This window comes from Oncorhynchus tshawytscha, linkage group LG31, assembly GCF_018296145.1.
Source record: "Oncorhynchus tshawytscha isolate Ot180627B linkage group LG31, Otsh_v2.0, whole genome shotgun sequence".
Classification (NCBI taxonomy): Eukaryota; Metazoa; Chordata; class Actinopteri; order Salmoniformes; family Salmonidae; genus Oncorhynchus; species Oncorhynchus tshawytscha.
In genome coordinates this window covers 14300963-14373051 of record NC_056459.1, presented here as the reverse complement: position 1 = coordinate 14373051, position 72089 = coordinate 14300963, and the positions used below count along the sequence as shown (strand labels likewise).

The window sequence follows — 72089 nt, the reverse complement described above, 5'->3', positions numbered from 1 at the left end:
ACTACATCGTCTAAATGTAAGACCCCACTACATCGTCTAAATGTAAGACCCCACTACATCGTCTGAATGTAAGACCCCACTACATCGTCTGAATGTAAGACCCCACTACATCGTCTAAACGTAAGACCCCACTACATCGTCTGAACGTAAGACCCCACTACATCGTCTGAATGTAAGACCCCACTACATCGTCTGAATGTAAGACCCCACTACATCGTCTGAAAGTAAGACCCCACTACATCATCTGAATTTAAGACCCCACTACATCGTCTGAATGTAAGACCCCACTACATCGTCTAAATGTAAGACCCCACTACATCGTCTGAATGTAAGACCCCACTACATCGTCTGAATGTAAGACCCCACTACATCGTCTAAATGTAAGACCCCACTACATCGTCTAAACGTAAGACCCCACTACATCGTCTGAACATAAGAACATTTGCATAAACTATACTGTAGAGAAGCACCTGAGAATCAGATAGGGATCATGCTGTCAAGTGCCTTGAAGACTGAAACACTCGCTCTTTCCTAGAGAGGCTGATTATATCTACCATCTCATGTAAACATCCAGAAGGCTGCAGTAGTAGAAAGACAATTGTATGCAAAATGTACATTTTAATCCCTATACTTACTAGAACACACATGAAGGCCTGTTTCTTTTAGCATCCAAAGCTTTGAAATCCTCGAAGGAACAGTTATTTTTTAAGTGCACAATAAACGTCTCCACAATAGCTGTGATAACCTCTGTTGGAAGTTGAACTGAATAATGCTTGCTGACCTACATCATGTAACTGAGCATGTTTCTGAGTAAACAAATGAAAGCAATGACTTCTCCATCTCTGTATCTCTTTTTTTGTTGTTGATTATTATTCCCGATAAAGAAGATGTCTTGCAGGTGCTAATGTTATGGGATGGTGAGGTAGATGGAATTAAATTAGGTCTGGGACTTGCATTAGTAAAGAGAAAACAACAAACAAATAATTATAGGTAACTGTCTCTGTCTCTATTCTCTCTCTCTCTTTCTCTCCAATTCTCCCTCTCTCTCATATAAAAGTTACATAGAGAGAAATAGACATGAGCAGTAAATGTGAGATATCTTTCCTCTAAAGAGGTTTGATTATGACCGTGGACTCCATCCCTGCCATTTTATTGACTGGGAACAGAACAAGGACTGGATGCTTCGTCCATCTGCCTGTCTGCACTCTGCAGCCAATGATAAGCTCCACACACTTCCACTTTATGTGTCTGCTTCAACAGAACTGGAACGTCCTCTCACTCCTTCACCATGTGTTTGTTGTTCAGAACTATTATCAATCACCACCCTTTACTGAATAGAAGTCTGTCTCCCCCATTTTAAATCTGCACAGTAAAGGAGGAACAGTACTTAAGGATGTTGAGTCGTAGTCTACACTGTCATGTCTTCAGTCTGAACTTTCTTTGTCAATTAGCTAGCTATTTACTTGACATTAGCCATTACCATTCCAACAGCAATGGGGGAGCTCAGCCCATAAAGTGCTCAAAAACAACCATGAGAACAGATACTGTAGAGCCAGGCTCAGTCAAGTGTTAAAACCAAATCAAAAACCTATCAGCAGGACATTATCGCCGGAATATTTTAACATTTCAGGCAAAGCGGCATTATATTACATTTCAGAAGCTAGGTTTCCATCCAGTTGGCGACAGACTGTCATGCAAATTCTAAAATCTGCATGAAGAAAATATGCACATTTTCCTACCAGCTCAACTGGAACAAAGAGCTCCGCAGTCTCTCTTTGCATTTTCAACTCTACCGGTGGTTTTGTCACAACAACTGTTGATTAAATAACAAGTGAGCCTACCATTGGGCTGTGTTATGTTCTGGAACGTTCATTTGAAAGGAAACTGTGATGTATAGCAGGGTTTCCCAAACTTGGTCCTGGGGCCCCCCACGGGTACACGTTTCAGTTGTTGCCCTAGCACCACACAGCTGATTCAAATATCCAACTCATCATCAAGCTTTGATTATTTGAATCAGCTGTGTAGTCCTAGGGCAACAACCAAAACATGCACCCATGGGGGGGCCCCAGGACCGAGTTTGAGAAACCCTGCTGTACTGAACAACCAGTTGAAAAATGGGGGAGGGGTTGGGTTGTGGGTTGGGGAACGCTGTCAGCACGGCCACTGCCCTTTAAATTCGTCACTCATTGCTTCAAGCCACAACTCGCCACAACCCTCCAAAGGGGAGCAGACATACTTCAAAATCTGTTCAAGAACGTACAATTACATTTTGGGGAAATGAGTCATTCAATTCAAACTGTTCCACAAGTTATCAAACGTTCATGCGAACTGAACGCACCTCTGGTCTTGGCACGTTGGCTCTAGCCATCAGCTCGCAGATACAGTGCGGGTAGACTGCGGGTCGGTTGGTCTGAGAAATGAGAATACTATGGATAAGACTAAGAGGGGGATATTTTTATTTGTCAAATGGCAGTCAAGCATCGATCGTCATATCACCTGAATAAGACCTTTGATATTTATTGGAAGAGACATCAACCATCAAATCAAATCAAATGTATTTATATAGCCCTTCGTACATCAGCTGATATCTCAAAGTGCTGTACAGAAACCCAGCCTAAAACCCCAAACAGCAAGCAATGCAGGTGTAGAAGCACGGTGGCTAGGAAAAACTCCCTAGAAAGGCCAAAACCTAGGAAGAAACCTAGAGAGGAACCAGGCAATGAGGGGTGGGCAGTCCTCTTCTGGCTGTGCCGGGTGGAGATTATAACAGAACACAGAAGATGTTCAAATGTTCAAAAATGACCAGCGTGGTCAAATAATAATAATCACAGTAGTTGTCGAGGGTGCAGCAAGTCAGCACCTCAGGAGTAAATGTCAGTTGGCTTTTCATAGCCGATCATTAAGAGTATCTCTACCGCTCCTGCTGTCTCTAGATAGTTGAAAACAGCAGGTCTGGGACAGGTAGCACGTCCGGTGAACAGGTCAGGATTCCATAGCCGCAGGCAGAACAGATGACACTGGAGCAGCAGCAGGTGGACTGGGGACAGCAAGGAGTCATCATGCCAGGTAGTCCTGAGGCATGGTCCTAGGGCTCAGGTCCTCCGAGAGAGAGAAAGAAAGAGAGAAAGAGAGAATTAGAGAGAGCATACTTAAATTCACACAGGACACTGGATAAGACAGGAGAAGTACTCCAGATATAACAGACTGACACTAGCCCCCCGACACAAACTACTGCAGCATAAATACTGGAGGCTGAGACAGAAGGGGTCAGGAGACACTGTGGCCCCATCTGATGATACCCCCAGACAGGGCCAAACAGGAAGGATATAACCCCACCCACTTTGCCAAAGTACAGCCCCCTCACCACTAGAGGGATATCTTCAACCACCAACTTACCATCCTGAGACAAGGCCGAGTATAGCCCACAAAGATCTCCGCCACGACTCAACCCACTCAAGTGACGCACACCAGAAAGCCAGTGACTCAGCCCCTGTAATAGGGTTAAAGGCAGAGAATCCCAGTAGAAAGAGGGGAACTGGCCAGGCAGAGACAGCAAGGGTGGTTCGTTGCTCCAGTGCCTTTCCGTTCACCTTCATACTCCTGGGCCAGACTACACTCAATCATATGACCCACTGAAGAGATGAGTCTTCAGTAAAGACTTAAAGGTTGAGACCGAGTTGGCGTCTCTCACATGGGTAGGCAGACCATTCCATAAAAATGGAGCTCAATAGGAGAAAGCCCTGCCTCCAGCTGTTTGCTTAGCAATTCTAGGGACAATTTGGATGCCTGCGTCTTGTGACCGTAGAGTACGTGTAGGTATGTACGGCAGGACCAAATCAGAGAGATAGGTAGGAATAAGCCCATGTAATGCTTTGTAGGTTAGCAGTTAAACCTTGAAATCAGCCCTTCCCTTGACAGGAAGCCCGTGTAGGGAGGCTAGCACTGGAGTAGTATGATCAAATTTTGGGGTTCTAGTCAGGATTCTAGCAGCCATATTTAGCACTAACTGAAGTTTATTTAGTGCTTTAGCCGGAAAAGTAGAGCATTGCAGTAGTCTAACCTAGAAGTAACAAAAGCATGGATTAATTTTTCTGCATCATTTTTTTGACAGAAAGTTTCTGATTTTTGCAATGTTACGTTGATGGAAAAAAGCTGTCCTTGAAACAGTCTTGATATGTTCGTCAAAAGAGAGATCAGGGTCCAGAGTAACGCCGAGGTCCTTCGCAGTTTTATTTGAGACGACTGTACAACCATTAAGATTAATTGTCAGATTCAACAGAAGATCTCTTTGTTTTTTGGGACCTAGAACGAGCATCTCTGTCTTGTCTTTAAAAGTAGAACGTTTGCAGCATCCACTTCCTTATGTCTGAAACACAGGCTTCTAGCGAGGCCAATAACGTTTCATTGAAATGTACAGCTGTGTGTCATCCGCATAGCAGTGAAAGTTAACATTATGTTTTTGAATGACATCCCCAAGAGGTAAAATATATAGTGAAAACAATAGTGGTCCTAAAATGGAACCTTGAGGAGCACCGAAATTTACAGTTGATTTGTCAGAGGACAAACCATTCACAGAGACAAACTGATATCTTTCCCGAAAGATAAGATCTAAACCAGGCCAGAACTTGTCCGTGTAGACCAATTTGGGTTTCCAATCTCTCCAAAAGAATGTGGTGATCGATGGTATCAAAAGCAGCACTAAGGTCTAGGAGCACGAGGACAGATGCAGAGCCTCGGTCTGATGCCATTAGAAGGTCATTTACCACCTTCACATGTGCACTCTCAGTGCTATGATGGGGTCTAAAACCAGACTGAAGCATTTCATATACATTGTTTGTCTTCAGGAAGGCAGTGAGTTGCTTATTTTCCACCATAATTTGCAAATTAATTAATTAAAAATTCTACAATGTGATTTTCTGGATTTTTTTTCTCATTTTGTCTGTCATTGTTGAAGTGTACCTATGATGAAAATTACAGGCCTCTCTCATCTTTTTAAGTGGGAGAACTTGCACAATTGGTTGCTGACTAAATACTTTTTTGCCCCACTGCATTTACTCTGTAGCCTAGTAAGCTGCATGGTCTCCCAATTTGTGGTGGGAGGACTACACACCATATCATCTTGTGACTCCCAGGGTAACTAGCCCCTGGAGTAACTGCCCCCCCTGTATTTCTCACAGAAATCACTTTATGTCACCAAATATTTTTTCAATACTCCCCCCAGTTGTCACTACTATTGCTCAACTAAAATGATCTGTCGCATCTAAAAATGTAAGTCGCTGTAACCAAACGATTCTGAGATAAGTTTAGAAAAAGTTCTGTACAGTACAGTACTGCATGTGTCAAATGAGAACAACACAGAGGCTGAGAAACCCTCAAGTCAACAGTCCGAAGGTGATACAAAATGCGTAATCCAAAGATCTGTCACCCAAAAAATGACACACTATAATTTGTACCCGTCTAAACTTAAGAAAATGTTTGACTGTTTTGGTAATGATCAACATGTCCTCATATCCCTGTGTCCATTCCCCCACACTCTTCTACCAATCACAATAGGAGGAAATTATGTATTTTTTACCTGAAAGAAAAAAACTCAAGCCTTTATACAGATGAAGCCTTCAATTAAATCTCTTTCTACTGCTTCTCCATTGAGAAGTATAGTCACGTCCAGTCATTCATTTCAACAACCTTGATATGTAAATGATCTCAGAGAGGTGGAGAAGAGATTGTGGTAAACACAAAGCAGTCCTCTGACACCTGTGTTATGTCTATATGACGTGCATGGTGCACAGTGCCCCTGGCTAAACTAAGTTTGCTGGAAGTGGACTTAGCTATTTAAGTTATAGGAGCCAGTATATATTTTTGAAAATGTAATTGAACTAAGCAAGTCAGTTAAGAACAAATTCTTATTTACAATGACGGCCTACACCGGCCAAACCCGGACGACACTGGGCCAATTGTGCTCCGCCCTATGGGACTCCCAATCACGGCCGATTGTGATACATCCTGGATTTGAAACAGGGTGTCTGTCGTGCTGCGCCACTCAGAATCGTTCTTTGTATAGACAAAGAAATGCTCAACCGATTGGAACCGGAACAAAGAGCTTCACAGTCTCTCTTTGCAATTTACGGGCAAGTCTTTGGGCCAAATGTCCCCTCCCCGTCCTAAATTTGAAAGATGTTAACACCAGCAAAATTGTAATTTGTCCAAATAACCAGTAATGGAAAAACCCAAGCACCAGAACTAATGCCACTTGTTATTTCACGTATCCTGTAGTATAATGACAGATCTACAGTACCATTTCTGTTTACGTAGTCTGTCCACGAGAGACTATCTGCAGACTAACACAGTCTTGTGGCAGACTTCAGCACAAGGAGCCTGAGAAGGAGGCTACCTTACTACACAACACACTGGGTGGAGACAAGGGCGGGGGAGAGCCAGACACCTAGAGAGGAAACCCCTACACACCGCAAAACCCTGTTTTGTTGATACAACTAATAATAATTTAGTTACTGGTTCCACAGCCTCTTTTAGTTCACTTAACTTTTCAAGTCAAAGTGTTAAAAAAAGATTGTTGGCCGAAACTTCAGAAAACATAGGGACAACCACAGTGCTTTTAACATACGTTTCAATGTACATATCAGACACCCGCTGACATTTTGCATGTTCATATCATTTATTGTTCATATAGTGTCACGACTTCCGCCGAAGTCGGTCCCTCTCCTTGTCCGGGCGGCATTCGGCGGACGTCCTCACCAGCCTTCTAGCCATCGCCGATCCACTTTTCATTTTCCATTTGTTTTGTCCTTGTCTTACACACCTGGTTTCAATCCCCCAATTACTTGTTCATTATTTACCCCTCTGTTCCCCCATGTGTGTTTGTGAGTGATTGTTTATTGTATTGCGGTCTGTTATTGTGGCCTTGGATTTCTTTGACGTGTATTGTGATTATTGTTGAGTAAAATTGCGTAAATTACTCATATCTGCAGTATCCTGCAGCATCTGCATATCCTGCGCCTGACACATCTACACCAGCTACACACAGACGCATTACATGTACAGTGCCTTCGGAAAGTATTCAGGCCTCTTTGACTTTTTCAACATTTTGTTACAGCCTTATTCTAAAATTGATTAAACAAAAAAAAAACTCAGCAATCAACACACAATACCCCAAAATGACCACATAATTATTCATACCCTTTGCTATTAGACTCGAAATGTAGCTCAGGTGCATCCTGTTTCCATTCATCATCCTTGAGATGTTTCTACAACTTGATTGGAGTCCACCTTTGGTAAATTCAATTGATTGGACATGATTTGGAAAGACACACACCTGTCTATACAAGGTCCCACAGTTGACCATGCATGTCAGAGCAAAAATCAAGCCATGAGGTCGAAAGAATTGTCCGTAGAGCTCTGAGACAGCACTGTGTTGAGGCACAGATCTGGGGAAGGATACCAAAACATTTCTGCAGCCTTGAAGATCCCCAAGAACACAGTGGCCTCCATCTTTCTTAACTGGAAAAAGTTTGGAACCACCAAGACTTTTCCTAGAGCTGGCCGCTCGGCCAAACTAAGCAATCGAGGGAGAAGGGTCATGGTCAGTGAGGTGACCAAGAACCTGATGGTCAATCTGACAGAGCTCCAGTTCCTCTGTGGAGATGGGAGAACCTTTTAGAAGGACAACCGTTTCTGCAGCACTCCACCAATCAGGCCTTTATGGTAGAGTGGCCAGACGGAAGCCACTCCTCAGTAAAAGATTAAACTCTTTGATTAAACTCTTTGGCCTGAATGCCAAGTCACGTCTGGAGGAAACCTGGCACCATCCCTACGGGGAAGCATGGAGGTGGCAGCATCATGCTTTGGGGATGTTTTTCAGTGGCAGGGACTGGGAGACTAGTCAAATCAAATCAAAATCAATCAAATTTTATTTGTCACATACACATGGTTAGCAGATGTTAATGCGAGTGTAGCGAAATGCTTGTGCTTCTAGTTCCGACAATGCAGTAATAATCCAACAAGTAATCTAACTAACAATTCCAAAAAAAAAAAAACTACTGTCTTATACACAGTGTAAGGGGATAAAGAATATGTACATAAAGATATATGAATGAGTGATGGTACAGAGCAGCATAGGCAAGACACAGTAGATGGTATCGAGTACAGTATATACATATGAGATGAGTATGTAAACAAAGTGGCATAGTTAAAGTGGCTAGTGATACATGTATTACATAAGGATGCAGTAGATGATATAGAGTACAGTATGTACGTATACATATGAGATGAATAATGTAGGGTATGTAAACATTATATTAGGTAGCATTGTTTAAAGTGGCTAGTGATATATTTTACATCATTTCCCATCAATTCCCATTATTAAAGTGGCTGGAGTTGAGTCAGTGTGTTGGCAGCAGCCACTCAATGTTAGTGGTGGCTGTTTAACAGTCTGATGGCCTTGAGATAGAAGCTGTTTTTCAGTCTCTCGGTCCCAGCTTTGATGCACCTGTACTGACCTCGCCTTCTGGATGATAGCGGGGTGAACAGGCAGTGGCTCGGGTGGTTGTTGTCCTTGATGATCTTTATGGCCTTCCTGTAACATCGGGTGGTGTAGGTGTCCTGGAGGGCAGGTAGTTTGCCCCTGATGATGCGTTGTGCAGACCTCACTACCCTCTGGAGAGCCTTACAGTTGTGGGCGGAGCAGTTGCCGTACCAGGCGGTGATACAGCCCGCCAGGATGCTCTCGATTGTGCATCTGTAGAAGTTTGTGAGTGCTTTTGGTGACAAGCCGAATTTCTTCAGCCTCCTGAGGTTCTTCACGATGCTGTCTGTGTGAGTGGACCAATTCAGTTTGTCTGTGATGTGTATGCCGAGGAACTTAAAACTTACTACCCTCTCCACTACTGTTCCATCGATGTGGATAGGGGGGTGTTCCCTCTGCTGTTTCCTGAAGTCCACAATCATCTCCTTAGTTTTGTTGACATTGAGTGTGAGGTTATTTTCCTGACACCACACTCCGAGGGCCCTCACCTCCTCCCTGTAGGCCGTCTCGTCATTGTTGGTAATCAAGCCTACCACTGTTGTGTCGTCAGCAAACTTGATGATTGAGTTGGAGGCGTGCGTGGCCACGCAGTTGTGGGTGAACAGGGAGTACAGGAGAGGGCTCAGAACGCACCCTTGTTGGGCCCCAGTGTTGAGGATCAGCGGGGTGGAGATGTTGTTGCCTACCCTCACCACCTGGGGGCGGCCCGTCAGGAAGTCCAGTACCCAGTTGCACAGGGCGGGGTCGAGACCCATGGTCTCGAGCTTGATGACGAGCTTGGAGGGTACTATGGTGTTGAATGCCGAGCTGTAGTCGATGAACAGCATTCTCACATAGGTATTCCTCTTGTCCAGATGGGTTAGGGCAGTGTGCAGTGTGGTTGAGATTGCATCGTCTGTGGACCTATTTGGGCGGTAAGCAAATTGGAGTGGATCTAGGGTCTCAGGTAGGGTGGAGGTGATATGGTCCTTGACTAGTCTCTCAAAGCACTTCATGATGACGGAAGTGAGTGCTACGGGGCGGTAGTCGTTTAGCTCAGTTACCTTAGCTTTCTTGGGAACAGGAACAATGGTGGCCCTCTTGAAGCATGTGGGAACAGCAGACTGGTATAGGGATTGATTGAATATGTCCGTGAACACGGGATCGAGGCAAAGATGAACGGAGCAAAGTACAGCGAGATCCTTGATGAAAACCTTCTCCAGATTGCTCAAGACCTCAGACTGCAGTGAAGGTTCACCTACCAACAGTACAATGACCCTAAGCACACAGCCAAGACATTGCAGGAATGGCTTCAGGACAAGTCTCTAAATGTCCTTGAGTGGCCCAGCCAGAGCCCGGACTTGAACCTGATCTAACATCTCTGGAGAGAACTGAAAATAGCTGTGCAGCAATGCTCCCCATCCAACCGAACAGAGCTTGGGAGGATCTGCAGAGAAGAATGGGAGAAATTCCCCCAAAACAGGTGTTCCAAGCTTGTAGGGTCATACCCAAGGAGACTCGAGGCTGTAATCGCTGCCAAAGGTGCTTCAATAAAATATGGAGTTAAGGGTCTGAATACTAATGCAAATGTCATATTTCAGCTGTATTTTAATTTTAAATTAGCAAAAATATCTAGAAACCTGTTTTGCTTTGTCATTATGGGGTATTGTGTGTAGATTGATGAGGGAAAAAATGTATTTAATCAGTTTTAGAATAAGGCTGTAACGTAACAAAATGTGGAAAAGTCAAGGATTCTGAATACTTTCCGAATGCTCTATATGAGCCACATTACAATCCGAATGCTCTGTAAATTAACATGCATGTTGGAAACAGTGTATGTTAAAAGCACTATTTGAAAGGTTGGGTGACCCTAGCCTTCGTTTTCTCAAGTTGGAGCTAAGTTCGGGCCAACTAAGAATGTTAAGTTCAGTTAACACTGACTGAAAAGTTGAGTAAACAAAGAGGAAACCCTAACCCTACAGACACCCATTCAATGGTAGAATAATTATTATAAACTGGGTGGTTCGAGCCCTGAGTGCTGATTGGCTAACAACCGTGGTATATCAGACCCTGTACCACGGGCATGACAAAACATTTATTTTTACTGCTCTAATTACGTTGGTAACCAGTTTATAATAGCAATAAGGCACTTCTGGGGTTTGTGGTATATGGCTAATATACCACGGCAAAGGGCTGTATCAAGGCACTCTGCATTGTGTCGTGCAATGGAACAGCCCTTAGCCGTGGTATATTGGCAATATACCACACCCCCTCTGGCCTTATTGCTTAATTGTCTCCTGAAACCTGCGGTGAGTGTAATTGGAGCAAGGGGTCTCTTGTGGTGTCTGGACTGATTTCAGAAGCCACTCGGAAAGTTAATCCGCCATATCAATCACTACTGGGTTGGGATGCCTACTGAGAAAACAATTGGTTCACTGCCAAAACATATGAAGAGGGAGAGAGATTCAGAGGGAGATGAGGGAGAGGGAGAGGGAGATACACTGTACAGGGGGTGAGGGAGGGAGAGAGAGAGAGACAGAGAGAGAAAGAGAGAAGAAGAGAGATGGCACCAATCTATGCTGCATTACACACATACCTGAGAAGCATTGTGCTAGATCATACAGACAGAGAGAGAGAGAGAGAAAGAGAGAGAGAGAGAGAGAGAGAGAAAGAGAGAGAGGAGAGAGAGAGAGAGAGAGAGAGAGGGAGGGAGGGAGGGAGGGGAGAGAGAGAGAGAGAGAGAGAGAGAGAGGGAGGGAGGGAGGGAGAGAGAGAGAGAGAAAGAGAGAGAGAGAGAGAGAGAGAGAGAGAGAGAGAGAAATGAACAGAAAGAGGAAGAGAGAGAGAGAGAGAGAGAGAGAGAGAGGGAGGGAGGGAGGGAGGGAGGGAGGGAGAGAGAGAGAGAGAGAGAGAGAGGAGAGAGAGAGAGAGAGAGAGAGGAGGGAGGGAGGGAGAGGAGAGAGAGAGAGAAGAGAGAGAGAGAGAGAGGGAGAGAGAGGGAGAGAGAGAGAGAAGAGAGAGAGGGAGGGAGGGAGGGAGAGAGAGAGAGAGAGAGAGAGAGAGAGAGAGAGAGAGAGAGAGAGAGAGAGAGAGAGAGAGAGAGAGAGAGAGAGAGAGAGAGAGAGAGAGAGAGAGAGAGAGAAATGAACAGAAAGAGGAAGAGAGAGAAATTATACATCATATTGCTCTCCTGTTTATCATCCATCATCAGAGGAAGACATCAACACTCGTTTCCCCAGGAGATCACAGATCAGTGAGAACAACAACAACATAAACATTTAAGATGTGTGTTTGTTGACAAAAATGTAGTTTTAATGAGTAAATGAATGAGGCCTGTTAGGGGGAGGGTTAAAAGATTTTCATGTGCACATAGCATGATTTATCATGTATTTCACATAATACAATAGTTTATTTGTCCATAGTAGTACAGTGTATTGTATTTAACACACAGGGGCTTTACATTTGACAATCTGCAATACATCACGATAATTGCATTAAACCACATACTCTAATATTATGTAGTAATCTGTATAATGCTATTCTACACATTGTCAATCTAAACAAAATCTCTACTTGGGAATCTCTGTGCATCATGGATAATGCCTTTGTGACGTCCCAAATTGCACCCAATTCCCTATAGAGCCCATAAGGTACTGGTCAAAAGTAGTGCACTACCGGGGAATAGGTAGGGTGCCATTTAGGACGTATCCTCTGTGTCTGTCTGAGCGCCTGTAAGATATTCCTCCTCATTTAGTGATCCACTTTGTCATTACTATGGAGACTTCCTCTGAAGTACTGTAGGTGCCTGCTGCCGTTATCCAACTTTATTTTTACTCTTCTCCAGGAACACAGCTCTGTAGGTGGGAGGAGAGCAGAGACATGAAAGACGAGGAGAGAAAATTGAGTTATATATAGATGGTATAGATAGAACACTCAGAACCATCCAGACAGTGTTGATTGAAGGAGCTGTTCAGACTCCAAATGGTTGCAGTTATGCACGGCTTGAAACTTGATTTATGCATTACAGTGTAGACACTTTGTTCCTTTCCAGTGAATATACCCCACCACAGCCCCTCTCTCTTCTGAATTCAGATGGAAGATGACTTTCTTTCTGAGTGCAGTGTTTTTATGTATATGTGTGTGAGAGAGTGTGTGTGTGCATGTTTGTGTGCGTGTGTGCATGTGTGTGTGTGTGGACTGTGTGTGTCAAGTAAAAATATCAGAATCAGTTATAGAACCCATTGCCCTTTGTGGTTGTGAGGTCTGGGGTCCAACGAAGAATTCACAAAATGGGACAAACACCAAATTGAGACTGCATGCAGAATTCTGCAAAAATATTCTCCATGTACAAAGTAAAACTCCAAATATGGAGTTACCCGCTAATTTTCAAACTCCAGAAAAGTGCCGTTCAATTCTACAACCTAAAAGGAAGCGATTCCCAAACCTTCCATAACAAAGCCATCACCTACAGAGAGGTTAACCTGGAGAAGAGTCCCCTAAGCAAGCTGGTCCAGGGACTCTGTTCACAAACACAAACACACCCCACAGAGCCCCAGGACAGCAACACAATTAGACCCAACCAAATCATGAGAAAACAAAAAGATAATTACTTGACACATTGGAAAGAATGAACAAAAAAACAGAGCAAACTAGAATGCTATTTGGCCCTAAGCAGAATACCTGACCACTGTGAGTGACCCAAACTTAAGGAAAGCTTTGACTAGGTACAGACTCAGTGAGCATAGTCAGACCTGGCTCTCAAGAGAAGACAGGCTATGTGCTCACTGCCCACTAAACGAGGTGGAAACTGAGCTGCACTTCCTGACCTCCTGCCAAATGTATGACCATATTAGAGATGTATATTTCCCTCAGATTACACAGACCCACAAAAAATTGGAAAACAAACCCAATTTTGATAAACTCCCTTATCTTTTGGGTGAAAAACCACAGTGTGCATCACAGCAGCAAGATTTATGACCTGTTGCCGCAAGAAAAGAGCAACCAGTGAAGAACAAACACCATTGTAAATACAACCCATATTTGTGTTTATTTATTTTCACTTTTATACTTAATTATTTGCACATAACATGAGATTTGAAATGTCTTTATTCTTCTGGAACTTTTGTCAGTGTAATGTTCACTCGGCTCTCGAGTGGTGCAGCGGTCTAAGGCACTGCATCACTACAGTACCTGGTTCAAATCCAGGCTGTATCACATCTGGCTGTGATTGGGAGTCCCAGAGGGTGGGGCACAATTGGCCCAGCATTGTCTGGGTTTGGCCAGAGTAGGCCATCATTGTAAATAACAAATTGTTCTGAACTGACTTGCCTAGTTAAATAAATAATTGCTGTAAAAAAAAGTATTGTTTATTTCACTTTTGTTTATTGTCTGTTTCACTTGCTTTGGCAATGTAAACATATGTGTCTCAGGCCAAAAACAAACCTTAAATTGAAAATGAATTGAGAAAGAGAGAGAAAGAAAGAGAGACAGAGGAAGACAAAAGAGAGGAAGCGATCATGTCTGCTTTAATCTGTACATTTTAGGACAGATAGTTGTGCCACCCATCAGTAACTTCCAATAGAAAGCACTCTGGGCTAATTCCACCCGAACGGTCAAGTCACAAAATTGGAGGGACTCACTTATCGTTTTCATGCCAGTGAATGTAAAATGATGGTAAAAAGGGTGGTTACTGAAGCACATACTGTACTAGGGTTAGAATGGACCTGGACTGTGTACATGAAGCTAGGGTTAGAATGGACCTGGACTGTGTACATGAAGCTAGGGTTAGAATGGACCTGGACTGTGTACATGAAGCTAGGGTTAGGATGGAACTGGACTATGGACATGATGCTAGGGTTAGAATGGAACTGGACATGAAGCTAGGGTTAGAATGGAACTGGACATGAAGCTAGGGTTAGGATGGAACTGGACATGAAGCTAGGGTTAGAATGTAACTGGACATGAAGCTAGGGTTAGGATGTAACTGGACTGTGGACATGATGCTAGGGTTAGAATGGAACTGGACATGAAGGTAGGGTTAGAATGGAACTGGACATGAAGCTAGGGTTAGAATGGAACTGGACATGAAGCTAGGGTTAGGATGGAACTGGACTGTGGACATGATGCTAGCGTTAGAATGGAACTGGACATGAAGCTAGGGTTAGGATGGAACTGGACTGTGGACATGATGCTAGGGTTAGAATGGAACTGGACATGAAGCTAGGGTTAGGATGGAACTGGACATGAAGTTAGGGTTAGGATGGAACTGGACTGTGTACATGAAGCTAGGGTTAGGATGGAACTGGACTGTGTACATGAAGCTAGGGTTAGGATGGAACTGGACATGAAGCTAGGGTTAGGATTGAACTGGACTGTGTACATGAAGCTAGGGTTAGGATGGAACTGGACTGTGGACATGATGCTAGGGTTAGAATGGAACTGGACATGAAGCTAGGGTTAGGATGGAACTGGACATGAAGTTAGGGTTAGGATGGAACTGGACTGTGGACATGATGCTAGGGTTAGGATGTAACTGGACTGTGGACATGATGCTAGGGTTAGAATGGAACTGGACATGAAGCTAGGGTTAGGATGTAACTGGACTGTGGACATGATGCTAGGGTTAGGATGGAACTGGACATGAAGCTAGGGTCAGGATGGAACTGGACTGTGGACATGATGCTAGGGTTAGAATGGAACTGGACATGAAGTTAGGGTTAGGATGGAACTGGACATGAAGTTAGGGTTAGGATGGAACTGGACTGTGGACATGATGCTAGGGTTAGAATGGAACTGGACATGAAGTTAGGGTTAGGATGGAACTGGACATGAAGTTAGGGTTAGGATGGAACTGGACTGTGGACATGATGCTAGGGTTAGGATGGAACTGGACATGAAGCTAGGGTTAGGATGGAACTGGACATGAAGTTAGGGTTAGGATGGAACTGGACTGTGGACATGATGCTAGGGTTAGAATGGAACTGGACATGAAGCTAGGGTTAGGATGTAACTGGACTGTGGACATGATGCTAGGGTTAGGATGGAACTGGACATGAAGCTAGGGTCAGGATGGAATTGGACATGAAGCTAGGGTTAGAATGGAACTGGACATGAAGCTAGGGTTAGGATGGAACTGGACATGAAGCTAGGGTTAGGATGGAACTGGACATGAAGCTAGGGTTAGGATGGAACTGGACATGAAGCTAGGGTCAGGATGGAATTGGACATGAAGCTAGGGTTAGAATGGAACTGGACTTGAAGCTAGGGTTAGGATGGAACTGGACATGAAGCTAGGGTTAGGATGGAACTGGACATGAAGCTAGGGTTAGGATGGAACTGGACTGTGGACATGATGCTAGGGTTAGGATGGAACTGGACATGAAGCTAGGGTTAGGATGGAACTGGACATGAAGCTAGGGTTAGGATGGAACTGGACATGAAGCTAGGGTTAGGATGGAACTGGACTGTGGACATGAAGCTAGGGTTAGAATGGAACTGGACTGTGGACATGAAGCTAGGGTTAGAATGGAACTGGACTGTGGACATGAAGCTAGGGTTAGAATGGAACTGGACATGAAGCTAGGGTTAGGATGGAACTGGACATGAAGCTAGGGTTAGGATGGAACTGGACATGAAGCTAGGGTTAGGATGGAACTGGACTGTGGACATGATGCTAGTGTTAGGATGGAACTGGACATGAAGCTAGGGTTAGAATGGAACTGGACATGAAACTAAGGTTAGAATGGAACTGGACATGAAGCTAGGGTTAGAATGGAACTGGACATGAAGCTAGGGTTAGAATGGAACTGGACTGTAGACATGAAGCTAGGGTTAGAATGGAACTGGACTGTGGACATGAAGCTAGGGTTAGAATGGAACTGGACTGTGGACATGAAGCTAGGGTTAGGAGGGAACTGGACTGTGGACATGAAGGTAGGGTTAGAATGGAACTGGACTGTGGACATGAAGCTAGGGTTAGGATGGAACTGGACTGTGGACATGAAGCTAGGGTTAGGTTTGAACTGGACTGTGGACATGAAGCTAGGGTTAGAATGGTACTGGACTGTGGACATGAAGCTAGGGTTAGGTTTGAACTGGACTGTGGACATGAAGCTAGGGTTAGGTTTGAACTGGACTGTGGACATGAAGCTAGGGTTAGGATTGAACTGGACTGTAGACATGAAGCTAGGGTTAGAATGGTACTGGACTGTGGACATGAAGCTAGGGTTAGGATGAACTGGACTGTGGACATGAAGCTAGGGTTAGGATTGAACTGGACTGTGGACATGAAGCTAGGGTTAGTATTGAACTGGACTGTGTACATGAAGCTAGGGTTAGAATGGAACTGGACTGTGTACATGAAGCTAGGGTTAGTATTGAACTGGACTGTGTACATGAAGCTAGGGTTAGAATGGAACTGGACTGTGTACATGAAGCTAGGGTTAGGATGGAACTGGACTGTGGACATGATGCTAGGGTTAGGATGGAACTGGACATGAAGCTAGGGTTAGAATGGAACTGGACATGAAGCTAGGGTTAGAATGGAACTGGACATGAAGCTAGGGTTAGGATGGAACTGGACTGTGGACATGATGCTAGGGTTAGAATGGAACTGGACATGAAGGTAGGGTTAGAATGGAACTGGACATGAAGCTAGGGTTAGAATGGAACTGGACATGAAGCTAGGGTTAGGATGGAACTGGACTGTGGACATGATGCTAGGGTTAGGATGGAACTGGACTGTGGACATGATGCTAGGGTTAGAATGGAACTGGACATGAAGCTAGGGTTGAATGGAACTGGACATGAAGCTAGGGTTAGAATGGAACTGGACATGAAGCTAGGGTTAGAATGGAACTGGACATGAAGTTAGGGTTAGAATGGAACTGGACATGAAGCTAGGGTTAGGATGGAACTGGACATGAAGTTAGGGTCAGGATGGAATTGGACATGAAGCTAGGGTTAGAATGGAACTGGACATGAAGCTAGGGTTAGGATGGAACTGGACATGAAGCTAGGGTTAGGATGGAACTGGACATGAAGCTAGGGTTAGGATGGAACTGGACTGTGGACATGATGCTAGGGTTAGGATGGAACTGGACATGAAGCTAGGGTTAGGATGGAACTGGACATGAAGCTAGGGTTAGGATGGAACTGGACATGAAGCTAGGGTTAGGATGGAACTGGACTGTGGACATGAAGCTAGGGTTAGAATGGAACTGGACTGTGGACATGAAGCTAGGGTTAGAATGGAACTGGACTGTGGACATGAAGCTAGGGTTAGAATGGAACTGGACATGAAGCTAGGGTTAGGATGGAACTGGACATGAAGCTAGGGTTAGGATGGAACTGGACATGAAGCTAGGGTTAGGAGGGAACTGGACTGTGGACATGAAGCTAGGGTTAGAATGGAACTGGACATGAAGCTAGGGTTAGGATGGAACTGGACATGAAGCTAGGGTTAGGATGGAACTGGACATGAAGCTAGGGTTAGGATGGAACTGGACTGTGGACATGATGCTAGCGTTAGGATGGAACTGGACATGAAGCTAGGGTTAGAATGGAACTGACATGAAACTAAGGTTAGAATGGAACTGGACATGAAGCTAGGGTTAGAATGGAACTGGACATGAAGCTAGGGTTAGGATGGAACTGGACTGTGGACATGATGCTAGGGTTAGGATGGAACTGGACATGAAGCTAGGGTTAGAATGGAACTGGACTGTGGACATGAAGCTAGGGTTAGAATGGAACTGGACTGTGGACATGAAGCTAGGGTTAGAATGGAACTGGACTGTGGACATGAAGCTAGGGTTAGGAGGGAACTGGACTGTGGACATGAAGCTAGGGTTAGAATGGAACTGGACTGTGGACATGAAGCTAGGGTTAGGATGGAACTGGACTGTGGACATGAAGCTAGGGTTAGGTTTGAACTGGACTGTGGACATGAAGCTAGGGTTAGGATTGAACTGGACTGTAGACATGAAGCTAGGGTTAGAATGGTACTGGACTGTGGACATGAAGCTAGGGTTAGGATGAACTGGACTGTGGACATGAAGCTAGGGTTAGGATTGAACTGGACTGTGTACATGAAGCTAGGGTTAGGATGGAACTGGACTGTGGACATGATGCTAGGGTTAGAATGGAACTGGACATGAAGCTAGGGTTAGAATGGAACTGGACATGAAGCTAGGGTTAGAATGGAACTGGACATGAAGCTAGGGTTAGGATGGAACTGGACTGTGGACATGATGCTAGGGTTAGAATGGAACTGGACATGAAGGTAGGGTTAGAATGGAACTGGACATGAAGCTAGGGTTAGAATGGAACTGGACATGAAGCTAGGGTTAGGATGGAACTGGACTGTGGACATGATGCTAGGGTTAGGATGGAACTGGACTGTGGACATGATGCTAGGGTTAGAATGGAACTGGACATGAAGCTAGGGTTAGAATGGAACTGGACATGAAGCTAGGGTTAGAATGGAACTGGACATGAAGCTAGGGTTAGGATGGAACTGGACTGTGGACATGAAGCTAGGGTTAGAATGGAACTGGACATGTAGCTAGGGTTAGAATGGAACTGGACATGAAGTTAGGGTTAGAATGGAACTGGACATGAAGCTAGGGTTAGGATGGAACTGGACATGAAGCTAGGGTCAGGATGGAATTGGACATGAAGCTAGGGTTAGAATGGAACTGGACATGAAGCTAGGGTTAGGATGGAACTGGACATGAAGCTAGGGTTAGGATGGAACTGGACATGAAGCTAGGGTTAGGATGGAACTGGACTGTGGACATGATGCTAGGGTTAGGATGGAACTGGACATGAAGCTAGGGTTAGGATGGAACTGGACATGAAGCTAGGGTTAGGATGGAACTGGACATGAAGCTAGGGTTAGGATGGAACTGGACTGTGGACATGAAGCTAGGGTTAGAATGGAACTGGACTGTGGACATGAGGCTAGGGTTAGAATGGAACTGGACTGTGGACATGAAGCTAGGGTTAGGAGGGAACTGGACTGTGGACATGAAGCTAGGGTTAGAATGGAACTGGACATGAAGCTAGGGTTAGAATGGAACTGGACATGAAGCTAGGGTTAGGATGGAACTGGACATGAAGCTAGGGTTAGGATGGAACTGGACATGAAGCTAGGGTTAGGATGGAACTGGACTGTGGACATGATGCTAGCGTTAGGATGGAACTGGACATGAAGCTAGGGTTAGAATGGAACTGGACATGAAACTAAGGTTAGAATGGAACTGGACATGAAGCTAGGGTTAGAATGGAACTGGACATGAAGCTAGGGTTAGGATGGAACTGGACTGTGGACATGATGCTAGGGTTAGGATGGAACTGGACATGAAGCTAGGGTTAGAATGGAACTGGACTGTGGACATGAAGCTAGGGTTAGAATGGAACTGGACTGTGGACATGAAGCTAGGGTTAGAATGGAACTGGACTGTGGACATGAAGCTAGGGTTAGGAGGGAACTGGACTGTGGACATGAAGCTAGGGTTAGAATGGAACTGGACTGTGGACATGAAGCTAGGGTTAGGATGGAACTGGACTGTGGACATGAAGCTAGGGTTAGGTTTGAACTGGACTGTGGACATGAAGCTAGGGTTAGGATTGAACTGGACTGTAGACATGAAGCTAGGGTTAGAATGGTACTGGACTGTGGACATGAAGCTAGGGTTAGGATGAACTGGACTGTGGACATGAAGCTAGGGTTAGGATTGAACTGGACTGTGTACATGAAGCTAGGGTTAGGATGGAACTGGACTGTGGACATGATGCTAGGGTTAGAATGGAACTGGACATGAAGCTAGGGTTAGAATGGAACTGGACATGAAGCTAGGGTTAGAATGGAACTGGACATGAAGCTAGGGTTAGGATGGAACTGGACTGTGGACATGATGCTAGGGTTAGAATGGAACTGGACATGAAGGTAGGGTTAGAATGGAACTGGACATGAAGCTAGGGTTAGAATGGAACTGGACATGAAGCTAGGGTTAGGATGGAACTGGACTGTGGACATGATGCTAGGGTTAGGATGGAACTGGACTGTGGACATGATGCTAGGGTTAGAATGGAACTGGACATGAAGCTAGGGTTAGAATGGAACTGGACATGAAGCTAGGGTTAGAATGGAACTGGACATGAAGCTAGGGTTAGGATGGAACTGGACTGGACATGAAGCTAGGGTTAGAATGGAACTGGACATGTAGCTAGGGTTAGAATGGAACTGGACATGAAGTTAGGGTTAGAATGGAACTGGACATGAAGCTAGGGTTAGGATGGAACTGGACATGAAGCTAGGGTCAGGATGGAATTGGACATGAAGCTAGGGTTAGAATGGAACTGGACATGAAGCTAGGGTTAGGATGGAACTGGACATGAAGCTAGGGTTAGGATGGAACTGGACATGAAGCTAGGGTTAGGATGGAACTGGACTGTGGACATGATGCTAGGGTTAGGATGGAACTGGACATGAAGCTAGGGTTAGGATGGAACTGGACATGAAGCTAGGGTTAGGATGGAACTGGACATGAAGCTAGGGTTAGGATGGAACTGGACTGTGGACATGAAGCTAGGGTTAGAATGGAACTGGACTGTGGACATGAAGCTAGGGTTAGAATGGAACTGGACTGTGGACATGAAGCTAGGGTTAGGAGGGAACTGGACTGTGGACATGAAGCTAGGGTTAGAATGGAACTGGACATGAAGCTAGGGTTAGAATGGAACTGGACATGAAGCTAGGGTTAGGATGGAACTGGACATGAAGCTAGGGTTAGGATGGAACTGGACATGAAGCTAGTAGGATGGAACTGGACTGTGGACATGATGCTAGCGTTAGGATGGAACTGGACATGAAGCTAGGGTTAGAATGGAACTGGACATGAAACTAAGGTTAGAATGGAACTGGACATGAAGCTAGGGTTAGAATGGAACTGGACATGAAGCTAGGGTTAGGATGGAACTGGACTGTGGACATGATGCTAGGGTTAGGATGGAACTGGACATGAAGCTAGGGTTAGAATGGAACTGGACTGTGGACATGAAGCTAGGGTTAGAATGGAACTGGACTGTGGACATGAAGCTAGGGTTAGGAGGGAACTGGACTGTGGACATGAAGCTAGGGTTAGAATGGAACTGGACTGTGGACATGAAGCTAGGGTTAGGATGGAACTGGACTGTGGACATGAAGCTAGGGTTAGGTTTGAACTGGACTGTGGACATGAAGCTAGGGTTAGGATTGAACTGGACTGTAGACATGAAGCTAGGGTTAGAATGGAACTGGACTGTGGACATGAAGCTAGGGTTAGGATGAACTGGACTCTGGACATGAAGCTAGGGTTAGGATTGAACTGGACTGTGGACATGAAGCTAGGGTTAGTATTGAACTGGACTGTAGACATAAAGCTAGGGTTAGAATGGAACTGGACTGTGGACATGAAGCTAGGGTTAGGATGGGACTGGACTGTGGACATGAAGCTAGGGTTAGGATGGAACTGGACATGAAGCTAGGGTTAGGATGGAACTGGACTGTGGACATGAAGCTAGGGTTAGGTTTGAACTGGACTGTGGACATGAAGCTAGGGTTAGGATTGAACTGGACTGGACATGAAGCTAGGGTTAGAATGGAACTGGACTGTGGACATGAAGCTAGGGTTAGGATGAACTGGACTGTGGACATGAAGCTAGGGTTAGGATTGAACTGGACTGTGGACATGAAGCTAGGGTTAGTATTGAACTGGACTGTAGACATGAAGCTAGGGTTAGAATGGAACTGGACTGTGGACATGAAGCTAGGGTTAGGATGGGACTGGGCTGTGGACATGAAGCTAGGGTTAGAATGGAACTGGACATGAAGCTAGGGTTAGGATGGAACTGGACTGTGGACATGATGCTAGGGTTAGGATGGAACTGGACATGAAGCTAGGGTTAGAATGGAACTGGACTGTGGACATGAAGCTAGGGTTAGAATGGAACTGGACTGTGGACATGAAGCTAGGGTTAGAATGGAACTGGACTGTGGACATGAAGCTAGGGTTAGGAGGAACTGGACTGTGGACATGAAGCTAGGGTTAGAATGGAACTGGACTGTGGACATGAAGCTAGGGTTAGGATTGAACTGGACTGTGGACATGAAGCTAGGGTTAGTATTGAACTGGACTGTAGACATGAAGCTAGGGTTAGAATGGAACTGGACTGTGGACATGAAGCTAGGGTTAGGATGGGACTGGACTGTGGACATGAAGCTAGGGTTAGAATGGAACTGGACTGTGGACATGAAGCTAGGGTTAGGATGGAACTGGACATGAAGCTAGGGTTAGAATGGAACTGGACATGAAGCTAGGGTTAGGATGGAACTGGACATGAAGCTAGGGTTAGAATGGAACTGGACTGTGGACATGAAGCTAGGGTTAGGATTGAACTGGACATGAAGCTAGGGTTAGAATGGAACTGGACATGAAGCTAGGGTTAGGATGGAACTGGACATGAAGCTAGGGTTAGAATGGAACTGGACTGTGGACATGAAGCTAGGGTTAGGATTGAACTGGACTGTGGACATGAAGCTAGGGTTAGGATGGAACTGGACTGTGGACATGAAGCTAGGGTTAGGATGGAACTGGACTGTGGACATGAAGCTAGGGTTAGGCTTGAACTGGACTGTGGGCATGAAGCTAGGGTTAGGATGGAACTGGACTGTGGACATGAAGCTAGGGTTAGGATGGGACTGGACTGTGGACATGAAGCTAGAGTTAGGATGGGACTGGACTGTGGACATGAAGCTAGGGTTAGGATTGAACTGGACTGTGGACATGAAGCTAGGTTTAGGCTTGAACTGGACTGTAGACATGAAGCTAGGGTTAGGATTGAACTGGACTGTAGACATGAAGCTAGGGTTAGGATGGGACTGGACTGTGGACATGAAGCTAGGGTTAGGATGGGACTGGACTGTGGACATGAAGCTAGAGTTAGGATGGGACTGGACTGTGGACATGAAGCTAGGGTTAGGATGGGACTGGACTGTGGACATGAAGCTAGGGTTAGGATGGGACTGGACTGTGGACATGAAGCTAGGGTTAGAATGGAACTGGACTGTGGACATGAAGCTAGGGTTAGGATGGAACTGGACTGTGGACATGAAGCTAGGGTTAGATTTTGGTTGAGGCTAGTGTTAGGGTTGAACCCATATTGACTCCAATGCTTCCCACAGTTGTGTCAAGTTGGCTGGATGTCCTTCGGTGGTGAACCATTCTTGATACACACAGGAATCTGTTGAGCATGAAAACCCCAGCAGGGTAGCAGTTCTTGATAGAAACCAGTGCGCCTGGTACCTTTTGTTGTCTCTATCTTCCTGCCCTTCGTGTTGTATGTGCCCAATAATGTTTCTACCATGTTTTGTGCTGCTGCCATGTTGTGTTGCTACCATGCTGTGTTTTCCTGTGTTGCTGCCATGCTATTTTGTTGTCTTAGGTCACTATTTAGGTAGTGTTGTGGTGTCTCGCTGTGATGTGTGTTTTGTCCTATATTATTATTATTTTTTGAAATCCCAGCCCCCGTCCCCACAGGAGGCCTTTTGCCTTTTGGTAGGCCGTCATTGTAAATAAGAATTTGTTCTCAACTGATTTGCCTAGTTAAATAAAGTTGAAATAAAATATAAATAAAACTACCATACCCCGTTCAAAGGCACTTAAATATTTTGTCTTGCTCGTTCACCCTCTGAATGGCTCACATACACAATCCCTGTCTCAATTGTATCAAGGCTTAAAAATACTTCTTTAACCTGACTCCTCCCCTTCATCTACACTGATTGAGGTGGATTTAACAACTGACATCAATAAGGGATCATAGCTTTCACCTGGATTCCCTTGGTCAGTCTATGTCATAAAAAGAGCATGTGTTCTTAATGTTTTGTACACTCAGTGTATATAATGGTGTGTATAGACAGTATGGGCAGTATGTGAATAGAAAATGTTTGTATTGCAGTATTTATATAGGATGAGCCATGACTAGAATAGTTTATATACATATAAAGTGAGTAAAACAGTATGTAAACATTATTAAAGTGACCAGTGTTCAATGATTATGTACATAGGGCAGCGGTCTCTAAGGTGCAGGATAGAGTACCGGGTGGTAGCCTGCTAGTAACAGCGACTTAGGTTCAGTGCAGGGTACTGGACTGAGGCCGGCTAGTGGTGACTGTTTAACAGTCTGATGGACTGGAGATATAAGCTGTTTATCATTCTCTCGGTCCCAGCTTTGATGCGCCTGTACTTTTAGATGGTAGCAGGGTGAACAGGCCGTGGCTCGAGTGCCTAAGGTCCTTGATGATCTTCTCGGCCTTCCTGTCACACCGGGTGCTCTAGATGTCCTGGAGGGCGGGCATTGTGCCCCTTGTGATGCATTGGGCTGACCGCTACACTCTATGGAGAGCCCTGCGGTTCCGGATGGTGCAATTGCTGTACCCGGTGGTGATACAGCCCGACAGGAGGCTCTCAATGGTGCATCTGTAGAAGTTTGTGAGGGCCAAGACCAATTTCTTCAGCCTCCTGAGGTTGAAGAGACGCTGATGCTCCTTCTTCACCACACTGTCTGTGTGAAAGGACCATTTCAGGTTGTCAGTGATGCGCAGGCCGAGGAACTTGATGCTTTTGACCCTCTCCCCTGCAGCCCTGAAAAGGTGGATGGGGGCGTGCTCTCTCTGCTGTCTCCTATAGTCCATGATCAGCTCCTTCGTTTTTGTTGATGTTGAGGGAGAGGTTTAGGACAGATAGTTGTGCTACCCATCAGTAACTTACAATAGAAAGCACTCTGGGCTAATTACACTGTAAAGGGAACTTCACTTAATAAACTTGGAGATACTCATTGATCGTTTTCATGCCAGCAAGTCTCAAACGATGGTAGAAATAAACCAGGGGGTGGCCAGTTACTCTCTTCCTGGGGAGCTATGTGTTGGAGAAGGGCTAGATCAAACCCCTGCATACCCAGTATCTCTCCAGAAGGAGGGTTGGCCACCTGGTATAGACTAATAGCCAGTATGACCCTTCTCAGAGAGGACAAGGTTTTGTTTTCCAATTAGGCATGGTTAAAATGAGCTAATGTGAGCCTTCCTTAGGGATGCGTTTTCCCTATGAACCCTTTGGGTCACCATAGTTACCCTAGTTGGCATAGACGAATGGCCCAAAGGGTCTAAAGGTCAAATGGGGAAATGAGGATGGAGTGTCTTAAATACCAGCTGTGAAGAGGAGGCCTTTGGGGTTATGACATCGTATCTGTGGTGGGGGAAGTAGAAGGCAGAGAACTGACAGTTGAGCATATTCAAGTATGCTATTGTAAAGTTCAAGGGGATTTTAAGTTCACACTTCCCTCAAGAGTCAAAAGACTAAATTATAGAGTCAGAGTCTATTGAAGGATTGGCACGACATGCCCTTGATTAGAGTGAGCGGGTTGGGTGCGTGCTGAGTTATGTCCTCCATACAAATAAAACTGACATCAGACCAGAGTATAGCAACAACGACAAAAATATGCCAAAATATTGACCCTGAGAATATGTAAAAACTGTAATCCTGTGTAGATCCTGAAGATCATTAATATTGAAAAGATTTCCACAGTTTTAAATCATATACAGGTTTAGTCATCTATTTTGTTGGATAAAGAGGAGTTTGTGAGAGGCATGGGTCGATGGGCACATCTACCCCTTAGAATGATCAGTTCGCCATGGCCTCTCAATGTTGTTATAATTTGTGTTGTTCATTACACAATTGGCTGTTAAGCCGGTGTCTGATGATTTAAAAATGTTTTGTAATTCTATCAAATGTTTTGTAATCTTACCCAGTTGATTAACTCACCCACTCACCCAAATCTTAAATGCCCAGATCAATCTACCCTGATTTATTTGATATTGACAAATGTTCCACATAAATATTCTGCATTTGGTGTTTTTGTAATAATTTAAGTGACCATTGTGCTGTTGTTGCTGTTGGAAATACTAAGGTTCCTAAAACAAACCCACGTTTTATTCGTAAGAGAAATTTGAAGTGTTTTAATGAGCAGGCTTTCTTTCATGATTTGTTTTATTTTGACTGGAGCAGATTGAGTTTATCCCTGATGTGGAAACTGCCTGGAAATTCTTTCATGATGGTTTTTCCAAATAGTAAACAAACATGCCCCATTCCGCAGGTTCAGGGTTAAAGGGCGGGTTAATCCATGGTTTTCTTCTGAGCTGTCTTGTATTATTCACAACCGTAATCTAGCCTGGGCTAAAGCAAGGAAATCATGTTCTGATGCTGATTGGCTTATTTTTGACCAAGGCCAAGTCTGAATATTTTATGTATGTTACCACTGATAACCTGAATGACCCTGTCACGTCCTGACCTTAGTTCCTATTTTTATGTCTCTAGTGTTAGTTTGGTCAGGGCGTGAGTTGGGGTGGGCATTCTATGTTTTGTTCTGTGTGTTAGATTTCTATGTGTTTGGCCTGGTATGGTTCCCAATCAGAGGCAGCTGTCAATCGTTGTCTCTGATTGAGAACCATACTTATGCAGCCTGTTTTCCCACTATGGGTTGTGGGTAGTTGTTTTCTGTTTTGTGTGTATTGCACCTTGCAGAACTGTTCATTTGTCGTGTTGTTGTTTTTTGTTCAAGTATTCGTATTTATCAAATGTATTATGAATACTTACCACGCTGCACCTGGTCCTCTTCTCCTTCTCCCGACGACAATCGTTACAGACCCTAGAATGTTTTGGAAGGCTATTAAGTCTATATCTGGTAACAGTAATGTTACTGAATTACCGTCATGTGTTTTGAAGGACTCTGTTGCTGTATATGACAAAACTGAATTGTTTCAATGAGCACTTTGTATCTTCTGGTAGGTTGTTTGATTCAGTGTCCTCTGTCTCTGTACAACCCTGTGTGGATGAACCAGTGAGAGCTGGTCAAACTTTTAGCTTTTTGCCATTCTCGGTGCAGGTGGTACATAACGCCCTGAAATCCTTAGATCAGAGAAAGCCTGCAGGTCTTGATCTTTTGGATCCCTGCTTTTTAAATCTGGCAGCTGATTTCATAGCTGAACCACTTACATATCTGTTCAATCTAACCCTGGAATGTAATGAAATTCCAAAGATCTGGAAATCAGCATTTGTCCTACCACTTTTAAAAGGGGGAGATCCAACTCTTTTAAATAATTATAGGCCAATCTCAAAGCTGTCACCCCTGGTGAAAATACTTGAAACCCTTGTGAGTGAACAGCTAAATTAGTTTTTATTTACTCACTCTATTTTATTAATGTACCAATTGGGCTTCAGGAAGAACCATAGCACAATTACAGCAGCCATGAAGGTTGTAAATGATATCACTGAAGCCCTTGACAAAAAACAGCACTGTGTCTCACTCTTTATTGATCTCTCTAAGGCTTTTGATACAGTTGATCATGCTATACTAAGGCAGAGATTGTCGAGTGTAGGTCTTTCAGAGCATGCAGTTGCATGGTTTGCTAACTCTCTGTCTGATAGAACTCAGTGCACTCAATTTGATGGGCTTATGTCTGTTAAATTGTCTGTCTTTAATGGTGTGCCCCAAAGCTCTGTACCTGGTCCTCTCTTATTCACTATTTATATAAATGATTTAGACAAAAATGTCCAAAATTCGCAACTTCATTTTTATGCTGATGATACTGTTATTTACTGTTGTGCTCTTACAAAAGCTTCCCAGAACTTGCAAACTGCTTTTTATACTGTTCAACATACCTTGTGTCAATTGAAGCTTATCCTCAATACTGACAAAACTAAACAAATGGTGTTTTCTAAAGCAAGAAATAGACCTCTGAACCTTTCACCTATTACTACCTGTCAGGGCAAGGAGATTGAGGTTGTAACCTCATACAAATATCTTGGAATTTAATTAATTGATGGCCTCTCTTTTAAAATGCGAATAAATAACAAATAAATTGAAGCTGAAATTGGGATTTTATTTTAGGAATAAGGCCTGTTTTTCTGTTGAAGCCAGAAGGAGGCTAGTACCAGCTACATTTATGCCTTTACTAGACTATGGGGATATTTTATATATGAATGCTTCCGCTCAGTGTTTGAGATCAATTGACACCCTTTACCATGGCACTGTGAGATTTATTTTAAACTGCAAATCCCTTACGCACCACTGCACTTTGTATACCAGGGTTGGCTGGCCTTCTCTAGTAATTCATAGGCACAGTCACTGGTATACTTTTATTTACAAAGCCATTTTGGATTTACTACCTTTTTATTTTGGCATTTTTATTGTTCAGAAATGTGGTGGGTACTCTCTTCGTTCGCTGGACTTTATCCTGCTGACTGTTCCAAATGTCCAAACTGAATTTGGTAAAAGGGCTTTTATGTGCTCTGCGCCATCGTCTTGGAATGCCTTTTACAAAATACTTTTAAACTGGAAGAACTTGTCCCGATTGGTATTTTTAAATCACTGATGAATGATCTTGAGACTGATTCCCTGACCTGTCAATGTTTTTAATTAGCTGTTTTTGATTTTGTTTTACTCTTGTGAATTCTATGGTTTTTACTAGATTACTTGTAGTTTTTCATGTTGTTTGTCTGTAATTTTTGTAAAGACTTGGTGCTGCCTATCTTGGCCAGGATGCTCTTGAAAAAGAGATTTTAAATCTCAATGAGCCCTTCCTGGTTAAATAAACAGCCTTATTCTAAAATGGATTAAATTACTTTTTTCCCTCATCAATCTACACCAATACAACATAATGACAAAGCAAAAACAGTTCTGACATTAGTGCACATTTATTAAAAAGAAAAAACTGAAATATGTCATTTACAAAAGTATTCAGACCCTTTACTCAGTACTTTGTTGAAGCATCTTTGGCAGTGATTACAGCCTCTAGTCTTCTTGATCATCACGCTACAAGCTTGGCACACCTGTATTAGGGGAGTTTCTCTCATTCTTCTCTGCAGATCCTCTCAAGCTCTGTCAGGTTGGATGGCTATATGCTTAGGGTCATTGTCCTGTTGGAAGGTGAACTTTCGCCCAAGTCTGAGGTCCTGAGCCCTCCGGAGCAGATTTTCATTGAGGAACTCTCTGTACTTTGTTCCGTTAATCTTTCTCTCGATCCTGACTAGTCTCCCAGTCCCTGCCACTGAAAAACATCCCCACTGCATGATCCTGCCACCTCCATGCATCACCGTAGGGATGGTGCCGGGTTTCCTCCAGACGTGACCCAACCCATAAAAATGCCTGATTGGTGGAGTGCTGCAGAGCTGGTTGTCCTTCTGGAAGGTTCTCCCATCTCACAGAGGAACTCTGGAGCTCTATCAGAGTGACCATTGGGTTCTTGGTCACCTCACTGACCAAGGCCGTTCTTCTCCGTATGCTCAGTTTGGCCAGGTGGCCAGCTCTAGGATGAGTCTTTGTGGTTCCAAACTTCTTCCATTTAAGAATGATGGAGGCCATTGTGTTCTTGGGGACCTTCAATGCTGCATCAAAGTGTTGGTACCCCTCCCCAGATCTGTGCCTCGACACAATCCTGTCTTGGAGCTCCACGGACAATTCCTTCGACCTCATGGCTTGGTTTTTGCTTTGACATGTACTGTCAACTGTGGGACCTTATAGACAGGTATGTGCCTTTCCAAATCATGTCCAAATAATTGAATTTACCACAGGTGGACTCCAATAAAGTTGTAAAAACATCTCAAGGTTGATCAATGGAAACAGGATGCAACCTGAGCTCAATGTCTAATAGCAATGGGTCTGAATACTTATGTAAATAAGCTGTTTTGTTTTTTATTGAAATAAATTTGATAACATTTCTAAAAACCTATTTTCGCTTTGTCATTATGTGGCATTGTGTGTAGATTGACGAGAGAAAAAAGTATAAGGCTGTAACGTAACAAAAGTCCAGGTGTCTTAATACTTTCCGAAGGCACTATATGTGAGTTGGTCATGTGTTTGGAAGTAATCTCGTGTTGATAATGAGTGGGAGTGGTCGCTGCAGGAGGGGTGTGAGGAGAAGGGGTGACCTGGGAGAGTATTAAGATATGCCCCTCGGGAGGAAGACGGCTTTAAGTAAACATGTTCAACAATTAGAATGTCTTAAAATAGAACGTCCTAAAATACAATAGATGGAGAATCAGATCTCAACGGTCTCTTAAATTAAATAGCCTGCCACACTTCTGACAGGAGATTCCACACACTCAGCATCCGTAGCCTGTGAGGACACGCAGTGTTCAGCTTCATCATCAAAGTGCTTCTCTCTCTCTCTCTAGCGTTAATTGATGGCCTCGAGTAACTTCTACTAACGAGGAAAACCCGAAACTTTTTATAATTTAACTCCAGTTAATTGGAAGCCCGCGGAGAAATCAGCTCCGGCCTGGGGAGCTCTTGGTGGGCGCAGCTGAGCCGGTAGTCACCACGCGCCTAACAAAAGACATGCACCAGGCTATACCGGTATTTCGTGTTTGCCTGCTCCGGGTTTCTAGAGAAGGTTATACAGTGACAATGCACGTTTGTCCTGAGGCAGAACCCCACGGCACTATTCTAAGAAGGGAACATTTGAAATGAAACCTGTAGTTAATGTAGATTTATTGATGACGAGTGTCCCTTCCAGTCACCGTTTTGGGATAGTTTTATCTTTACCATAATTCATGGCAATATGATCCGATATGAGGAAAGGAATCGGTAGTGAATAATTCCGCAATGGACAGGAATTACGCTGTGCACAGTGTTAGATCTTTGTTGAGTTTTGCCTGGGTTTAGATCCCCAGAGCGCGAATCAAGTGAGTGAGTATACTTTTTTTCCTCCCGGATCCTGCGCTGTGTGTTCCTCTCCTCGTGTATCTTATCGAGGACTCAGCACAACACATTGTGAATCAAATGGAAATGACTTCTGGCGATGTCTTATATTTCTGAGCTGTATTTCTGGATTCCACACAGTCAATTGGTTATGTACAAATGGGGGGGATTGTTCGTTGTTAAAAATAGCCTGACACTTAAGATGAGGTAGCGAGATGAACAGGTTGCTGCTGACTGAAACTTACTGGGAGCAAATGCAAAAATAGCGTATGCTTCACCCGCATCCAACCTCTTGTTGGGTCGGTTCATTTCTCTTTAAATCTTCCAGGAAGATTTGGACAGAAGAGCAAATACCGCATCAAGCATTTACAGATTCACAACAAAAATAATCGAACATTATTTTTGCCATATGTGTTAAATTGAATTCGTAAAAAAAACGTTGACTTTTCGATAAGAAGACAACAGAGGAATCTAGCAGCTGCTTGTTGATGGCACTACGCGCTTGGAGGACTTGGTTTGGGCAGGTTTTGCGCAGAGTGTCTAGGCTGCAGGGCTCGTGGTCCCGGCGATCGAGCAGTCTCCTGTGTCTCTCTGCGAACCCGGAGCAGGATTTTGGGACCTGTTACAGGGATCACACACATAGCAGTCTCCACTACTGCTCTTCTGTCCATCGCACCCACAGTCACCAACACGCGCCAGTCTGTCCCTCCTCTTTCAGCCGCTGCCAACGCTTTCCCGATTGCTGCGCAGCCTTCCCGGGGGATCGGAGGGGACATGAGCCCCTCACTCGCCGGTTCCTGGTGGTCATGAAGCGGCAGAACGTGCGGACATTGTCCCTGATCATCTGCACGTTCACGTACCTGCTGGTCGGGGCCGCAGTGTTCGATGCCCTGGAGTCAGACTTCGAGATGCGGGAGAAAGAACAGCTGGAGGCAGAGGAGAAGCGTCTCCAAGGGAAATACAACATTAGCGAGGACGATTACCGCAAACTGGAGACCATCATTATGGAGGCCGAGCCCCACAGGGCCGGAGTTCAGTGGAAATTTGCGGGATCTTTTTACTTTGCCATCACAGTCATCACCACCATAGGTGAGTCTGCAGTCTATAGTCCATGGAGATTTAATTGCGTACCAGCATTACGCACAACCACTGTGTCAATATAATGTCATTCATGCGGAGATTTAAAGTGTAGACTACAGCCTAATCACAGTCATGGGCCGTGGATGTTAGGTGGTTAGTAGGCTACAATTTAAATAGTTACTATATTACTTACAACACTATATAGCACAACGAATTAAAGTCAACACAGCATTATGCAGAGATGTGTTTCACTAAACTTAGTCCAGCAACAGGTAGTCTATACCCACTACCCGGTATTAACCCTTAAAACCTGTCCCTTATGCAACATCAATTGTTTTAGAAAAGTAGGTAAAATGTGGTTTTCGCTAAATAACTCCGGTATGTTAACAGGCGAAACCAAATGATGACGCAATAACAGTAAAATGCCACCTGTGTACAATGTTTCTGCACATCAACTTTATAGATCAGGGGGAAAAAAGGCATCACTACAATCAGTAGCAACAACATAATGTGTCTGTCTATCTAGATAAACTGACCATTTCCATTATAGATTTCAGCAGCTCATCAATTTAATGAGAAAATATCAATAGCCTACACGAAAAGCAGTCCTCTAGGCTACTATGTATGCAACCATTCCCCCGAGTACCACAATGCACCATCAAAGTAGGAGTGGCCTACCACGCCACTGAGATAGGCTTGACCACATTTTTGGAAACCAAATAATGATAAGCCTACATGTACAATGATTTCAACTGCACGACTGTTGCTGCATCTGTATTGGTTACCCCTGTAGACAACATGTTTTAATCCATAATTTAATGGCAGACCATGCAAGTGGTAGGTTACAAAATGCTGTGATTGATAACATGTCAACACTATCTAAAAAACTGTGGAGGCATCAATATGTTTACATTCACACTAAACACTCGACATTAAACTGATTATGGCAGAAGGCCGAATATTGCATTAGGCATGTGCTGTGTGTAAACACCTTACTCTGCTTATCTTAATCAGTGTAAGGTCATAATCGAAGTAAGCATACACCGATTAAAACACCTGGTTTTCTGAGCAATCTTTCGAATTATTATGATATGTAAACAGGTTAATTGACGTCCCAGCGGTCAATTTGATCTGCGCATGTGCATGCACCATTAAGTGAGTTAAGTGAGTTCGGAAAAGTATTCATCTTATAAGTAGTTTTCACATACAAACATTATATGTCTGAACTCAGAATCAAATAGTATTTGCAAAAATAACATGGTCACTGTGGTAGAACGTTTATATTGTTTGGCGATGTTCTGCAATTATCAAATGTCTCATCAGTAGCCTGCTTTCAGATGTGTCCATGTACACAGGATTATTGGGGAAATCGTTATTTTTGCAAAGCATGTAAACGTTTTAAACAAAGTATTATATTAACCTGACAGGCAATAATAATGGCATTATTGTGTGCATTGACGTGGAAGTAGCGGTGCTGAGGGTGCTGCAGCACTCCTTGAAAAAAATAATAATAATAAAATGAATACAAATTATCTTACTTAAAAAATAATAAAACAGTTATTTCACAAAAGTAGTGTGCTAGGCCTATACTAGTCCCCCTCCCCCCCATACTAGTCCCCCCCCAAAAAAACCATCTTCCTATGATTGTGTGCATGTAACCTTAACTGAAGTTCGTTCCATCAGCTGTTGCTGCAGCTTGAACATGAGCTGTGCTGCACTTGCTGCTGAAAGGACAGCTCCTCTAGCTCCTGTGAGCTGCGCTGCACGTGGTGCTGAAAGGACAGCTCCTCGAGCTCCTGTGAGCTGCGCTGCACGTGGTGCTGAAAGGACAGCTCCTCTAGCTCCCGTGAGCTGCGCTGCACCTGGTGCTGAAAGGACAGCTCCTCTAAGCTCCTGTGAGCTGCGCTGCACGTGGTGCTGAAAGGACAGCCCCTCTAGCTCCTGTGAGCTGCGCTGCCAACAACCACATCATGAGGGATGATCTGCAGCTGGCCATACACCAGCTGGCCATACATATTATTCCAAGCAGGCCGAATAAAACGCCCATAACCCTTTCTCGGCCAAACGATCAGATCCTTGTCCTCCAACGAATCGTATCCTGAGGTATATCCACTTTGATAGAAGAAAACATACAAAAACAGATGTACAGTATATATGCTATAGGATATTCGTGTAGAAAATACCAACGGAGTCAACAGGCGTACTGTAGGCTATAGGCCTACAACTTTAGCACATATTCAGAGTAGCCTGGTGCCTTTAATGTTGGCATTTGCATGGCCTTTATTTAGCTTAGGGCCTCAATGAACATGCTAGTTTCTTGATTGAAGTGGTATTGCCAACATTACAGTGAAAGGTCTAGCTGGATTTGATCTCCGCCATAATATGGAAATATCTTTAAGCAAACAATCGTTTTTAAGGTGAATCAGCATTTCTATAAAACAAGACAAAATCATAATGGTCTTTGTGAAGGACCAGAAAAATACAGGCAGTAGATTAGAGAGCATTGTTTCTACACAGAGAGGAGGCACACAGCATTGTTTCTACACAGAGAGGAGGCACACAGCATTGTTTCTACACATAGGGTAGGCACACAGCGTTGCACGCAATGTTTCTGTACTAAAGGTTCACATTGACATGACTTCATGGACGTACAGAGACATTTATGTTAGAATACACATATTTAACCTGTCGATCCGACCTGGGTAACATAGGGACCCGTAACAAGTTTAATAACACGAAGACGTTAACCCTTTTTAGGCCTACATTACTCGAAAGTTAAGAGTGAATGTTTTATTATTTGTTTTTGAAATACGTTGCTGTCTGATGTAAACCTCGCAAATACATTTTCTAAAAACATTTATTGAAAGGAGTAACTCCCCTCAATGTACTCGGAACATTTCATGACTCTAGGACCAAAAACGCATTTTCAAAATAGCATCTCAAGTTTCATAATTGTATTTTCGTTAATGGGGAAATATATACATTGTTTTCCAATTCCTGAAACGTTTCTGTTTTGGGGATAACAACCAATATTAATTTCCCCCAAGCAACGTCTGATTAAACTGTATCAAAGACCAGAGTGGGTGGGCTTTAGACCTACATTAGGGAAAGGGGCATTTAACCCATCCCCTCTGAAGCAGAGAGGTGGGGGGGACACCTTCTACATTATGGACACCATCTACACATGATATTATTCAACACAGGCACATAACATAATGCACTAGGCATGTCTTCAGATGTGCCTAGCAACACTTAAATGACTACTGGAGAGTGAACATGACCATAGTATGCTTCCTTTGTATTGTGTATGTTACAGCAGCTGACAACACTAAAAGCACATGCATTTTAATGTGCTTTTAGAGTTGTAGCTACATGTATAATGGACTGTTCAGGTCTATTGGTTTATTTGTCCATTTGAATGTGAAACGATCCCTTTTGAGTTTGGCCATATTTCCGTTGGTTGTTTGTCAGCTTATATAATTTAGGATACATATTCAAAATCACAATTGAATTACAGCCGACAGTAGTGGATTTAATACCACTGTTTTCAGCAGTGACATATTGAGACTGTGCTTTCCCATGAGCTATAAGTGCTGTAGCCCTGAAAGAACAGCTCCTGGCATTATCACCTGGTTAACATGGTTTATGTTTGGCTGTAGATTGTCTCTGCTTGAGTTATAATGAGTTTACCTGCCCCGGCTCATATGTGCTTTCCTGGTTTCAACAGATGGTGAAGGGGTTAGGTGCCTGTTATGTTTGAATAATGCAGACATGTTTAAACATACATGCTATACATGCTATAGCCTACACTGTATAACCATCATATCAAATTGTATTTTTCATATACATTGTAAACAACAGGTGTAGATTAACATTGAAATGTTTAATTACGAGCCCTTCCCAGCAATGGAGACGGAAAAAGAAATAGAAATAATAGAAAAATAGATAAATATTAACACAAGGAATACATACACAATGAGTAACCATCATTTGGCTATATTGACGGGGTACCAGTACCGAGTCCATGTGCAGGGGTGCAAGGTGATTGAGGTAGATATGTACATATAGGTAGGGATGAAGTGACTATGCAACAGGATAGATAATAAATAGTAACAGCAGCGGATGTGATGAGTCAAAAGAGTGCAAAAAGGGTCAGTGTAGATATTCCAAGTAGCTATTGGTTAACTATTTAACTACCTATGTAGCAGTCTTATGGCTTGGGGGTAGAAGCTGTTCAGGCTCCTGTTGTTTCCAGACTTGGTGCATCGGTACCCCTTGCTGTGTGGTAGCAGAGAGTTGGGTGGCTGGAGTTGTAGAACATGTGGGTCCTGGGTGTCAGGGAGCTCGGCCCAAGTGATGTACTGGGCCGTACGCACTACCCTCTGTAGCACCTTGGTGTCGGATGCCGAGCATTTGCCATACCATGTGTTGATGCAGTCAGTCGTGATGCTCTCAATGGTGCAGCTATATAACTTTTTTTTTAATCATGTGTGGACCATGATAATTCCTTAATGATGTGGACACATGAAACATGTGACACATTTATAACCTAAACGTCAGTGTTTAAATTTAAACACTAGGCATTTAGATTTGCTAATAGGTGTTCTCATCTTAACACAGGCATTTACAATGCGAGATGAAATATGACAGTCAACCTTTTCCAGTCAACTTCCAACCAGGAGAACACCTATATCTCCTAAGTGTTCAGATTATAAACACTTTCCCATAGTCCTGTTTAGAGTGCATTTGGTCATTATAAATAGATGCCATTTATTCAGATCAGTGTTAGGAATGTCTGTCACCTTACCTACATTTCAGCACAACTGAACAGGACATTTGATTCAAGAAATCTTTAAATCGCATGGTATTGTTGTTACTCGACTGTGCTGACTTCAAAGATGTGGGAGGGGCCCTATTATCATATTTCCCAGCATGCCTTGTTGCAGATTTATATTTAGAATAGTTTATTTTAATACTGTATCTGTGTCCTCATGCACTTTGATTGATTCATTGATCGTATACTATATGACAGACATTCCTAACACTGATCTGAGCTCACTTACATTTTTCTAAACTAAACAAATCTTTTTTTTTTGACCCCGTTTTCTCCCCAATTTCGTGGTATCCAATTGCTACTATCTTGTCTCATCGCTACAACTCCCGTACGGGCTCGGGAGAGATGAAGGTTGAAAGTCATGCGTTCTCCGATACACAACCCAACCAAGCCGCACTGCTTCTTAACACTGCGTGCATCCAACCCGGAAGCCAGCCGCACCAATGTGTCGGAGGAAACACCGTGCACCTGGCAACCTTGTTTAGCGTTCACTGCGCCCGGCCCGCCACAGGAGTCGCTGGTGCGAGATGAGACAAGGATGGTTGTTCCAGTTTAGATGGTTTAGGTAGTCTTGTTTATTAAGTCCTTCACCATAGCAGTCACTCTGAGTGCAAGTTGTGGGTTATAACATATTCAAATACTTGGATATCCTCTCTCTAATCACTTCACAAACCAGCATATTGTGACTTGCAGGTCTGATGTGGCCCATGAGCCAGGATTTGTAGACCATAATGTCGAGGATAACTAGGCCATAACTAAAGGCCTCATTAAATATATAATATGTGGTCATTAAAGGGTTTATTTTTAATTGAAATACATTCAATTAGGCAGTCACTTGAAGAAGGCTTCAGAAATATAATTTATATAGTCATGGGTGGGTCTCGCACATCTCGCACATTCCACACAAAAGACATGCTGGGAAATATGTAAATACTGCTTTACACCCTGTTAAAACAACACAGTGTTAAGTGTTGTATAAAGGTGTGCATGTGTTTAAAAAGTGTTACAACGAATAAACATGTGCTGGTGTTTACTATCTAAACACTGTGACGCATTTTCGTTGACATTCTAAATGTGCGTTTAAAAAGTGTTACAGAAAAGTGTTTAGTTAAGTGTTGAGATTCTTAACACTTGGTTTTACAGTGTATCTAGATAGGTAGGTATGGAAACAAATGATATACAATTGCTTTTACCTGGTACTTTACACTGTAAGAGATGCGTTCCATAAAGAAAGAGTTTATATGGATGTAAGCGACAATGTAGCCGTCCGTTACATCACGTTAAAGGTCCAGTGAAACCTGTTCAACACAGCCTGCTTTACAGAGGCTACAGAAAGCAGCTCCACTTACTGATGCGTTATAAAGTATGTCATGACCCCATGAGCCTTTCAGAAAGTACCGTATGTTTTCCTACAATCCAGAAGAAGTAGAAAATATTCCTGGGGATGCATTTCACCTTGTGGAGGCATGGAGAATGAAGGTGACATAGCCTACAAACACTCACATGCGCACAAGCAAGGCATGCAAATACATAGGCCTAGGTCATGATAATGATTGTGCATAGATAACGGTTTTAGTCATTTTAAAGCATGTTGAGTTTGTTTATTTTGTTTCTACTCTAACCACCCTCGGGCCTGATTGGAACCCCTCATGGGCTGGATCCGGCCCGCAGGCTGTTTGTTTGACACCCCTGCCTTAGGTGCAGACTGAGACATCCCATAGGAAAGTAAATGATACGAGGAGGACTGTGCCTCATGAAAACAGAGGTCAACAGTATGAACACAACATCCTTTTCTTTTGTAAAACTATTTTTTTTACTGTCTGTAATGTAGTAAAGGACCCGGGCCAGTACAGTGAGATTACATGTACAGCCTATACATTTATTATTGTACTAAGTGTTTCATTAGTGGATCAGCCCATGGCTATGTATGGCTGTAGAGTGTATTGATGACTTGAGTCATAATGAGTCCACCTGACCTGGCTCATACTCAGCCCATGGCTCATGCTTTTCTGGTTTCAACAGTTGCCTGTTGTGTTTGAATAACACTAACATGTTACAAATATTCTCCAATGAATAAATCTTGCTATAGCCTATCTACATAATAGTTATGGAAATTCAATTATACAGAGGTTATTGCACTGTAAGAGACGCGTTCCAAATTCAGATAAAGAAACAAACTATTTGTTTTTCCATCAACACATTCAGCAGTAGGATGAGTCACTTGACTTGACACTAACGGCTTGCCATGTGAGGGGTTAAAAAAACAACCTAAACACAAATGCTGAATGCTATGTACACAAGGCTGATAATGTTGGCTGTAGGTGTTAGTGCCGGCTGGATAGACATCAGAAGGGCAGAATGAACCTCGGGAACCTCTCAGTGTGTGTGTGTGTGTGTATGTGTGTGTGTGTGTGTGTGTGTGTGTGTGTGTGTGTGTGTGTGTGTGTGTGTGTGTGTGTGTGTGTGTGTGTGTGTGTGTGTGTGTGTGTGTGTGTGTGTGTGTGTGTGTGTGTGTGTGTGTGTGTGTGTGTGTGTGCACACAGCCTTTTCTTTGTTTAGTTGGCCCAAACTTAGCTCCAACTTGAGAAAAGGTAAATCAACTTAAATTATGTGTTTGCTCAATTTGTCTCATATGTTTATTCAAATAGAAATTATTTTTTGGGCATTTTGCCAGCAACAAAAAAGCTGTGGAACTAGTTACACACAGACGTTCTCACCTGGGATTTGAACTCACAATCTCTTGAGTGCAGTATTCCATTCTTCCTCCCACACCACCATGTCTGTGTCAATGCCTGATTTCAATGGTATTGCGCTTTGCACTTCAAAGTAAATCTCAATAAAAACTATTTCATGTTTAAAAGTGATTCAGGAGTAACATTAGAGAGTAATATTAAAGAGTAATATGACCCAGTAACATTAGACAACTATACAGAACACCTACAATTGCTGAAATAAGTCAATCAAATCAATGATGAGAGAATAGTCATATGAAGTTTGAACACGTTAACACGTTAACTGATAGAGACATGGTGGTGTAGCAGGAAGGTCAGGATGCCATAAACCGAGAGGTTTTGAGTTCAAATCCCAGGTGAAAACATGTGGAATACTAATTATTGTATAAATTAACACGCACAATGTAATCATATATGTAAGTTGAAAACACTATGTTAAAAGCACTGTGTGTGTAACTAGTTACACAGCCTTTTTTAGGTAACATGCCAACATGTTTTGAGGTTGAATTAACATATGAGACAAATTGAGCAAACACATCATTTTATGTTGACATCATTTTTGCCCACATTTTCTTAGGTTGGAGCTAAGTTTGGGCCAAAACTTTTTATAAATTGATGTAACACTTTGACCGACAAGTTTAGTAAAAAAGGCCAGTCACTTAAATAATAATTAGTTGAAACAACTCGATTTGTGATGTTTTTTTTTGTACAGCGTGTGTGTGTGTGTGTGTGTGTGTGTGTGTGTGTGCATGCACAACATAGGTGAAAAGTAAGTTGATACTCACAACTCTGGATACAGAACTGTCATATTGTCAACTTGATGTTGAGAAGTCATTCGAGAGAGAACAACAAAGGCTTTACTGTAGGAATCTGGCTCCGCTCATTGTGTGTAATAAAAACAAATCAGAAACTGTAGAATTATTCTCTGAACTTGACAACTTTAACTACAGTTGATATTCAAACAAAGTCATCATCACCATCATCATCATCACCATGGCCACCAACACTGCTAACTGCTAGTAATCTATAAATAGCTTGTGATCGTCCAGATTTAGAAGCTGAGGTGAGATGAGCGCATATGAGAACAGCTGTAGCCGAGTTAGAACTCTGGTTGTTGCCGTGGAGACGCTGGGTGCCATGTCGTCGTGGTGATTCTGCTTCTGTTTGCAGGTCTAATTCACGTTTCCACTCTGTCCACATTGGCTTGGGGGTTGATTCCACTAATTCCTCTGACTAATTGCTTGGAAAGTGAAGACTTTTCTTGGCTCTGTACATCAGCGCGTGAAGAAAGACTGCTTTTGTAATGGATGTGGTTCCGATGGTGAACCACACTCTTATGACTAGTTCACCAGAGACCTAACTAAGGCCTTGCATTAGCTGCACAGAATACGTTTTAGTTTTACAGGCTAACACAGTCCTGTGGTGGGCAGAAAGTAGACCCAGACATCTTGCAGAACTGGGGTCTGACTTGCTGAGTCTGTCCAGTCCAGGGAATACAGAACAGTGATGGAATAAGCGCAGGTTACTAAAGAGGCTGTGATGTGAAACGTTTTTACAGGCTTCATCCCAAATGACACCCTATTCTCTAGTTACTGCGCTACGTCCACCAGGGCCCGTATGTATCCTGGGGTGGGAAAACACTTCTAGAGCTTTTCTCTGTAGTGATTTCGGGCCTGCGATTAAATCATGCCTTTGAATTGGTAAATGGGGTACACTGGTGAAACGTGACATGGACACAGAGCATTAGTCACAAAGCACTATCTTCAAAAGGCACTAAATGCATTAGTCTAATAGGCCTTTTACATTTCTTTCCCACTAATTCAGAGCAAGAAACATGGCACTGCTCAATCAAAATGGAAAAAGCTGTTGATGTCTTACTGGATTACAGCTAAGTGTGAAAACGGTGTGTATAGATTGACATCATTCAAGGCAACAATATCTTTAAAGCTCTGATGACGCTGTGTGAGATGAAAAGCTCCCATTGCCTTGTGTGTGTGTGGATGTGTGTGGATGTGTGTGTGTGTGGATGTGTGTGGATGTGTGTGTGTGTGTGTGTGTGCGTCTGCGTGTGCATCTGCGTGTGTGTGTGTGTGGCTGCGTGTGTGTGTGTGTGTGTGTACACCTGAGCGTAGGACAGGTGCACTGACATTCTTATTGCTCTCAGAACAATAGCTTTCATGGGAGCCAGGAATAAGCTCTTTGAAGCGCTGTGTTGCTGTTGTGTGTCACGACTAGTTAGATTCTCCAATACAAACACTGCCCACGTCTTTCTACCATAACAACAACTACTGGACCTATAAAGGTCTGTTCTGTGTACAGTTGCTGCAATAGACATGGGTTAAGCACTGTCAACACTATCAGCACAGTCTGATTCACTGTCAATTAACTACACTCTTAGAAAAAAGGGTTCCAAAAGGGTGCTTTTGCTGTTCCCATAGGAGAACGCTTTTTGGTTCCAAGTAGAATGCTTTTTGGTTCCAAGTAGAACATGGAACCCACATAGTTCTACCTGGAACTGAAAGGGTTCTACCTGCAAACCAAAGGGGTTCTACCTGGAACAAAAAAGGGTTCTACCTGGAACCGAAAGGGGTTCACCTATGTGGACAGCTAAAGCACCCTTTTGGAACCCTTTTTTCTATTAGTGTAGTTGAATGACAGTGACTCAGACTGTGTTGATTTTCTTTCAAGGGTTCTCTTCTGGGTACAGATGAAGAACCCTTTAAGGTTCTAGATAGCACCTTTGTTTCTAAGAGCTATGTGGACCTCAGCATAGCTGCGGGAAGAAGGAGTGCTGAGGGTGCTGCAGCAAAAGTAGTGCACTGGGCCTTTACTAGTCCTGTATTAGTGGACCGATATAGCCGTCTGTAGCACAGGGAAAATATAAATCATTACTTGTTTACCTTGGCCATATCTCTATAGACCCTATGCTGCTAATTTGTGCAGGAGAGAGGTGATGTGCCATATGTATGACTGATGGAGCTACACAGCACCAGCTGATTCTCTGGCTGCATCTGAAATGGCACCCTATTCCCTACATTGTATTGTGTAATACACCCTATTCCCTACATTGTATTGTGTAATACACCCTATTCCCTACATTGTATTGTGTAATACACCCTATTCCCTACATTGTATTGTGTAATACACCCTATTCCCTACATTGTATTGTGTAATACACCCTATTCCCTACATTGTATTGTGTAATACACCCTATTCCCTACATTGTATTGTGTAATACACCCTATTCCCTACATTGTATTGTGTAATACACCCTATTCCCTACATTGTATTGTGTAATACACCCTATTCCCTACATTGTATTGTGTAATACACCCTATTCCCTACATTGTATTGTGTAATACACCCTATTCCCTATCGGCCCTGGTTTAAAGTAGTGCACAATATAGGGAGCGGGTGCCATTTCGGCCTCTATGTCTCATCTGTCTGCCAGCGTGATGGTAGCATCTAGTGTGGAGAATGATGACAGTGGACACTCACTTTTCTGTCTGCTGCCAGCGGGATTGACAGCTCTCAGTAGCCAAAGGCACATCACAGCTGGACTCTGTCCCTCCTTCCCTACTTAGCTGTCATTTCCTACAGCCACATCAGCCGGACCATAACGTTGACAGTGATTGTTTGGGATGTGTGTGTGTACTTTGTGTGTACGGTGTGTGTGTTTGTGTGTATATGGAAGGGTGTGTGTGCCTCAGGGGCTGTCATTTCCAACCACTGTTGACAAAGATCGTTTGGTGAAGAGTTCTGTCAATGGGGTAGTGTGGTCTTGACAGTGATTGTTGTTTGGTATTGTGTGTGTGTGTGTGTGTGTGTGTGTGTGTGTGTGTGTGTGTGTGTGCGCGTGGTGTGTGTGTGTGTGTGTGGTTCTGCAAATGGGGTTGTGGCAGCACATTTTTGGTGGGGTGAGGTGTGTGTTTGTGTGTGGTCTTGACAGCAATTGTTTGGAGATTTTGTTTAGACGATATTGGTTACTTTGAGGAGTAGAAAGTTCCCAGAGACTCCTGGGCCCGTATCCACAAAGCATCTCAGAAAAGGTCTCGGGAATCTTGTTAAAACCTGAGTGTACAAAACATTAGGAACACCGGCTCTTTCCATGACATAGACTGACCAGGTGAATCCAGGTGAAAACTATGATCCCTTATTGTTGTCACTTGTTAAATCCACTTCAATCAGTGTAGATGAAGGGGAGGAGTCAGGTTAAAGAAGGATTTTTAAGGTTTGAGACAATTGAGTCATAGATTGTGTATGTGTACATTCAGAGGGTGAATGAGCAATACAAAACATTGAAGTGCCTTTGAGTGGGGAATGGTAGTAGGTGCCAGGCACACTGGTTTGTGTCAAGAACTGCAAAGCTGCTGGGTTTACATTCTCAACAGTTTCCTGTGTGTATCAAGAATGGTCCACCACCCAAAGGACATCCAGCCAACTTGAACACAACTGTGGGAAGCATTGGAGTCAACATGGGCCAGCATCCCTGTGGAACCCTTTCCACACCTTGTAGAGTCCATGCCTCAATGAACTTAGGCTGTTCTGAGGGGAAAAAAGGGTGCAACTCACATCTTTGAGATGGCATTTCTGACCAAAAACACATTTTGCACATTTTTACATTCAAACGGCTCTCCTGTGAAGTCGTGACTTGCGACATACGCTTAGTTTCCTGAAACCGGTCACAAGTAGAGTCCAGGCCCCAACGAATTGAGTCTGTTCTGAGGGTTAAAGGGTGAAACTCAATATCAGGACGGTGTTCTTAATGTGTTGTCCATCCAGTATATCAACACACTCACCATCCCCATTTAACAACTTTAAACCGCTCTGACACACTTGGCATCAAATCACTCGCTGATAATGTTGCATAAATCAATGTTATCATAGTCCCTAGATGTCTTTACTCCAGGCATTTTTTAAGGTGTTGTTGCCCTCCAAAGGGATAACTTGAAATAACATGATGTAGGTTAATTATATAATCCAAAGAAAAAGATGTGATTATTTATTGGCCTATGTGGTTATAAGCATGATCATGTAGTGTGTAATCCGTTTCACATGAGGTCTAGATTATATATGGATTGATCATATAGACATTTCTAAAACATTCTTTCAACAACTCCAAAGCAATTGCATGTAGAGCGTGAACCACTGACTGCATTCTCTATTATCAAGATGCCTGCTGGTAACTCAGCTCATGAGGTGTCCTAAATATCTGTCGACTAGGTGGGACTCTTATGACTAAAGAGGCTTCATGCATAGCTTTTATTTTTTACTTGTAAGAGTAGGAGTAAAATCACTATTCTAAAAGTCACTATTCTCAGCACTTAACACACATTTTCTAGTCTGAGATGCATTGTGGATATGTCCCCTGGTCTTAAGAGCCTTCAGTGTAATGTTCACATGGTGAGGATGCTCTTGAAACTCACAGTGGGCTGCACAGCGTGTTGCGTGTTTCATCAAACTCATTTTTCATGTTCTATTCATTTAAGTATCACCCCCATTTTCAAAGAGCAGCTTTTGCATCGAACATCTATTACCAAAGGAGAGTTCCTCCTGTGTTTCACTTTGTGCTGAGTTTACAGCAGATATAGTTCTCTTCTTCACTGTCTGCGAAATAGAGGTTGTGAAGAAAGTGTAGCAAAATGGCTACTGCCTGTGCAGACATTTTCTTCTGAAAACAGGAAGTATCTAGAGTACCTGTGTGGGGAGTTTCTTGTACTTTTTACATGTAATATTCTCCAATGTATTTTCAATCACATACTTTCAGTATGCGCTAGTGTTGGGCTAGGTAATGGCATTACTTTTTGGTGAGGGGTTAGCTTTTAGGCTTTGTTCTATCCAATCCAACCAGTGACTTTGTTGCAACAAGCCCCAAAACACCTTGTCATTCTGCATACTGTGGTGTGATAGGGGTGATTGGGCTCTTAAACAGCTTATTTTGCATTATATTTCTATTTTCTATAATACATATATTGTTTAGGCTACAAAATAGTTAAATGGACAAAGTATGGATGTTTTTTTTTACAGCTGTTCTTCAAAACACACTTCATATCACTTGAAGTACTTTTGCTGATTCAAATGGACATTTATCATTGCACATTTGTTAATATGTATATATTATTATTTATGTTAGTATTTTCATTATTATACATTTTTATTGTTTGTTTTGTTTTATTACACTTTGCATATTTCTGGTCTGCTGTAATTCTTTGTCATTCTGCATCATTAATTAATGTCAGATGAGAGTCATTACGTTCATTAGGTTCTCCAGCCCTGGTTTTAAACTGTGAAAGTCACACTATAATTTGATAACAACTTATGTCCTGGTTCGTATATTCATACAGTGCCTTGCAGAAGTATTTAAACCCCTAAGATCTTTTCACATTATTGTGCTACAAAGTGGGATTCAAATGGATTTAATTATCATTTTTTTGTCAATAATCTACAAAGAACACTTTGTAATGTCAAAGTGAAAGATTTTTTGTTGTTCTGTGTTGGATAAATCATAACTAGGCAAGCCTAAATTAGTTCAGGAGTAAAATGACATAATAAGTTACATGGACTCACCCTGTGTAATCGGCGTTGGCATGATTTCTTTATAACTAACCCTTCCTCTGTCCCCCATACATAAAACATCTGTTAAGGTCCCTCAGTCAAGAATTGAATTTCAAGCACAGATTCAACTACAAAGACCAGGGAGCTTTTCAAATGTTTCATAAAGAAGGGAAGTGATTGGTAGATGGGTAACAATAACACATCCAACGTTGAGTGTCTCTTTAAGTTATGGTCAAGTTAATAATTATGCTGTGGATTATGTATTAAACCACCCAGACACATCTAAAATACAGTCGTCCTTCTGAACTGAGCTGCGGGACTGGAATGAAGGAAAATGAAAGGGAAAGGGGGAGACATAGTCAGTTGACCAACTGAACTTATTCAACTGAAATGTGTCTCCCGCATTTAACCCAACCCCTCTGAATCAGAGAGGTGCGGGGGGACTGCCTTAACCGACATCCACGTCTTCGTGCCCGGGGAACAGTGGGAAACTGCTCAGGGATGTTACCATGAGGCCATTGGTGATTTTAAAACAGCTACAGATCCAACAGAGGATGGGTCAACAACATTGCATTGACTCCACAATAATGACCTAAACGACAGAGTGAAAAGAAAACTTGTCACGGCCGTCACAGGAAGTAGACCAAAGCGCAGCGTGGTGAGCGTACATATTCCTTTTATTTTGAATGACTCCAACAAAACCATACTAAAACGACCGTGAAGCTTAAGTGCTATGTGCCACAAACAAAGTTAACTTCCCACACTGAAAGGAGGGAAAGGGCTACCTAAGTATGGTTCCCAATCAGAGACAACGATAGACAGCTGTCCCTGATTGAGAACCATACCCGGCCAAAACATAGAAATACAAAATTATAGAAAACAAAAACATAGAATGCCCACCCCAAATCACACCCTGACCAAGACAATAAAGTAATATTGCAACAACAACAAAAACCACAGCAAAGGAATACACTTTTTTGCCTAAATGCAAAGCCTTATGTTTGGGGAGAATCCAACAACACATCATTGATTAACTGCCTCCTTATTTTCAAGCATGGTGGTGGCTGCATCATGTTATGGGTATGCTTGACTTCTGAGTTTTTCAGAATAAAAATAAATGGGATGGAACTAAGCACAGGCAAAATACTAGAGGAAAACCTTCTTCAGTCTGCTTTACACCAGTGACTGGGAGAGGAATTCACCTTTCAGCAGGAGAATAACCTACAACACAAGGCCAAATCTACACTGAAGTTGCTTACCAAGAAGACAGTTCCTGAGTGACCAAGTTACAGTTGACTTAAATCTGCTTGAAAATCTATGGCAAGAGCTTGAAAATAATAATGGGAAAATATTGCACAATCCACATGTGCAAAGCTCTTATTGACTTACCTAAGAAGACTCACAGCTTTAATCAATGCCATAAGTGTTTCTAACATGTATTGAGTCAGGGAGCTGAATACTTACACAATTACTTTATTTTAGTCATTTAAAAAAAATGGATTAATCTTTTAAAAAAAATGTTTGAATTTTTCTTCCACTTTGACATTACAGAGTATTCTGTGTAGATTGTTGACAAAAATGGCAATTAAATGAATTTTAATCCCACTTTGTAACACAATAAAATGTGAAGAAATGCAAGGGGTGTGAATACTTTTGTAAGGCACTGTATATCAAACGTTACATATGTTTTAAGGCATAATGCAATGTTTAAAGTGCATAGATCAATATATTAAACATGACTTGTTTTTTATGCATTATTAATATCAGTACCCCTTTAACGCCAGTTATGCAACAGTTTTGAAATATTCCTGCTTATTTTAATGTATTTTTTACAAGTATGGTTGGATAAGAACAAGTCTATGTATTTAATGGCATTTGATGTGTTATTTTAATATGAAGGTTTCAAGGCTAGGGTTGTTAGGGAATAAGATGTTTTCAATGTTGTTCCTACTTGTTGTTCATACATCTCAGTACTGGTCCAGATACTTTAAAGTGTTGGTTTACGTGTCAGGAGATAACACCTAACACAAGCCAAAAGGTACACTTGTTTTCCCCAACACTTGAGTTCAAGTGTTTAATCACTGTCTTTAACCAGAGAGAAACCAGAGACAGCAGGGGGTGATTGGATGGAGAGGAATCCTGCAATACCCTACCTTCTATTCATTATCAACATCGTTACTGACCAAACATGTTCCCACAGAACTTTCTCTGAACTGGAATATTACAGATCTTTACATAGCAGTCTGATCTGGGGGTTGGGGTAGCCTGGCCCGTGGGTGTGGCTGCAGTAAGAGCTGTGACATTTAGCCCATTAGGTCCAGTCCTGAGCCTCCAGTCCTCCCGTGCTCTGTGCCCCCGACCCACCTCAGCATTGCTCCTCTTCTGGTTCCGAGTAGGCTATTGAGCCATGAAGTTAATTCCCCTGGTCCACTCTGACCACCCCACCTCATCGGGTGAGCCAGCAGCAGACCACAACAATGCCTAACAGCTAGGTCTCAGCTCACTACCTTCTGCTTCTCAAGCATTCCTCTCCTAAAATGTGTATGTGGTGTGTCATGTCCATGTTGTCTACCCAACATGTGTTGATGTTGTCACTACATTTGCTCTGTGTTGCCTCCTATATGGTATATCTATGTGATGGGAGGACTCATTTAGTTATGCTATCCTATCCATGCCTTATCTCTGGAGCGGCAGGTAGCCTAGTGGTTAGTTATGGGCCAGTAACCAAATGGTTGCCGGTTTAAATCCCTGCGCTGACTAGGTGAAAAATCTGTCAATGTGCCCTTGAGCAAGGCACTTAACCCTAATTGCTCCTGGGCTGCCATCAATAATGGCTGATTCCTGGCTCTGACCCTGCTTTCCAAGGGTGTCCCAGGGGAGTGGGATATGTAAAAACAAAACAAATGTCCAATTCACATGTGTGAAATAGGACGAATGTACGCACTCACTTAATGACCTTTTCTGTTCATTAAGAGGCAGTAGTTTGGTACAGCAGTTTGCCTTGTAAAAGCAGACTGGCCTACCACAACCACAGTAGACGTTCTCCCCAGAGACATGGTGGTGGGAACCGTGAAATCAGCTCTACCAGTCGCCTCAGAAGGAACTGCTCTGGCGGTTTAAAGCATGCTGTGCTCTACAAGTGGTGTCTGTGATTCTAAACGGTGTGTCCCGAGAGGCTGGAAAACAATAGAGCCACAGTAGTAGAAGAGAGCACACACACACACACACACACACACACACACACACACACACACACACACACACACACACACACACACACACACACACACACACACGGAAGGGCTGCAGTACAGTGGATTTTCATGGCTTGCATAGCCTAATAAACCCCAGAGTTGATCAACACTGTGCTCACAGCTCCCCCTGCAGTTCACAGCAGGGAATGGCATTGCTTGTGTGTGTGTGAGTGTGTGTTTGTATGTCACTGTGCAAAAAGCTGAACTATAAATAGCCCTATGTGAACAGTGATAGTCACAACATCCAGAAGTGTGAGGTAAGGGGCAGTAGCGTAGAATGTGAGCGGTAGCTTAGAATTAGACCGTGTGTGTGTAGCGTGAGCACGAATACCGACTATAAAAAGCGTCTGTATGCGAAAGATGTTCCCTGTTATACGTTCCAGCTTCTTGAAAAATGTACGACTTATTACTTACAATTAAGTTTAACCAAATTCTCAGCTTCTCTCTCAGACTGATACAGACAGAATCATCCATGCTTTTATTGCAAACAGGCTTGACCACTGTAATGCTCTCCTGTCTGGTCGACCCCAGAAAGCCAACTGCAAAACATTCAGAATGCTGCAGCACCGGTACTGACCAAGACCAGACACATTACACCAGTTTTAAAGTCTCTGCCCGGGCTTCCTGTGAGTTTTAGACGACATTTTAAGATTCTTCTGTTGGTTTTTAAATCAGTCCACAATTATGCACCCCGATACATGTCAGACATGCTTTTAAGTGATGTACCCAGTAGGTCCATCAGGTCCTCTGGCCTTTTAACTATCCCAAAGCCTAGGACCAAGAGGCATGGAGAGGCAGCATTTTAACTATCCCAAAGCCTAGGACCAGGAGGCATGGAGAGGCAGCATTTTAACTATCCCAAAGCGCAGGACCAGGAGGCATGGAGAGGCAGCATTTTATCTATCCCAAAGCCTAGGACCAAGAAGCATAGAGAGGCAGCATTTTAACTATCCCAAAGCGCAGGACCAGGAGGCATAGAGAGGCAGCATTTTAACTATCCCAAAGCCTAGGACCAAGAGGCATGGAGAGGCAGCATTTTAACTATCCCAAAGCCTAGGACCAAGAGGCATGGAGAGGCAGCATTTTAACTATCCCAAAGCCCAGGACCAGGAGGCATGGAGAGGCAGCATTTTAACTATCCCAAAGCCTAGGACCAAGAGGCATGGAGAGACAGCATTTTAACTATCCCAAAGCCTAGGACCAAGAGGCATGGAGAGGCAGCATTTTAACTATCCCAAAGCCTAGGACCAAGAGGCATGGAGAGGCAGCATTTTAACTATCCCAAAGCCCAGGACCAGGAGGCATGGAGAGGCAGCATTTTAACTATCCCAAAGCCCAGGACCAAGAGGCATGGAGAGGCAGCATTTTAACTATCCCAAAGCCTAGGACCAAGAGGCATGGAGAGGCAGCATTTTAACTATCCCAAAGCCTAGGACCAGGAGGCATGGAGAGGCAGCATTTAGTTATTATGCCATCAGCCTTTGGAATAGCCTGCCGGGAAACCTGAGGGAGGGCCAAAACTGTGGACAGATTTATAAGTGGTCTTAAAACACACATTTTTAGCTCAGCTTTTCTTTGGGGTGCTTTTTAATCTTTCAATTTGTATTGTCATTATTTAGCTTTTTTTATCCTCTGATGTTGTGTGTAGTAAATATCCGTTTTTTTACATTTACATTTCATTTACGTTTTTTCCTGTGAAGCGAAGTATGTTGCATCCATGTCTGAAATGTGCTATATAAATAAAGCTTGATTTGATATTCTGGCAAATGTTCAGCATGTGAATGCTTATGTACTGTGATTATCATTCATGCAGTTAGGAGAAATAGAGAGAAAGAGAGCCGTACTATGACCCTTTCCACTGCAGTTCCCTCCCTTCTGTGCAGATACTGTTCTGCAGTATCTGTCTGGTTTGCGGAGCTCCCTCCCAGCAGAACAGCCCTCCAACTGGAGAAGACAGGGGTAAGTCAGGGGCCAAGGCAGAGACTAATGATCCGGGCCCCAAGAGTCAAAAGGGGGCCACAGACCACTAGCAAAAAGCTGGTTTTCCACGACAGTTGGTCAAGGAGGGCCTGTTGGGTAAAGTGTGGAGATTTATCATACCAATACCTTTATAACACTACAACCTGTCAGCATCAGACTAGTTACCAACAGGAGATTTATCATACCAATACCTTTATAACACTATAACCTGTCAGCATCAGACTAGTTACCAACAGGAGATGTATCATACCAATACCTTTATAACACTACAACCTGTCAGCATCAGACTAGTTACCAACAGGAGATGTATCATACCAATACCTTTATAACACTACAACCTGTCAGCATCAGACTAGTTACCAACAGGAGATTTATCATACCAATACCTTTATAACACTACAACCTGTCAGCATCAGACTAGTTACCAACAGGAGATTTATCATACCAATACCTTTATAACACTACAACCTGTCAGCATCAGACTAGTTACCAACAGGAGATGTATCATACCAATACCTTTATAACACTACAACCTGTCAGCATCAGACTAGTTACCAACAGGAGATTTATCATACCAAGAGAGTACTTTGTGTAAATCAGGGGAGGCTGCTGAGGGGAGGACGGCTCATAATAATGGCTGGAACGGAGCAAATGGAATGTCATCAGACACATGGAAACCATGAGTTTGATGTATTTGATACCATTCCACTGATTCCGCTCCAGCCATTACCACAAGCCCGTTCTCCCCAATTAAGGTGCCACCAACCTCCTGTTGCTTAGCAGCACTTAACAACCTTAGTGTGGTGCTGGGCACTGAGCATCAATAGACCTGTAGACCTTCCACAGTGACAACTGGGACTGGGAGGCAGGCTAGGTACAGAGATAGAGAGGGGGGAGAGAGAAAAGAGAGCACACACACACACACACACACACAGGGAGAGCTCTGATAAATTGGTAATATTCCACAGAGCAGAGCTCTACTCATTCTCCTTGTCTCTGGCTCCATGTCTGTTAATCAGAGCTGAATATGGCACAGTAGGAGACATGGTGGCTCTATATGCAACCAATCAGCTGAGCAGCAGAGTAGAGGCACTAGGGAGTCAGAGGAGGGCACTATGTCACAGACTGGTCCACTACGTCATATACATTACTAACTCAGTGGAGGCTGGAAGGGATGAGGAAGGACACAATAATTCACAGTGTTCCAGTCTGGCCTGACACGTTTCTAGGAAAGGTGGTGTACAACCCTGGAGGAGGTACCACCCTGGCTTCTGAGATCACTGTGTTAAATGACAGCATCAGTGAGTGTGTGTTTATGAGTGAGTGAGTGAGTGAGTGAAGGAGAGAGAGAGAGAGAGAGAGAGAGAGAGAGAGAGAGAGCGTGATTGAGTGAAGGAGAGAGTGAGAGAGTGAGTGAGTGAAGGAGAGAGTGAGAGAGTGAGTAAGTGAGTGAGTAAGTGAGTGTGTGAGTGAGTGTGTGAGTGAGTGAGTGAGTGAGTGAGTGAGTGAGTGAGTGAGTGAGTGTGTGAGTGAGTGAAGGAGTGAAGGAGTAAAGGAGTGTGTGAGTGAGTAAGTGAGTGAGTGAGTGAGCGAGTGAGTGAAGGAGTGAAGGAGTAAAGGAGAGAGTGAGTATGTGTTTGTGAGTGAGATAGTGAGTGAGTGAATGAGTGAGTGAGAGAGAGAAAGAGAGAGAGAGTGAATGAGTGAGTGTGTGTGTGTGAATGAGAATGTGATAGACAGAGGAAGAGAGAGAGAGTATTCTCACTCAAATGCTTCTCATCGGATTCTGAAATCCATTATCGAATTCGCCTCAGAATAATACTGAAATCTATAATGTTATTTTGGCTCATTTTTAAAAAACTAATAACGTATTCGCCACTGTGTCTGCCACACTGCCACAAATGACTGACCTTGATATGATTGACATCCACATCAATACTCAACCTCTATAAAATCAATACTCAACCACACTGGTTAAATAGCATCAATACTTAACCACACCAACTCAGTTATTGCTGAACATTCTAATTGTCTGTGTGGCTGTTTCTGTAAATAGCTTCAGTATCGGTTTATTTGATCGTTTCTTATAATTTAGAGGCATTTTCACAGTTTTGTCCACTCACTCACCTTGAGAAGGGTAAGGGGGAGTTACCCTTGGCAGATGTAAGCAGTAATGGCAGTAGCTCCACCTCGGTCTTTGATCGGCAAACGTTGAAACAAACACTACTGTTTGTAGAAGTGAATTACTGGTCCCCTTGCACACATCTTTCAACGATAACTTTGAAGAGGTTGGGGTATATTTGCATGAAAAGACAACAATGATAATGCCTCATGAACAGAGCTCCAGTATATGCTGAATATACGTAAAACAGAGATATACACTACATCATTGCCCTCTCCTCCTTTATCCTAATACCTCTTCTCTTCAATATCCCTCTGTGAACGTTGTATTAGTGCTGAGTTGGCTTGCAAGCGTCCGAAGACGTTCAATAAATTCCATGGTTATCCCGGTTGGAAGATTCCTGGAATCAGGAGGGAATAAGCAGGAAATTCGGAATCCTCCAACCAGAATTTCTGGAAAACCAGGGAATTTATTGAAAGTTCCCGGAATTTGGCGATCCTAGTACCGAGTGCTGTGCTGAACCATCTGCGACACCTCACACCCCAACGTGTTCGTTTGCGTGTTTCTTTAGTAACTCAGGGTGGCCCTTCTGGCATCAGTCTAGGAGCACCAGACACCCAGCAAGAGAAAGACAAACAAATCATGCCTCAGACCAAACACTTCAAAGCCTGATGCTCCCAGCATGTGTTCAGACGGTGGAAATGAGTAAAACATCATTATAAGTCTTTCTTCCCATTGTTGTTGTTAAAGGACGAATGAGTCACCTTTAATGCTGTAATATAATAACCTACCCAACCCCTGTGTTTTCAATGAGACAATTGTGTGTGTGTGTGTGTGTGTGTGTGTGTGTGTGCCTCACAGGAGATGTAGGGCAGAAAGGTAGAGTGGGTGAGTGGGTGTAGACAAGAAGGTTATCTAATAAGATTTGATCAAATTTGATATTTGAACGGAAGGTAAGACTGTATATATCTTAACATCCTGGTGTGTGTGTGAGTGTGTTTGTGTGCGCACTCGACTGTGTGTGTACGTCCCTGCATATTGGTTTGTGTTTGAGAGTGTGTTTTCTGTAAACTGAGATGAAAGATATTGTTTTTGTACTTTCATCGTAGAGAAACTATATCTATGAAACAAATACTGCCAAGCATGGGCTTCATCCTTCACAAAGCATTAGTCTACTATAGACTACACATACTGAACTTTCCATATCAAGCAACAGCAATTGCAATGAGGGGCTATTGATACTATTTTGCCATTGAGATATTTCATGTCATTCAGTTCATCTCCATTGGCTTTCCTCTCTACCTCTCTCTCAGGTTCTCCAGAACTACAAACAAACAGAAATGAAAGTTTCCTATTGTGTATTTTAAGGATACTTCATTCTGGGCCGTGGTGTCAACGTAGAGCCAGCCAGAGTCATGGAGGGAGTGTTTGAGTGTCTTCTCTGCACATGCTGTTCTGGAGTGCAGACAGTTAACTCATAGTTAGTTAGCTCTTGTCAGTGTGGCGACTGGTGACAGGTCCTCAGAAAGAGATCCACAAGGTGTTCGGCAGGCTAACTGCTGCTCCACCTCCTATCCTGTAGTCGAACTCTCCTGTCCTGACCTTCATTATAATTCCATGGCTCACAGGCAATTAATGTCTCCGGGCCACTGGAATAATGTGAGGTGGATTAACCTCCCAGAACAGACAAGTTAAAATACATCAGTTTTATCAACTAATTAACCCTTCTCTGCACACCAACGAGGGGCCTCGATAGTAGGCACTCTTATTCAAAGTGACTTACAGTCATGCGTGCATACATTACAAGACATTTGATATGGTTAGGAATGACATGGAGAGCAGGTTCACCAACGTCTCAGTATGAGAGGTGTTATGAGTAGCACTGTGCTGGGTTTTGTATTCTCTAGACCCACTTCAATTTGCATACCGCCCAAATAGGTCCACAGACAAGAGGACAAGAGGAATACTTATGTTCCTTGCCTAACTCTCAGCCTTTAACACCATAGTACCCTCCAAGCTCATCATTAAACTCTGGGTCCTGGGTCTGAACCCCGCCCTGTGCAACCCACGCCCCCATCCATATTGACAGGCCCGCAGTGGAGAAGGTGAAAAGCTTCAAGTTCCTCGCCATACACATCACTGACAATCTGAAATGGTCCACCCACACAGACAGTGTGGTGAAGAAGGCACAAGAGTGCCTCTTCAACCTCAGGAGGCTGAAGAAATTTGGCTTGGCCCCTTAAGACCCAAACAGAATTTTACAGATGCACCATTGAGAGCATCCTGTCAGGCTGTATCACCGCCTGGTACAGCAACTGCACTGCCAGCAACCGCAGGGCTCTCCAGAGGGTCGTGCGGTCTGCCCAACGCATCACCGGGGGCACAGTGCCTGCACAGCAGGACACCTACAACTCCCGATGTCACAGGAAGACCAAAAAGATAATCAAGGACGACAACCACCTGTGCCACAGCCTGTTCACTCCGCTACCATCCAGAAGGTGAGGTCAGTACAGTACAGTACAGAGACTGAAAAACAGCGTATATATCAAGGCCATCAGACTGTTAAATAGCCATCACTAGCCGGCTACCACCCAGTTACTCAACCCTGCACCTTAGAGGCTGCTGCCCTATATACATCGACATGGAATCACTGGTCGCTTTAATAATTGTACACAAGTCCCTGTAATGATGTTTACATACTGCTTTACTCATTTAATATATTGTAGTCGATGCCATCCTATTCAGCTGTTGGCGAATACTATTCTATACTACGTATTCTAGAGATATACAAAATATTCTATCCACATACTATCCATAATGTCTATACCTTCCATCACATACAGTATATATATACAGTACCAGTCAAAAGTTTGGGCACACCTACTCATTCCAGGGTTTTTCTTTATTTGTACTATTTTCTACATTGTACAATAATAGTGAAGACAAACAAACTATAAAATAACACATATGGAAACATGTAGTAACCAAAACAGTGTTATTAAACAAATCAAAGTATGTTTTAGATTTTAGATTCTTCAAAGTAGCCACCCTTTCTTTGATGACAGCTTTGCACACTCTTGGCATTCTCTCAACCAGCTTCACCTGGAATGATTTTCCAACAGCCTTGAAGGAGTTCACACATTTGCTGAGCACTTGTTGGCTACTTTTCCTTCACTCTGCACTCCAACTCATCAGCACTTCATCACTCTCCTTCTTGGTCAAATAGCCCTTACACAGCCTGGAGGTGTGTTTTGGGTCATTGTCCTGTTGAAAAACAAATGATAGTCCCACAAAGTGCAAACCAGATGGGATGGAGTATCGCTGCAGAATGCTGTGGTAGCCATGCCGGTTAAGGGTGCCTCAAATTCTAAATAAATCACAGACTGTGTCACCAGCAAAGCACCGCCACAAGTTTCTTCTTATTATTGGTGTCCTTTAGTAGTGGTTTCTTAGTGGTTGTTTCTTCTTTTCTTAGTAGTGGTTTCTTCATGATGGTCTGATTCACGCAGTCTCCTCTGAACAGTTGATGTTGAGGATTGTCTGGTACTTGAACTCTGTGAAGCATTTATTTGGGCTGCAATTTGAGGTGCAATTAACTCTAATGAACTTGTCCTCTGCAGCAGAGGTAACTCTGGGTCTTCTTTTCCTGTGGCGGTCCTCATGAGAGCCAGTTTCATCACAGCACTTGATGGTTTTTGCTACTGTGCTTCAAGAAACTTTCAAAGTTCTTGACATTTTCCGGATTGACTGACCTTCATGTCTTAAAGTAATGCACCTGAAATGCATTCCAGGTGACTGCCAAGAGTGTGCAACGCTGTCATCAAGGCAAAGGGTGGCTACTTTGAAGAATCTCAATTATACCATTGTTGGTTACTACATGATTCCATATATGTTATTTCATAGTTCTGATGTCTTCACTATTATTATTATATTATTATTATTTTATTATTATATTAGATTTCTAGATAGATTTCTTAATTCTGTTCTTTTACATTTCGATCTGTGTGTATTGTTGTGAATTGTTTGACTGTTGGAGGTAGGAACACAAGCAGTACGCTACACCTGCAATAACATCTGCTAAAAATATGTATGCGGCCAATACCATTTGATCTGATTTGATTATCTTGCCTTGAAATATTTGAGCAAAGATGAGGAGATACAGGATTAGTACCATGATGTTTAAATTGGATAATCCTGCTGATATCAAAGAGGTATCACACGCTTTGACTTGACCAACATAGTGTGCATGGATTTGTATAGAAGTCTTGTAAGTGTCATGTTAAATTGCTAAATATAAAGGCTCAGGGGAGTATTCAGCAATTGTATAGTCAAGTGCATCACCATTACACATCTATAAACACATACAAACACCCACGTACTCTGGGACCCACCCACACCCACCCACACAGACACACATAGACACACAGGTCTCTGCTCAGCAGAATAAATGTGTTGGTTCCCTTGACAACAACTGGTAATGGAGTCGTTATAGCAGGACAAACAAATTAGTCCAGCAAGTCTCCAATCAGAGTCTAGCACTAATAAAAAACACAAAGTATCCAATCAGAGTCTAGCACTAATACAAAACACAAAGTATCCAATCAGAGTCTAGCACTAATACAAAACACAAAGTATCCAATCACAGAGTCCAACACAGCAACACAAAACCAAGTATCCAACATCAAACAGGCACTTTAGCAGGCCAGCTCATAGAAGACAGTATATACTCTATGAACCAAGTCATTACTACAACAATTAGAAAACCATCCCTCTGGTCTGACAATCTTGCAAAATGAGACAATATTTTACTGTACGCTATATTTACAGATGCACTCGTTTATTAGGAAAGCATAACGGCATGGTTGTACATAACTGTTATTATGTGTGCAGGGACAGAGGGAAGGAGCATACATTCATCTTCTTTGTTCCTCTAGTCAGTAGCAGGACTTGATGTTTTACTGTTAAAGCTCAGAGTCTAATACAGAGAGAAATGCAGAAAAGCTACATGTCCAACCTCTCCCCTATTATGGTTGAATCCGTTCAAGGACATTGGTAACAGCAGTTCTCGGGTCAGTGGGTTTCTTAACGTCTTAATTAAAGATGCATACTGCACGTTAGAGAAGTGCATCCTGTCAGCTTACCAATGTGTCATGGCCCTTATCCCGTTCTCTTTGCGAGACTGAGTACAGATGACATGAGGTTTGATGTCAGATACTCTGTGTGGAACTGAGTGAGGGAGACTGAGGTACTTGTTTCTGAAGGAGCAAAGTGGACACACACACACACACACACACACACACACACACACACACACACACACACACACACACACACACACACACACACACACACACACACACACACACACACACACACAGTGTTTGAAGCGGTAAAGATAATTGTATCAATATCTAATACGTGCCTTTGTATTAAATAGGACAGCTTTGATGGTTTGGTTATGTAAGAGTACAGTGTCAGACGCACTTGTTACTCAATAACCTAGTGGACAGTGTTGAGCCAATTTCAGCACAGTCATAAAGTAGTGCGACAAATCAAATATGATTTATCCATTCATCGTCATGTCTGTCTGCCAATGTAACTCAGTACCACCTGATTACTCCCCAGGAATAATTTGAGCCATTAAAATCAATATTAATTAGGCTGTTGAATGTGCAAGAGGGAACGAAGACAGCTGCTTGCTGCTGTTAAAAGGTGTACACGATGTAATAGCTGGAAAGACCCATCCAGAGATGTTTCACTTTTTAAAAAACACTATAAATAGGCTATGAATAACATTATCTAGCTAGCTCCTGCCACAGTCATCCCCCTCTTCAAAGGGGGAGACACCCTGGACCCAAACTGTTACAGACCTATATCCATCCTGCCCTGCCTATCTAAGGTCTTCGAAAGCCAAGTCAACAAACAGGTCACTGACCATGTCGAATCCCACCGTACCTTCTACGCTGTGCAATCTGGTTTCCGAGCCGGTCACGGGTGCACCTCAGCCACGCTCAAGGTACTAAACGATATCATAACCGCCATCGATAAAATACAGTACTGTGCAGCCGTCTTCATCGACCTTGCCAAGGCTTTCGACTCTGTCAATCACCATATTCTTATCGGCAGACTCAGTAGCCTCGGTTTTTCGGATGACTGCCTTGCCTGGTTCACCAATTACTTTGCAGACAGAGTTCAGTGTGTCAAATCGGAGGGCATGCTCTCCGGTCCTCTGGCAGTCTTTATGGGGGTGCCACAGGGTTCAATCCTCGGGCCGACTCTTTTCTCTGTATATATCAATGATGTTGATCTTGCTGCGGGCGATTCCCTGATCCACCTCTACGCAGACGACACCATTCTATATACTTCCGGCCCATCCTTGGACACTCTGCTATCTAACCTCCAAACGAGCTTCAATGCCATACAACACTCCTTCCGTGGCCTCCAACTGCTCTTAAACGCTAGTAAAACCAAATGCATGCTTTTCAACCGTTCGCTGCCTGCACCCACACGCCTGACCAGCATCACCACCCTGGATGGTTCCGACCTTGAATATGTGGACATCTATAAGTACCTAGGTGTCTGGCTAGACTGTAAACTCTCCTTCCAGACTCATATCAAACATCTCCAATTGAAAATCAAATCAAGAGTCAGCTTTCTATTCTGCAACAAAGCCTCCTTCGCTCACGCCTCCAAACTTACCCTAGTAAAACTGACTATCCTACCGATCCTCGACTTCGGCGATGTCATCTACAAAATTGCTTCCAAACTGGATGCAGTTTATCACAGTGCCATCCGTTTTGTCACTAAAGCACCTTATACCACCCACCACTGCGACTTGCATGCTCTAGTCGGCTGGCCCTCGCTACATATTCGTCGCCAGACCCACTGGCTCCAGGTCATCTACAAGTCCATGCTAGGTAAAGCTCCGCCTTATCTCAGTTCACTGGTCACGATGGCAACACCCATCCGTAGCACGCTCTCCAGCAGGTGTATCTCACTGATCATCCCTAAAGCAAACACCTCATTTGGCCGCCTTTCATTCCAGTTCTCTGCTGCCTGTGACTGGAACGAATTGCAAAAATCGCTGAAGTTGGAGACTTTTATCTCCCTCACCAACTTCAAACATCTGCTATCTGAGCAGCTAACCGATCGCTGCAGCTGTACATAGTCTATCGGTAAATAACCCACCCATTTTTACCTACCTCATCCCCATACTGTTTTTATTTATTTACTTTTCTGCTCTTTTGCACACCAATATCTCTACCTGTACATGACCATCTGATCATTTATCACTCCAGTGTTAATCTGCAAAATTGTAATTATTCGCCTACCTCCTCATGCCTTTTGCACACAATGTATATAGACTCCCCTTTTTTTCTACTGTGTTATTGACTTGTTTATTGTTTTCTCCATGTGTAACTCTGTGTTGTCTGTTCACACTGCTATGCTTTATCTTGGCCAGGTCGCAGTTGCAAATGAGAACTTGTTCTCAACTAGCCTACCTGGTTAAATAAAGGTGAAATAAAAATAAAATAAAATGAATTTATAGTTGCAATGAAATGTTATGAAGCAATTTTGTTAATAACATCCTCACAATCCTCCTGGTAATGGTTGGGTTTCTGTACAGCACTTTGAGATATCAGCTGATGTACGAAGGGCTGTATAAATCAATTTGATTTGATTTGATTTAATACCCAAACAACTTGTGTTGGTTTTGGCTCTCCGTTTGGTCTCAGAAAATCCATTTAATCACTTAGAAGGTGTTGTCTCTCCTAACTTGATTGAAAGACAGAACACAGAGCTGATGAAGATGAGGGTGATAAAATCAATAACATCCATCTAAAGGTGATTAATTAACACTGGCAAGGGGAGCAGTACAGCAAGGGGGTGGAGTGTATACAGGGCATCTCTAGTAACATCTAATAGCTAGCTGCTGTAACAAAGGTGGTTCTCATGGACTTTTGAAGCTGGAGATGTCAAAGTAAATGCTGCTGGAACTGAGTAATGCGGTCGTATCAGTGTTGTGATTGGGGCCCTAGTTGTATTTTTATGAATATCACAATTCTACTGTCAGCATCAACACACTGCCATACACTGTAACTGATCTACATCCTAGTTGGCAGGTGTTCAACGACACTTTCAGTCATCTCTCTGTCTGTGTTGAGAGACACACAGAGCTGTGGAGGTTCACTGATGTGGTGCACAACGGAGCAAGATACATTCCTACTGACAATGTGAGATTTGCACCTTTCTGCTATCAGATGCAAGTGAGCCAACCAACTCTTTCGGTGGCTGCTTGGAGAACTTTGACATACACTTTTAAGAAAATTTGAGGAGGAATATGAGAATCAGTCTGATAGAATAACTGTTTCATTTGTTCAGACAGAACAGTGTACCAGGCTCTGGGTTAATAATGCAGTTCATTCATTTTATGAATACTGCATGTCTACTGTATCACTGAGAGGACTGGGGTAGGAACATGAATAAATAAAGATATGAATGAGGGCACAGTCATAGCTGCCGTTACACCATTTTTCAGCGTAACATTGTTGGCTATCTTCATAGTGCTAATCTTTTCACCTCGTGGAACAACATACTTAATCATTTGTATATATCCCACAAGGCATTTCGTTGCAGAAGGGCTGGGTTCATGGAGCTTTAGTGCAGGATTAGGCTTAATCTTGGTCCTGGAAACCGGACCTTCGTTTTTTCTGTGTACATTAATTGTAAATGATCATGTTTGGTTTCTCATGTTGGGGGAAGACAGTTCAAAGTTTTGTATCTGGCGAGATACAGTGCCTTCGGAAAGTATTCATATCCCTTGACGTATTCCAAATCAAATCAAATCAAATTTTATTTGTCACATACACATGGTTAGCAGATGTTAATGCGAGTGTAGCGAAATGCTTGTGCTTCTAGTTCCGACAATGCAGTAATAACGAACAAGTAATCTAACTAACAATTCCAAAAAACTACTGTCTTATACACAGTGTAAGGGGATAAAGAATATATATGAATGAGTGATGGTACAGAGCAGCATAGGCAAGATACAGTAGATGATATCGAGTACAGTATATACATATGAGATGAGTATGTAAACCAAGTGGCATAGTTAAAGTGGCTAGTGATACATGTATTACATAAGGATGCAGTCGGTGATATAGAGTACAGTATCTACGTATGCATATGAGATGAATAATGTAGGGTAAGTAACATTATATAAGGTAGCATTGTTTAAAGTGGCTAGTGATATATTTTACATCAATTTCCATTATTAAAGTGGCTGGAGTTGAGTCAGTATGTTGGCAGCAGCCACTCAATGTTAGTGGTGGCTGTTTAACAGTCTGATGGCCTTGAGATAGAAGCTGTTTTTCAGTCTCTCGGTCCCAGCTTTGATGCACCTGTACTGACCTCGCCTTCTGGATGACAGCGGGGTGAACAGGCAGTGGCTCGGGTGGTTGATGTCCTGGATGATCTTAATGGCCTTCCTGTAGCATCGGGTGGTGTAGGTGTCCTGGAGGGCAGGTAGTTTGCCCCCGGTGATGCATTGTGCAGACCTCACTACCCTCTGGAGAGCCTTAAGGTTGAGGGCGGTGCAGTTGCCATACCAGGCGGTGATACAGCCCGCCAGGATGCTCTCGATTGTGCATCTGTAGAAGTTTGTGAGTGCTTTTGGTGACAAGCCGAATTTCTTCAGCCTCCTGAGGTTGAAGAGGCGCTGCTGCGCCTTCCTCACGATGCTGTCTGTGTGAGTGGACCAATTCAGTTTGTCTGTGATGTGTATGCCGAGGAACTTAAAACTTGCTACCCTCTCCACTACTGTTCCATCGATGTGGATGGGGGGTGTTCCCTCTGCTGTTTCCTGAAGTCCACAATCATCTCCTTAGTTTTGTTGACGTTGAGTGTGAGGTTATTTTCCTGACACCACACTCCGAGGGCCCTCACCTCCTCCCTGTAGGCCGTCTCGTCGTTGTTGGTAATCAAGCCTACCACTGTTGTGTCGTCCGCAAACTTGATGATTGAGTTGGAGGCGTGCGTGGCCACGCAGTCGTGGGTGAACAGGGAGTACAGGAGAGGGCTCAGAACGCACCCTTGTGGGGCCCCAGTGTTGAGGATCAGCGGGGAGGAGATGTTGTTGCCTACCCTCACCACCTGGGGGCGGCCCGTCAGGAAGTCCAGTACCCAGTTGCACAGGGCGGGGTCGAGACCCAGGGTCTCGAGCTTGATGACGAGCTTGGAGGGTACTATGGTGTTGAATGCCGAGCTGTAGTCGATGAACAGCATTCTCACATAGGTATTCCTCTTGTCCAGATGGGTTAGGGCAGTGTGCAGTGTGGTTGAGATTGCATCGTCTGTGGACCTATTTGGGCGGTAAGGAAATTGGAGTGGGTCTAGGGTGTCAGGTAGGGTGGAGGTGATATGGTCCTTGACTAGTCTCTCAAAGCACTTCATGATGACGGATGTGAGTGCTACGGGGCGGTAGTCGTTTAGCTCAGTTACCTTAGCTTTCTTGGGAACAGGAACAATGGTGGCCCTCTTGAAGCATGTGGGAACAGCAGACTGGTATAGGGATTGATTGAATATGTCCGTAAACACACCGGCCAGCTGGTCTGCGCATGCTCTGAGGGCGCGGCTGGGGATGCCGTCTGGGCCTGCAGCCTTGCGAGGGTTAACACATTTAAATGTCTTACTCACCTCGGCTGCAGTGAAGGAGAGACCGCATGTTTTCGTTGCAGGCCGTGTCAGTGGCACTGTATTGTCCTCAAAGCGGGCAAAAAGTTATTTAGTCTGCCTGGGAGCAAGACATCCTGGTCCGTGACTGGGCTGGGTTTCTTCCTGTAGTCCGTGATTGACTGTAGACCCTGCCACATGCCTCTTGTGTCTGAGCCGTTGAATTCCACATTTTATTGTGTTACAGCCTGGATTCAAAATGGATTAGGACTTTTTTTCTCACCCATCGACACACAATACCCCAAAATGACAAAGTGAAAACATGTTTTTAGAAATGTTTGAAAATGTATTGAAAATGAAATACAGAAATGTGTTATTTGCATAAGTATTCACACCCCTGAGTCAGAACATGTTAGAATCACCATTTGCAGCGATTAGAACTGTGAGCCTTTCTGGGTAAGTCTCTAAGAACTTTGTACAATATTTGCACGTTATTCTCTTTAAAATTATTTTTTAAATGGTTGTTGATCATTGCTAGACGGCCATTTTCAAGTCTTGCCATGGATTTTCAAGACGATCTAAGTTAAAACTGTAACTTGGCCACTCCGGAACATTCAATGTCATCTTGGTAAGCAACTCCAGTGTACATTTGACCTTGTGTTTTAGGTTATTTTCCTGCTATAAGGTGAATTTGTCTCCCAGTGTCTGTTGGAAATCAGATTGAGGCAGGTTTTCCTTGTTGTCCTAAAAACCTCCCTATTCCTTGATGATGACAAGTATACCCATAGCATGATGCAGCCACTACCAGGCTTAAAAATATGAAGAGTGGTACTCAGTGACGTGTTGTGTTGGATTTGCCCCAAACATAAAACTTAGTATTCAGGACATAAAGGGAATCTCTTTGCCACATTTGTTTCAGTTTTACTATGGTGCCTAATTGCAAACCAGAGGCATGTTTTGGAATATTTTCATTCTGTACAGGCTTCCTTCTATTTCCTTTGTCATTTAGGTTAGTATTGTGGAGTAACTAAAATGTTGTTGATCCATCCTCAGTTTTCTCCTATCACAGCCATTAAACTCTGTAACTGTTTAAAGTCACCATTGGCCTCATGGTGAAATCCCAGAGCGATTTTGTTTCTCTCCAGCAAACCGAGTTAGGAAGGACACCTTTATCCAAAGTGTAATTAATAACTTCACCTTGCTCAAAGGGATATTCAATCTCCACATGTTTTTTTAACGATCTATCAATAGGTGCCCTTCTTTGCAAAACATCGAAAAACCTCCCTGGTCTTTGTGGTTGAATATTTATTGACGCAAGACATTTCAGCTTTTCATTTAAAAAAAATAATTTGTAAACATTTCTAAAAACATAATTCCACTTTGACAGTATTGTGTGTGGATCAGTGACACAAAATCTCAATTGAATCCATTTTAAATTCAGGCTGTAACACAACAAAATGTGGAAAAGTCGAGGGGTGTGAATACTTTCTGAAGGCTCTGTATATTAGCGTAGATCTTTAAAACCGTTTTCCCTTCCATTTGCTTGCTAAATAAGTCTAAATATAATGCAACACTGTGAACCGTGTGCCCTAATCTGCTACCTACTCAATCTAGTCCAGAGAAGCTGCAGGAGTAAAGCATATTGGGTCACGGGAGCACACTTTATATGCACATAAAATCCCATTTCCTGCTTGCTACAAATCAGATAGATCTTGTCCTGAGCCTATAAATATAATCATTCCTCACGTGCTTGAGTGGGTGGATGCCCATCAGGGAATGTATGAAACCAATAGTAATGAAACACAAAGGCCAATGGACTAGTTCAGGTTACAACGGGTCTGTGAAAAATAGTAGGAGAGTAATGTATCTTGGTCAAAACAGTTGTTTCCATGGAAAAGAATGGTGGGTGTTATTTGGCAACAGCTTCGGTTGTTGTGAGTTAGACCTACATACTATGTCTGTTAGGGATACAGCAGAAATGGATTACGGAAATGGAACATGTATTCTCAGCATTGCCTTTCATATTCATATTCAAAACCATCATGTACTGTACTGTATAGTAAAGCATGTATAGCCTACCCTACATCTGTGTTAGATCTAATCATATTCCATATCTGGACCATCAACAACACTATTATTATCTTTTTAGTTATGAGCACAGGTTGGGGTTATGTGTGTGTGTGTGTGTGTGTGTGTGTGTGTGTGTGTGTGTGTGTGTGTGTGTGTGTGTGTGTGTGTGTGTGTGTGTGTGTGTGTGTGTGTGTATGTCTTTGAGTCAGCAACTGCAGGCCTAAAGATAAAGTTGAATTATCCTAAAAGCCTTATTGGCTCCTGTACGACTCCTTCCTCATCCAATAACTCCTACATTTCCCACACTTCCCTGTAGCTCACAGGACTGGGAGAGGAAAGTTCCCACTAATTGGACAACCTTATAATCATTGGGCCGTACTCAGATGAATGACTGGACCCATTTCTGTGCTGCCCTCTTATTCAATACCGGCCCTGTCTGTGGGGCTCAGCTCTTATTCAATACCGGCCCTGTCTGTGGGGCTCAGCTCTTATTCAATACCGGCCCTGTCTGTGGGGCTCAGCTCTTATTCAATACCGGCCCTGTCTGTGGGGCTCAGCTCTTATTCAATACCGGCCCTGTCTGTGGGGCTCAGCTCTTATTCAATACCGGCCCTGTCTGTGGGGCTCAGCTCTTATTCAATACCGGCCCTGTCTGTGGGGCTCAGCTCTTATTCAATACCGGCCCTGTCTGTGGGGCTCAGCTCTTATTCAATACCGGCCCTGTCTGTGGGGCTCAGCTCTTATTCAATACCGGCCCTGTCTGTGGGGCTCAGCTCTTATTCAATACAGGCCCTGTCTGTGGGGCTCAGCTCTTATTCAATACCGGCCCTGTCTGTGGGGCTCAGCTCTTATTCAATACCGGCCCTGTCTGTGGGGCTCAGCTCTTATTCAATACCGGCCCTGTCTGTGGGGCTTAGCTCTTATTCAATACCGGCCCTGTCTGTGGGGCTCAGCTCTTATTCAATACCGGCCCTGTCTTTGGGGCTCAGCTCTTATTCAATACCGGCCCTGTCTGTGGGGCTCAGCTCTTATTCAATACCGGCCCTGTCTGTGGGACTCAGCTCTTAGTCAAAAGCCATCTTGGCAAAGGGACATCAAGATGCTTTGGGGATTTTTCGCTGGGTATTATCTGTAAACAAATCTAAAAGCCAACTGGGACAGTTGAGTTGATGATAAGTGGCTTGGTGGGGCTGAGTTCTATTTTTAATTCAATCAATTGAGGAAATGAATGAGCTATTTGACTTGCTGAATGAACTGAATTGAAAAGCGAATTGAGCCCAACCCTGGCAGTTATCCAGCCATCGCTGTAACATACTGGTCCTGGTTTCTGGTTTGTTGTCTCTCTTTCAGGTTATTGCCATACTACTGTACCATAGATGTTAGGTCCTGATCACTGTCTGTGTCTTCTCTCCCCTGCAGGGTATGACCATGCTGCTCTACCATGCTGCTGTACCATTACATCCTGGTGACTGTGGTCTGTTGTCTCCCTGCAGGTTATGGCCATGCAGCTCCCGGCACAGACGCGGGGAAGGCCTTCTGCATGTTCTATGCCGTCCTGGGGATACCCCTGACCCTGGTCATGTTCCAGAGCCTGGGCGAGAGGATGAACACCTTCGTCAAGTCCCTCCTGAAGCGCATCAAGAAGTGCTGTGGCATGCGCATCACCGACGTTTCCATGGAGAACATGGTGACGGTGGGGTTCTTCTCCTGCATCGGGACGCTGTGCATCGGGGCGGCCGCCTTCTCCCACTACGAGGACTGGAGCTTCTTCCAGAGCTACTACTACTGCTTCATCACACTGACTACCATAGGTTTCGGGGACTTTGTGGCCCTGCAGAAGAACCGGGCCCTGCAGCGGAGGCCCCTGTACGTGGCCTTCAGCTTCATGTACATCCTGGTGGGCCTGACTGTCATAGGAGCCTTCCTCAACCTGGTGGTGCTGAGGTTCCTGACCATGAACAGTGAAGACGAGAGGCGGGACGCAGAGGAGAGGGCCTCGCTGGCGGGGAACAGAAACAGCATGATCATCCACATTCAGGAGGAGACGCTGGGGAGAGGAGGAGCTGCAGGGAGGAGGCGCAGGGAGACGCAGGGCCAGTTCTGCGCCGAGGTCAATGATGTGCCATCTGTCTGCTCCTGCATGAACTACCACTCACATGAGTTTGGTAGCTGTGGGGGAGAGATGGGAGTAGGGGGAGGGATGGGGGGAGGAGGAGGAGGGATAGAATGTGCCTTTTCCCACCAGAACTCCTTTAGTTCCCAGTTGAACCCCCACCAGTACTTTCACTCGGTGTCGTACCGCATCGAGGAGATCTCTCCCAGCACCCTAAAGAACAGCTTCTTCCCCTCGCCCATTAGCTCAGTCTCCCCAGGCCTCCACAGCTTCACAGACAATCGGCGACTAATGAAGAGAAGGAAATCTATCTGAGCCTAGTGCATCATAGTGTTTTGAACTATATGTTGCATTTCAATGTTTTTTCCTAAATGGTAAAACGTTGAAATGGAACAGATCATCAGACTGGGTTGGCTCATCTACACAGACAACTCCTTGCTTTCCTTTTTTATATACAAGTACAATGCATCTCCAATGTTGCTCATAACCAAATCTTATTTTAGAACTTTTGTTTTGTTTCTTTTGGTTGGTATAAAGATATAATATATTGAAGTGATTCATAGGGATTGATAGAAGAGGAAGGAGCATCGGAAAGAAATGGAAAACCTTTTGGACATGAATTGTGTGTTTTTTTCTTGTGAGGGATTCAACGCATGAAGCATGGATACTTATTTTTCCCAGGAAATTGGCCCATCTGAGAAATACAAATCAGAACCATCAGATGTTATCACAACTTTCCTTATTGCCAGCTCATTCAAATAGTATAGGATCTTGGTAACAATGTACCAAATGATGCACACTTAGCATTGTAATGGAGATATGCTATTTTTTTAAAGTGAGTATGCCTGTTTCACCTTAACTTAAAATGATTGCAGTTAAGTGCTTTTGAAATGACGTAAAAAGCATCAGGTATTATTTTCTATAAGCAATTCTATCTAGGAAAAAAAGTAAAATGATTTATTTACAGAACATCATGCCAAAATATTGTTGCCAATCTTAGCATGTGCATTAGAAGTCATCAAATGAGTGTTTCATTTTTGTTTCTTTTTTTTAAATAGCAGATTTTGTATTATCATGGTTTGTGTCTGTAGATGTTTTCTTTCTGGATTTCAGATTGTGTAAAATATGAGGATGAGAAAAGGAGTAACAAGGGTTTTAAGGCTTTCCAGTTTGAAAAAGTTGCTATGTGCATGTACTTTGTGAAACTGGTATGCATATAGATGTATGGGGGAAAATAATAATAACCTTGCAATTTGATTGAATTTTGATAGCAAATAATCATAATAATGATTTTAAAATATACTTAATTGATTTAGCCACTTAAAAGTAATGATGTATAGTGTAGGCTAAACAGCTTTTTGTTTTTCCATTTTTTTCCATTCTGAAAAATTGTACAATAACCTTTGGTCTCAGGTTTTGAATGGATAGCCTCTTTAGGTTCTGGTCCCCGAATCAAATCCCAAAAGATATCCCGGAAATCCGAATGCACCTGCCAAACAAAACAATACATATCAATTTATTTTTTAAATAGTACACATTTTCCAGGAAAAGGATATTGAGATGCATCATCTTACTAAGTGAAGCTTCCTGTACTATAGACCAGCGTGGGTTCAGAGCGCGCGCACACACATACAGCTCTTCACTGTATCGAGCCATAGAGGAGCAGGCCAGGATACTGTACCACTGCTATTCTATAACAATGTTAATGTTGATGACAGGTGTAATCCAAGAGTCCAAACTTCAATTGTGTCACTAAGAATATATACATGCCTTCAGCCTACGAACACAATGACAGGCATTTGAGATGTATACAATGATGTTATCCTTGGGTTTAAATCAAAACATTGAAATTCAATGACAGTCAAATGGCAATCAATGGGTGAAAAATTACGAGATGAAGGAGCAATGCAATACTGGGCATTGATTCGTTAAGCACAAAATGTGCCAATTAAGTCGGCAACAGGGCAAAGGGATAAATGCCATGGATACCATTAGGTAGATTTCCATTGACACAGGTTAATTAAACAAAATAAATGTTGTAAAAAAAACGTTGCAATGTGTCATGAAAACGGCAGATATTTGAGACATTTTTGTAAAAATCAACAAAAATGTTATCCGTTTTACAGGATATTTCTTTTGTCTAACTTTCTTTGTTGCGGCAAATGATGATGGAAAACACGTTTTTTTTAATAAACAATGATTGCCGAATAATTTTGCAGGTACCCGGGGAAAGTGTTGTCATCACGTAGGTTGACTTTAAAGGTCCACTTCACAATTCTAAATGCATACTGCTTGCAACATCTATTTTATAAAAATCTATAACAATAATGTTTCTTTGCAAGACAAGGATTGTTCTGACTTTCAAGAATGCCTGAATTGCTTCACCTTGCTTTTATGGTGGCTGGCAAGTTTTGCCATCCAATTATTTCAGATCTACAGGAGTGCACAGACCTAGGCGACATGTTGGTACATGAGAATTATTATGGAAAATATTAGTCAATTATTGCATTCTAGTATCCATGCTGACTTTTGCAGGCTACCTGAGACATGAAAGAGATAGGTGAGAGGGCATACAGGCTGTTGCCAATTTATTAATGCGGAAATTGCCTAAATGGGTAATGGAAACAATTCAACCAATACATTTTTATTCAAGACCAACGTAAACTCACCCCATTCCGTACAAATGTGCGCAACCGCAACATTCAAACGAGGCTACAAAGAAAACTAATGGGACTGTAGTGACTGTGTTGACATCAAAATCGGGGGTGTGAACTAGGTTTCTATTCAAGCGTTGATCGTCATGGTAATGGCTCTATAGTAGTGGAGAAAAGTTGAAAAAACTGACCCTCTGATGTTACATCTTGACGTGTCATGTCGTAACGTACAGCACGCATAAAGCAACTATTTCTGTCTTACAATCTCTCTCCACCAGGTGTAGCACTTCTATCATCCTTTAAAAACAAGAAATGGACAGTGACGGGGTAAGGGGGATACCTAGTCATTTTTTGCGTCTTCACTGCATGCAATCATCATTCTCAAAGCCGCTGTTAACTTCTAAGATCACTTTAACACCGCCCTAAAAACCCGATTCAAATTCGACACAAACCTTCAAATAGGTATGTAATGACACATTATATAAACTCTTTATAGTGTTTTATTTACATTTTAGAGGCGATAAGGTGATAAGTTGGACAGATCGAGTGAAAAAAAGCAATTTTCCCACACATCTCTCCTTCTCACTATCACGCATTAGTTTCGCTTCCCCACCCGCCATTTTTAAAAAGACCCGACGGGGCTCATTGCCTGCTTGAATCATGCAGAAACGGGTAGCGTTTAGGTCATGTAATTGATTCTGTTGGAAAG

At 43.2% G+C, this 72089-nt stretch overlaps 1 protein-coding gene across 1 annotated transcript; it reads left to right on the top strand.

Moving 5' to 3' along the window:
• Positions 1-31045: 31045 nt before the first annotated feature.
• Positions 31046-71472, top strand: LOC112229321 (potassium channel subfamily K member 9). Its single transcript, XM_042310265.1, has 2 exons — positions 31046-32404; positions 68107-71472. The coding sequence occupies exons 1-2, from the start codon at positions 31804-31806 to the stop codon at positions 69039-69041; spliced, it is 1536 nt and encodes a 511-aa protein (XP_042166199.1). The 5' UTR covers positions 31046-31803; the 3' UTR covers positions 69042-71472.
• The last annotated feature ends 617 nt before the right edge of the window (positions 71473-72089 follow it).

Bases quoted from the DNA above. Each gene is read 5' to 3' on its own strand.
- LOC112229321 (XM_042310265.1), top strand. From the start codon at position 31,804: ATGGCACTACGCGCTTGGAGGACTTGGTTTGGGCAGGTTTTGCGCAGA. The intron at 32,405-68,106 runs GTGAGTCTGCAG...GTCTCCCTGCAG, and splicing joins CACAGTCATCACCACCATAG to GTTATGGCCATGCAGCTCCC.